The sequence below is a fragment of the Enhydra lutris genome, unplaced genomic scaffold (assembly GCF_002288905.1).
Source record: "Enhydra lutris kenyoni isolate GAN:26980312 unplaced genomic scaffold, ASM228890v2 scaffoldscaffold48, whole genome shotgun sequence".
Lineage (NCBI taxonomy): Eukaryota > Metazoa > Chordata > Mammalia > Carnivora > Mustelidae > Enhydra > Enhydra lutris.
This window is the reverse complement of record NW_019154132.1, coordinates 13,488,035-13,560,123: the sequence shown is the minus strand read 5'-3', so window position 1 is coordinate 13,560,123 and position 72,089 is coordinate 13,488,035. Positions and strand designations below refer to the sequence as shown.

At 43.2% G+C, this 72,089-nt stretch overlaps 1 pseudogene; it reads left to right on the top strand.

Moving 5' to 3' along the window:
• The first annotated feature begins 37,982 nt into the window (after positions 1 to 37,982).
• On the top strand, positions 37,983 to 38,441 carry LOC111156645 (annotated as a pseudogene).
• The last annotated feature ends 33,648 nt before the right edge of the window (positions 38,442 to 72,089 follow it).

Sequence of the window (72,089 nt, the reverse complement as noted above, 5' to 3'; positions counted from 1 at the left end):
AGATCAAAATCCTCTTGACCCCTACCTCACACCACACACAAAATACAATTCCAAGAGGGTTATAGATCTAAATGTGAAAAGTAACACAGTAAGACTTCTTGAAAGGCCAGGTGAATATCTTCATGACCTTAAGCCAAGCAAAAATTTCTTAGGACAAAAAAGCATAAACCTAAAGGAAAGATTTATAAATTGGAATTCATTCAAATTAAAATTTTCTGGGGCACCTGGATGGCTCAGTGGGTTAAAGCCTCTGCCTTCGGCTTGGGTCATGATCCCGGGGTCCTGGGATCGAGCCCTCTGCTCAGCCAGGAGCCTGGTTCCCTTCCTCTCTCTCTGCCTGCCTCTCTCTCTGCCTGTGATCTCTGTCAAATAAATGAATAAAATCTTTAAAAATTTAAATTTAAATTTAAATTTAAAAAAATTAAAATTTTCTGTTCATCAAAGGCACGACATTACAAGATTTAAAAGCAAGCCCCACAGTGTAGGAGAACATCACTTACTGGGAAAGTACAAATGAAAAGCACAATGAGGTATCACTTTTTACCCACCACTAGGACTTCGGATAGCAACGTGAGCAAGAATGGAACTTTCATACACTGATGTTGGGAATGTGTGCTACAACCACTTCAGGCAAATGTTTGGCGGTACCAGCAGTAACTCATACACATAACCTCTGAGCCATCCCAACCCTAGGTATGCACTCCACAGAAATGCCCGCATACACACATACGAGACCACTCATGGCAGCACTGTTTGTAATGGCGAAAAACCAGAAATGACCTAAAATGGCTACGTACAGTGAATCGATGAAAACAAAGGTGGAATATACAATAATAAAACACCAAAGCATGGGAGAAGAAAAACCAAGTATCCCTACATCCAGCAGCATGGGTGAACGTCACAAAGAGATGCTTAGTGACCAAGAAAAGTACACACTGAATGATTCCCTTTGTTGTAAATGATTCCATTTGTTTTAAAATAGGCAAAACCAATCAGTAGTGATAGAGCTCAGACTAGTGGTCACCTTGCCGGTGCAGGTAATGACTGAAAACAGGCAACGAACAGATTCTAGGAGAATGATAATATTTCACGTTTTGATGTTTGAGTAGTGGTTACAAAGGTGGCTTACTTTTAGAGAATGCAAAAAGCTATAATCTTATGACCTGTGCACTCTTTCTGTGCACACATGTTCATCTTCAATGACGAAGTTGTTTTTTTTTTAAGATTTTTTTTTTATTTATTTGACAGATCACAAGTAGGCAGAGAGGCAGGCAGAGAGAGAGAGAGGAGGAGGAGGCAGGCTCCCTGCTGAGCAGAGAGCCCAATGCGGGACTCGATCCCAGGACCCTGAGATCATGACCTGAGCCGAAGGCAGAAGCTTAACGCACTGAGCCACCCAGGCGCCCCTTCAATGACGAAGTTTACTTAAAAATAAAAATGAGGGGACGCCTGGGTGGCTCAGTTGGTTAAGCGGCTGCCTTTGGCTCAGGTCATGATCCCAGTGTCCTGGGATCGAGTCCCACATCGGGCTCCTTGTTCTGTGGGGAGCCTGCTTCTCCCTCTGCCTCTGCCTGCCACTCTGTCTGCCTGTGCTCGCTCTCTCTCTCTCTCTCTCTCTGACAAATAAATAAATAAAATCTTAAAAAAAAAAAAAAAATGATGCTGGGGTGCCTGGGTGGCTCAGTAGGTTAAAGCATCCAATTCCTGATATCGCCTCAAGTCTCAATCTCAGGGTCGTGATTTCAAACCTCACATTGGGCTTCCAGCATGAAGCCTACTTACTTACTAAATAAATAAACAAACAAAAAATGATGCTTCCTTTTATCTTTACAGGATATATATATAACACAAGACAGGTAAAAGAATGCTGTGATTTTGAGAAGTCTACACTCATTCCCAGAGAGATTTTTCTAGAACTCAAATCTGATCATTTACTTCCCTGCTGAAAAGAGTTTAAGGTCTTCCTAATCTGGCCTTGCTGGGACCATCCTTCATTGTCAGTTGCAACAAGGTGTTCACTTTGGGGTCACGAGTGCCCAGCACAGAGCCTTATACATGGTGGGTATTCAATATGTATTTACTGAAAAAATGTAGTAAAGTCAGCAGAATCTTTAATGCATTTACCAAAGAAATTCCTCTTTTCTACAACACGAGAGTTTACATGGGCTGTCTAAATTTTCTCCTCTTTTAAGCTGACTATGGCAGAAAAATCCATCATTTATAGATCAATCAACCATGACCTAGAGGTTAATAATCAAACCATTTAAATTTACTGCAGAGCAACGAATAATTGAATCTCCGTCCAGATATAAATTAGAGCTCTAAAACGCTTTAAGCTCTTCCTAATTATGTGTCCCACTGTCTGAGTAAAATTGTTTAAAGCTTTCAAACTCTTCCATCATTGTCTATAAAGACAGGAGAAGAGAAAACACTTAATCTGTTATGTTGCTAGCTCCATACCAACACTGCATAAATTCGTATCCTGGTTCATTTCCAATGCCCCATTACAGTAAGTGATGTTGGTCTTAAATCAATCACAGTCCTGTGTCTGATTTTTTCTAATTAAATGTTTTAAAATATCTTTGGTGAAACACTCAGTGTAAGATACTCAGAGTGACTTCTGTACACATAAATTACCACAATGAAGAGATTGTAACAACCTCAGTAGTTTCAGTGATATCATATGGTTATAACTCACGTTATCATTTTTGACTACCAAATGTTCTCACAGATTCCTTGTGAAAATACCTTCCACTCACTAACATGTGGCTTGTCACAGTTTCACTATCAGAGTAAGAGTCAAGGGCTGACAACACTAACTTGAATATCTGAATAAAGACCTTGATATTATGACCTCACGTACTTTTTTCCTGCTAGCCGTAACAATTTCCTTGGCCATGGTGCGTACCTCAATCTTCCATGCGTAATATCGGAAAAACACTGAATCATTCCGTCAACATATATGGACTACATCTTATTCATTTCTCATAATCCTTATCTAGTTACTCAAGTACTAGGTCACTGAGTGCCCATATGCTACCAGGCTCTGGCTAAACACTGGAAATACAACTAAAAAAAAAAAAAATTGTCTCTTTCCTCACGGAGCTTACAGTCTAGGAAGGGCAATATCAACCAAATAAGCACAAAAAATAATTGTAAAATTACAATTGTAATAAGTACACCACATCTCACCTGGGCTCCTAATCATCCTGCCTGCTACCAGTCTTTCTCACCCATGATCCAACACCTATGTGCACAAATATTTCTAAATGTAAACCAGATTTTTCCCATTTCCCTAACTGCTACCTTGGAAAAAGTCCTACAGTTGTTTCCCAGGGCACACAGAATAAAACCCAGTCCTTGGCACGAATTACAAAACCTTGAGCAATATGGCCACTCCATTCCTCTCTGACATCATCTCATACCATTCTCCTGCCTTCTCTCTACCTCAGGGCCTTTGCACTTGTTCCTTCTGTCTGAAATTGCTCTCCTCCTGATAAAGGCTCCCCTTGTCACTCAGATCACAGCTTAAATGTTATCTTGCCTCCTAATCTAAGGTAGCATTCACTCACTTGCCTTAGGTCAGCTCAGGCCACGATCCTGGGGTCCTGGGATCAAGCCCCACATCCGGGTTCCTATTCAGCAGGGAGTCTGCTTCTCTCTCTCCCTCTGCCCCTTCCCCTGCCTGTGCACTCACTCACTCTCTCTCTCTCTCAAATAAATAAATAAAATCTTTTTTTAAAAATCACTAAAAAATTATTTCATAATAATCAAATGAAATAAAGTATAAGAAAAGGTATTCAATTAGTAACAGTTCTATTTTCTTAAAGGTTTTATTTATTTATTTGAGAGAGAGCGAGGAGCACAAGCAGGCAGAGCTGTAGGCAGAGGGAAAGGGAGCAGCAGGCTCCCGGCTGAGCAGGGAGCCTGATATGGGGGCTCGATCCCAGGACCCTGGGATCATGAACTGAGCTGAAGGTAGACACTTAACTGACTGAACCACCCATGGGCCCCAATTAGTAATAATTTTAGAAAAGGAGCTACTATAACATATTTAACCTAAATCCCACAATTTAATCATATCCATTCTTATTTTTCTATCCTGATTTCAATAGATTGTTCCATCTTTAAAAAAAAAAAACCTGCTACATGAAAAATGTTTTATAATGCACATCAACTGATGAAAATTTTTTGTAGATTTAGTTTAATAAGAAATCCTTATTCTATTCATTAAAATATTACTGACACTATAGTATGTCTGACATCTTAAGATGTTGCACGAGTAAATGGTTGTTTTTTGTTTCTTTTTTTAAAGATCTTACTTTTCTTATTTATCAGAGAGAGAGAGAGAGAGAGCTCAAGCAGGGAGAGCAGCAGGCAGAGGGAGAAGCAGTCTCCCTAGTGAGCAGGGATGCAGGGCTCGATCCCAGGACCCTGAGATCACGACCTGAGCCGAAGGCAGAGGCTTAACCCACTGAGCCACCCAGGTGCCCCTGGGCTGCCTTTATTAAGTGTTTTTTATCTGTCATCCGTGTGCTGCACCTGCATCCATCCATCCATCACATGTCCTTACAACAACCCTGCAAGGAGATGGCACCACACCCCCTCGCAGTTCAGGTCCCCTAGCTCCTGGGCTCTCGCTGGTACGTGTGCCATCTATTTTACCCGGGTAAAGGTACTGTGCAAATGGATACATTCTCTTATAAAACCCAAAGCTCATGGGCTAAGCACAGAGTTGACAGTTTCAGAACTAGGCGAACCAGAGTCTGAACAGAAAGAGTTGTTTACTGTGCTCCTTAAATTTAATTTCATACCATCACCATCTGTCTGTTGGAAGAACTTCCTACCTTATCCCAACAAATGTATCTGTTCCCCACATTCTCCAAATTAGTCAATCTCAGCCCTGGCTTTGGAGGTAGAGTTAAATCTCGTTATTTTTCGACCCAGAGACCTGTACCCCTCGCAAGACTCAAAGGGCAAAGCCAGTGTTCCAGTTCAGATCTGACTACCAGGAAGCCCGGGTTCTTGGCGTCCCTGCCGGGAAGGTACTGTGCAGGTGCACGTCAGACCAAGCACCCGAGATTTCATTTCCAACTTTGGGCTCCTGAGAGCTGACTTAATGATCTTCACTAAATCTATTCGCCTTCTCAGAAGCATGGATACAAGCTCAAAAAGAAAACGTTCATAAGTGACAAAGATGCATCAGATACAACAAACGGCAAAACGTCTTAAATCCCAGGGAATGGGGAACTGTTCTGTAGTTTCTACAGTCCTGCCCATTTCTCACTGATTGAGACAATGAAAACCTTTGCTAAAGCACAACTTGGCAATGCCTCCCCCCAAAAATACACTTCAGTTTAAAAAAAAAAAAAACAAAAAAAAAAACAGATAAATCAGAAAACTGTTAGACTGACTTGATTTTGTACCCTCCAGCTCTTGGGAAGCCCTGTCTTTTAAAATGCTTATTATTACCATTAGTATTTGAATATCTACAAGCAAACTGCTAATTCAAGCTTATGGAGCAGTGGGCTTACCATTTACCTTTTATTTCTTAGACCTAAAATTGTACATAAGAAATTCTAATTCAGGGGCACCTGGGTGCCTCAGTCGTCAAGTGTCTGCCTTCAGCTGGGGTCATGATCCCAAAGTCCTGAGATCAAGCCCCACATGGGACTCCTAGCTCAGTGGAAAGCCTGCCTCTCCCTCTCCCACCATCCCCCACCCCACCCTCCTGTATTTTCTCTCTCGCTGTCTCTGTCAAATAAATAAACAAAATCCTTTAAAAAAAAGAAATTCCAATTCATATTAACATTAGCAAGGGTTCAAAAATTATCTCCAAATAGTTTATATTCATTTTTTACAAAGCCTTTGAAAAAAGAAGGGAACTACACAGTACATTTTTTTAAGACTTCAACAAAACAATGAAAATATAAAGGTATTATTAAAAAGCTCTCCACCGATTTGAGAAAGTCTCTGCCATGGAAATATTCTTGTCTTAATGATTATAGAGGTCTCAAGTTTCACCAAATCAATAATTTGGATCAGTTTACTAGACTAGAAGACGGTATTTTCTGTGCTTTTCTCTGGGATTACTTAATAAGTTAGAGAGACAATCATTTGACCACATCAAGCAGACAGAGGCTTAACTATGGAAATCTAAAACTCCCCTATAATATTCCAGAGTTTTGCTAAAACTGGTCCCTTCTGCTGGAAACAGGCAACATACAAAATTATCTTATTCATTCAAGAAGTGTTTATTGAGCACTTACTAAGTTCCAGACATCATTCTAGAGGCTAAGAAGAAGGTAGCAAAAAATTTAAAATCTTCAAAAATTTAAAAAAAAAAAAGAAGAAGAGCAAGGGTCTTTATGGAATTTTACACAATGGAAGAGTAAGACAGATCTATACTTTTTGTTAATTTACATGACGTGCCAGGCGGTAACAGAGCTGTGGGAAAGAACAGAGAATGGAGAGAGCAGAGAGAGCCCGTACTGGAGATAAATGTTACAATTTTGCACAGCATGCTTAGGGAGGGCCACTCTGGTAACATCAGAGCACAGACCTGAAAGAAACAGGGAGTAAGGCACACAACTCTTTGGAGAAAGAGCAGTCTCAGCAAAGCAAACAGTGCTAAGGTCTGGCAAACAGAGCAGGTTCGGTGAGTTCAAAGATCAAGGCTTCTAACTTCATCCAGACCCCCAGCATCCTAGGACAAGGACCTCTCCCTATGGGACAAAGACCGTGTGGCTCTGACCCCCGAGGCATCCACCCTTGAGTATACGATATGTACGGAGTGATTTTTTCATTTCATAAAATAAAATAAATTCAGGGGATAGAAGATAACTCCATTTAATTTTGGTTTTAATTCTAAAAACAGATGGAGAGAAAGAACTCACCCCACCTGGTGTCTGCAAGGCAAGCACAAGCAAGGGTGTAATGTTCTTGGTTTTCCCCTGAGGACCCCCGTCTTCCTCTAATGGACCACACTCACCATCCAGAGCCTGCCCAGCCTGCAGTCCTCAATGGCCTCTCTTCCCAAAGCACCCTCCAGGGAAAAGCATCTTCGAGGCACCAGGAAACAGTCTTTGCCCATAATCAGCAAATTAATTCTGGTCAACTTCAAATTGTGATTTATTCACATGAATCGTGTTTTTATTTTTTTTTAAAGATTTTATTTATTTATTTGTCAGAGAGAGAGAGGGAGAGAGAGCGAGCACAGGCAGACAGAATGGCAGGCAGAGGCAGAGGGAGAAGCAGGCTCCCTGACGAGCAAGGAGCCCGATGTGGGACTCGATCCCAGGACGCCGGGATCATGACCTGAGCCGAAGGCAGCTGCTTAACCAACTGAGCCACCCAGGCGTCCCGAATCATGTTTTTAAATTCACCAACTCTACTGATAGACTACTGGGCACCAAGTCAGTGCACAATAAATGGGAGCTACTATAATATTCATTCAAAGAACCTACAGAACTCTGCTTCAGTCCTTGCTTTTATGGACACCTGTCCCTTACTCTTACTTTTCATGTTGTTTAAATAAGAAAAGACCACTGAGGGGTGCCTAGGTGGTTCAGTGGGGTAAAAAGCTGCCTTCAGCTCAGGTCATGATCCCAGGGTCCTGGGATTGATCCTCCCTCCCAACCCCTTTTTTGGGCTCCTTGCTCTGCAGGGAGTCTCCGGTCCCTCTCCCTCTGCTCCTGCACTCACTCTTGCCCACACATGCGTGCTCTCTCTCTCAAATAAATAAATAAAATCTCAAAAAAAAAAAAAAAACCCCACTGAAGTTAAAATGCTTAATCAGTTTTAATCACTTTAAATGGAGTGGGGAGGGGCAATAGGAGGCAAAACACTCAAATTATTATAAGAACAAACGTAAATGATATTTGAAGATCCATTTTTTGCTCTTTGACTAGAATAATCAAAAGTTTATTCATAATTGCTAGAATAAAATTAAGTTAGCTACTATTTTTTAAGTTTTATTTCAATTCCAGTTAGTTAATGTACAGTATAATGTTAGTTTCCAGCGTACAATGTAGTGATTCAACACTTACATATAACACCCTGTACTTCTACAACAAGCTAGGTACTATTTTTTATGCTTTTTATATATAACTTTTGAGACATGAATATCAGGAATTCAAGTTGAAACAGAACTGTGATGTGATTTCTAACGTTGTGTTTCCAATAACTAAAATCTCAAATTAATTTTATAGTGCCCTAATGATACATTAAACTTGAGAGTCAGTTTCTTAAGCCCCTAAAATTGATTTTTTTAAGCCCTCACTACTGACTTTGCAACTAGAGTAAAATGTAGTGATTTTATATCACATAAAAAATCTTTTAAGTATTCAATTAAGAAAAGCATACTTGTACCTACCTTATATTTTCAAATGAGTAAGACGTGGTTCTTGTTCTTCCGAAGCTTACAGTCTAGCACAAAGAAACAGATACAAGTATTTTTCAACACAACATATCAACTCATTTTGGTTTTTTTAAAAGGTATACACAGAAATCTAATCCTTAGGGCAAGAAGTTAGCTAAGGAAAAAACAGGTAAGACCAGACTGAGGCGAGCCCACAAAAGACAATGCAAAAGAGACAACCATTTAAAGACATACTTAACGTATACAACAAATTAACACCATAGGAAATACGGATTCTGTTAATATTGAATACAAATAATAAGTGAAAGGACAGCTATCTTCAGAAAGCATCATTTTTGGAAATCAATCTATTCTAGTTTCTTTTTTTTTTAAGATATTATTTTTAAGTAATTTCTCCACCCAGTGTGGGGCTGAAACTCACAACCCCAAGATCAAGAGTCATGTGCTCACCGACTGAGCCAGCCCAGAGCCCCTACTATAGATTCTGTATACAGAAAAGAATACTGGAACATGTCACAATATGCTACGAAGAAATCCTTCTTGTTTTAAGATTTTAGGCTTTGTTTCTCATCATTAAAATGAGAAAAAATGTCCAAATGCCATAACAATGAGCATCATTATTTCTATACTATTACACAAACATATACACACATACATATCAGTGACCTGATTAAAAAAGCTCCCTGCATTCCTTCACATAAAACAAACAAACAAAACAAACAAACAAAAAAAACCACCACACACACTGGGATTCTGGTATGTTTTGTGTACCTTTAGGTTAATACAATAAAAATGATCACATCCGTTTTCTCCGTCTTAAACTGGAGATCACAAAAGTACTTCCCTCCTTGGGTTCTTGTGAGCATTATATAAGCCAGTAGTTGTGCAGTTCAAAGGAAAGGGCCTGGCTCATAGGAAGCTCTCGTGAAGGTTTTGATTGATTGACAGAAAAAAGACGCAACCGCAGTCACACTAAACAAGGTCTGCAGAAGCCATATGTAACGAGAGGAAATGCCAGATAAGACCACACAGAAACCTTTTAGTGTAGATTTACAATTCAAGACTTTGAGTAAGCATCTGTTCTTCAACATAATTATGTCTGACATGTCACAGAGTGATAAAATTGTGGAAAATGCCATGTCTCCGTTGGACGACTATGGTTATCAGAAAGGGAAGAAGGTTCATAATGGACTGATCCTTAGAAACACAATTTCTCAAGTAAACACATCAAATATGTTGGGCAAACACATAGTTTTATAGTTCCGTTACCATCTTGGCTATCTAACTCGTCTACCTGACCAATTAGATTACATAACACCCCACGAAGAAAACCTTCACTCTCGTACCTTAATCTGTGGTTTATACTATTCAAAGTGCACTTAGCCACAGTTCAAGGGAGTCACTTTTAGGTCAGTGGGGAGAAAAGGTGGGGCTAAGAGACCAAGACTGTCATCTCTAATGTAGGAGGGGCCAACCTCTGAAAACCAAAGAAAACAGCCCTCACATAATCTCTTCAGGAGTTTGGACCATAAAGTGATAAAGAGATTATTAATGCCATCAGAGTTCTTTTTTTTTTTTTCCCTCCTGTTCCCTGGAGCATCAAACCCCTGCAGACTTTCAGGATGTATTAAACTCCCTAACATCTGTTAACTCACTGAAAACTCCACTTCACGGTCCTTTGGTTTTCATTTCAGCTGATTATAAGGTAAAGAAGCAGGGATCTAATGGAAGACACTTAGGGAATTACACAATTCCTCACCCTCCAGAACCCCAAATTTTCCTATTCATCATACATCTAGGTAAATGTCCAAAATGTGAGACTGTAACATGTGTTGCATTTTTTTATTAATGCACACTATTATAAACTAAGTTTCCAGTATTCTTCTGGTTGAATAACAAGCTAACCAAATCATATTTTTTCAACACTCTGGGGATATAAAATTATTTAAGAAGATTAAGGAATTAACTTTTCCCCATAAGAAAAAAGAAGGCTGAAAACTAGGCCAAAGGAGAATATTTGGATTTTGTTCATCACGACTTATAGATAAAATACTTATATTTATATATATAGATTTATAGATATAGATCACGACTTATAGATAAAATAAAAATATAGATAAAATAATCACAATAGTTGGAAAAATGTAATTCCTCACCCCTAGAGCTCAGATAACTTCGATCAAGCAATACAGAATATACAGAAGGAAACACCAGATAAACATTCATTGACTGATGATTAATACTGCACTATATAATTGCTACCAAAAACTGACAGGTAAGGAAATCAATTATTGACCTTGAACTGTACTTATAAATGCTCCCATCAAGTGCCAGACAGTATAAATGTATATATCCCCCTCCCCAAGTATTTGTGCTGTACCAAATGGTTAAGACATCTTACTTCATGTTAATTGGGAGCACAAAAAATAAAACATATGCCCAGCAAACATTCCTCAATCTCCATCGTTCACTATTAATAATCCATGTCACAAAACACCCCTTCCCGTCACCACTGCCATGTGCCTCCCATGCCTCATCTCAGCGCTACCATTATGATCAATACCGCCCTGCACAACAGGTCAGTTAACCTTATATTTATAGCATTTTTCCTCCAGGTCTCAGGGGCATATTCCTCTCCCCAGCCACAAATCCACGCCTAAGGCTTTGGTAATGAAGAAATCATTAAAAAAAAAAACTATCATCCTTCACAAATAGACTTTTATAAAGGCCACAGCACATGGTACTCGATGCCAAGGTACCAACCAGTCAGCATGTTAGCACAGGGCAACTAGAAACTGCCAAAGAACGCTGACCCAGAAACAGCCAATAAAGTTTTCGGTGGCCTTCTGCTGCCCCTGCCAGCTTGCTCACGCGGTTACAGAACAACAGACTTTCAACGGCACGGGTATAATGTGAATCCTAACTTGACCGAGAATGTTTCTGGGCTCGTTTTCCATCTGTGGACAGGCTTGATAAGTAAAGTTACAGGATGCTTCGGGTAGAATAATGGCTGTGATTACAATTATCAGACCATATTTTATAACTTATCCCAAAAACGAGGACCAGATTCACTTCATAGAATTAAAAGAGTCTTGAGCCTAGGAATTCTGGAGAAGAGTCCCGCTACTTTGAAAAAGCCAGGGAGACAACTAGTTTTCACACCTGAGGATGGCTGTGCTATTCCTTATTTCCACCAGGTGGCTAATCTAAATCAAGGCCATAAAGCAAACTTTTCCTTTGCGTTTCCTAGGGAGCTACTGAGGAGATGACAAGTACTTTTTTTCTTTCATTTTGGGGTATGCACATGCCCCAGAATTCTAGCAACATATATGAACATGCCAAATTATCGTTCTTTAATGCACTGATGAAAGCTCCATTTCATGCTTCAGAACTTGCATAATAAACTACAAAGCGGTGCCTGTAGTCCTGATGTTTACTGACTTTACTTTTTGGGAAGAGAGACATCTTTAAAAATGCCAAACTCTTAAAAAAATAATAATAAATGAATGAATGAATGAATGAATGAATGAATAAAAATGCCAAACTCTATTGAATTTTGTGCCTTGAGTAGCAAAGGTGACACATGAGTCTTTATTGTGCTGAATTAACCTTGGATACCTCCCTCCTTCGGAATACAAACTAAGGACCACAACGTAAATGTAGAGGCTGGAACCCAGAGCGAGGGTTCCATCCGGCTGCAAAGAGGGTCCAGAGTCTTCGCACCTGAATGCTGGATTTGCTGACAAATACGTGAACAAAGCTGTATTCTTGGTACCTCCAAGCACAAAATCATTATTTTTCCTACAAGACATGAAACTACATTCTGCGCCTATAACAAGCCTAGGCTTCAATACTCCGATTGCCTTCATGCTTGAATGAGAAAATACTTATTTTCTCTCCTGGTTACCTTCTCAAAACAGATCTACTTCGTTTTAATCAATGTACCATTTCATTATCGTCATCAAAGACTATTTAGCGGAGCTTCTGTGACTCACTGTACAGGTAAAATCAGTTTAAAAACAAACCCCATTGTGAAATAATCTGGAAACTGTTGTTGCAACTTCATTCTTTCGTTTTCAATACAATCTTCTTATGAATTGGCATTACTTAAAATTGCCAGCAAATACAAACTGACTTAGAAACCTAGTAATCAGCAGGCTAACAGGTGTTGAAATCCCAAAAGAAAGAAGAGGAATATTAGATAATCACTTTATGCCTGACACCTCAAGTAGCTTTAATAACCATAATTCTAATCAACTTAACTGCAATTCAAAATGATCCGTGCCACTGGTTTCTTTTCACGAACTACCTTTAGGCAAAAACCTTCTTTCTCGCATTCCATAGAACGTTCTCTGACTGGCCTATTCCAACTTATGTATTATTTTATTCAATTGGGAATACAATTTAATTAGTTGAATCATTTTCCAGTTACCAACCCACATCTCTCGCCAATTAAAACAAATAGTACTAATATATTATTTCCTTCTGAACTGATGCGCTCTGTTTCTGAAAATGAATACTGCTGTCTTCCACATTATCACACATGTTATCTAAAGAGGTACAAAATGGTCTTTACAATGGTATTCATTCTTTGTGCCTGCAACAAACTAAGTATCATGAAATGATGGCAAGGCTTGGGGCCGTTCAGAAGGGACGGAGGCACCAAGAACTTGAGCAATTCCCCAGCCAGCACCCAAACGCCCTTGGCAACAGCATCTTAACCCTCTCCCTGCCCTCAAAACACAGGTGCAAACACCGCCCAGCTACCTGCCTCCCGAGGTGCTCTGGACTGCTGCTTCCTTCCACAGAAAAAGGCAAGGCATTTTGCAGCTCCTTAAAGCATGAACACAATACCCTCCAGAAACAATAACAATGACACCGGGGCCACGCACCTAACCCCCAAAGTACTGGTCCTCCTGTTAACTCTGGTGTTGCTGGATGGGAAGCCCGGGCTACCCTTCCCATTCCGTTACAGGTGTGACTACACCTTCCAAAGAGAAAGGTGACTGTGTTCAAAATGCACACGAACTTCAGAAGCACCAGAACGCTTGGGTCCCAGGCACCTAAGTACGGGCTCACTTTCCGGAGACTGAAAAACGTCTCGCTTTCTCCCCCTGCGAGCCTCCCCATCCCGTCCTCCAAGAGGATCAACTAGGAAACAGGCGAGTCCAAAGGGAAATCCCGCCCCCCTCCCAAAGCCAGCCGAACGCGCCAAACTAAACCAAAGGAGAGCCCCGCGGTGGGCGCCGCCGGCCCCCCGCGCACCGCCGCTCGGGGCAGCCCAGCGTAGGGCAGCCCGTCGAAGCCCCCGCCGAGCGCCCGCCTGCGGAGGCTCTGCCCGCCCCGCCGGCCGCAGCGCGCCGGTTCCCCGGCGGCGCCGTCCGGGGCGGCAGGCGGCCGGGCGCGGGGCGCCTGCGGGGCAGGGCCCCCGCGTGGCGGCGGCGTCGCGGGCGCAGCCGGCCGGAGCCCGGCGGGGACGCCCCCCTCGGGTACCCGGGAGCGACCCGGCCCGGCGCCCGCTCCCCGCGGCGGGCGGCCCCCCCACCCCCGAGCGCCCCTCCCGAGTCCTCCCCGGCCGCGGGCGCCCTCGCCTTACCTGGCCCGCGGCGGCGGTGGCAGCGGGCGCGGGGCCGGGAGCCGCTCCAGCAGCGGCGGCAGCAGTGGCGGCGGCGGGGCCTGGGAGGGGAGGGAGTCGCCGGCGGAGGAGGAGCTCGCGCGAGGAGCGGGCGGGCGGCTTTGTTTCCACTGCGCCGCGCCGCCGACCCTGCGTCACCATGGCAACCGCCGGGGGCCCGGGGCCCAGTAGGGGAACCCCCACCCCGCCACCCAGGGTCCGGGCCGCGCCGGGCCGCAGCCGCGACCCCCGCCCTCCTGCTCGGCAGTCTGGGTGCTCCGAGGGGACAAGGGACCCCCCCCAACCAGGAGCCGCCGCCACCACAAGCACACCCCTCTCCCGGCCTCCCGCACCGAACGGTCGGTCCCGCCCCTGCGAGAGGGGCAGGGGACAGAGACGAGCAAGCCCGGGGCAGGTCTTATTCCCACCCGGGTCGGCACCCCACACCCCTTGATTTCCCGCCCTGGACACTCCAAGGCCCCGCCCACCGCACCTCTCGGCTGTGGAGCTGTACCCTCAAAATGGAAATTCCCTGAAGAGAGAAGAGCGAGCAGGGCAAACTGATAAAGTGTTGAGCAACTGGTACTCGACGCTCCTGTTGCCACTGCCGCAGCGTGCGCGGAGCTGCCAAGGGAAACCATGCCGCCGCCGCCGCCTCCTCCTCCTTCTCCTCCTCCTCCTCCTCCTCCTCCTGCTCCTCCTCCTCCTGCTCCTCCTCTTTCACCAGCATCGCCCCACCTGGGTCTGCTTTCCTCTCTATCCAAACCGCGCCTCGGTCCTGCGGAGGGCTCCGGGAGGAGAGATGGGGGCGGGGGGAGGGTAGTGGGCTTCGGTTTTTCACTATAAACAACAGGATGCACTTGTAACCTCCCAAGCAGAAACTCAACTTTCAGGCTGCCCTGTGGATCGCAGCGGCTGCGGCTGCTCTGTTCCAGGCTGTGCGGGCTCATCCCGTGCCAGCGACCTGCAGCGCACTACGGACCGTGGCAGGGCCCTCCCCAGAAGAGAGTGGCGAGGCTGACCTTGGCACCTGCGAGGAGTCCCTTCTTAAGGAAATTCTTGGAGAGGGAGGAAAAGTACTAGCAGACCCACGGTAATGCTTCCTCTAAAGGACAGAGCTAGAGGACAGCTACCCTGGGTGAGTGAGTCATCACCCCATACTATGTTTTCTTGAAATATCAGTTCCTGAATCCCAAACCCGTGGTGAGCATGGCATTTAGGCCCCAGGGAGCATGGCATTTATTTTCTGGCATTTGTGAATCACCAAAGGAATGTCAATAACTTAAATTAAAAAAAAAAAAAATCCAGGGTACCTGATGTTCTCTGGGTTTGCTACCTATCTGAAAAGCTATAAAGCAGAACAATGTCATTACCAATTGAAGCCATACGTATTAATCGATGAAAATATAAGATCCGTTTTATGGTGGAGAATAGAAACAGCTTGTTCTTCTGGAAGGCTGGCCAGTTTCCTGTAACAGGAACATTCATCCAGATGAAGTCAAGACACAAGGTCTTTCCGTCAGGCTGTTAAGCAGTTTGGCAGTATTTGTCAAAATTTAAGATGAGCAGGGGCACCTGGGTGGCTCAGTGGGTTGAACACCGGGCTCTTGGTTTCTGCTCAGGTCTTGATCTCAGGGTGGTGATCTCGGGGTGGTGAAATGGAACCCCAAGATGGACTCTGCACTCAAGGTACAGTCTGCTTGTCCCTCTCCCCCAACCGCCCCTCCTCATGCACACACACTCTAAGTAAGTAAATAAATAAGTAAAATCCTTTAAAAAAAAAAATTTAAGATAGACATGACTTTCACCCTGCTATCTCAGTTCTTAGAAATCTGTCAGGCATAAATGTACAAGTGTGCAATTACAGATGGGCAAGCACGCACCTTGCAGCAGTCTGTGGTAGCAGAAATTTGAAACAACTTGTATATCCATCAATAGCCTATGTACTGGGGCGCCTGGGTGCCTCAGTGTGTTAAAGCCTCTGCCTTCGGCTCAGGTCATGGTCCTGGGGTCCTGGGATCGAGCCCTGCATTGAGCTCTCTGCTCTGCGGGGAGCCTCCTTTCTCCTCTCTCTCTCTGCCTGCCTCTCTGCCTACTTGTGATCTCTGCCTGTCAAATAAATAAATAAAATCTTTAAAAAAAAAAAAAGCCTATGTACTATGTAGCCATTACAGATATATATATATATATACAAGATACACAGGAAGATATTGATTTCTTATTCTAAAAAAAGAGAGGGGCTCCAGAACATGTGTGGGGTGATCCATTTCTGTGCAAGAGAATTTCTAGATAGATAGCAGACAGACACACACATAGACATAGTCATATAGATAAAGATCTGGAAGAATACAAACCTAATTGTTAACAATGGTTATCTCTGAAACTAAGGTAAAAACTGAAGGAATTGTCACTTGTTACTACATACAGCTCAGAATCATTGAATGTATTAGTTGCTGTTTTTCGATGAGCAGGTATTAGCAATTTTTCAATAAATAATTTTAAAAAGGTCCTTACTAAATGTTTGTTGACAGATACATTACCGCCTGGCTCAGAACAGAATACAGAGCAGTGTAGACCTAAATGGGCCAGCCCTGCCCTCAGATGCTACAAGCTTGGAGAAGTCCACAGTGGCCCACACTTAGCGAATTCCTTAGTGACCTAGTTCTGTCTTATTCTGTGAGGTATCCTTGAAGACATTCACTTTTCTCAAGGAGATTTAGCTTCATCTGAAGGTCTGCTCCATTCTAACTTTTAGACAAAATGACAAAATTGTAAGGAAACTACTCTTTGAAAATGTGTCACCGTACCGGCCAGGGGACATCATTTGAACAGGTTATGTGGCAGCCATTAATCCAATTTAGTTATGCCGGAAATAGAGCTACTGACACTGAGAAATTTTTGTGTGGACGTGCGAATAGCCTTTCTTATTCTCAACATTTTTGAAATATGTAAAGTGCTAAACTGACTTGGCTAAAAAGATTTTGCAGAAGCGCACAGTCAAATTCAGTGGCCACTGCAAGCCACACGAGGCTGCTGAGCACTTGAATTGGGGTTGGTCCAAACTGATATGCTCAGTAAGTCTAAAATACACACCAGATATCATGGACTTGAAATAATCACCCCCAAAATATCTCATTAAAAATATTTACATTGATTATGTGTTGAAATGTCTTTAATATGCTGGGTTCAATAAAATCTAATTTTAAAATTATTATGTTTGGGGGTGCCTGTGTGGCTCAGTGGGTTAAGCCTCTGACTTCAGCTCAGGTCATGATCTCAGGTCCTGGGATCGAGCCCTGCATCGGTCTCTGCTCTGCGGGGAGCCTGCTTCCCCCTCTCTCTCTCTGCCTGCCTCTCTGCCTGTTTGTGATCTCTGTCTCTTTCAAGTAACTAAATAAAATCTTTAAAAAAATAAAATTATTACATTTGTTTCTTTTCTCTATAATGTGGTTACTACAATGTTAAAGATTATATGGCATGTTGGCTAGCTCTGTTTTAGAATGAGTGTTTCTGCTAAAATATCATCAAGAAGCCCATGGGATGCCTGGGTGGCTCAGTTGGTTGAGCAGCTGCCTTTGGCTCAGGTCATGATCCCAGTGTCCTGGGATCGAGTCCCACATCGGGCTCCTTGCTCAGTGGGGAGCCTGCTTCTCCCTCTGCCTCTGCCTGCCACTCTGTCTGCCTGTGCTCGCTCTCTCTGACAAATAAATAAATAAAATCTTTTAAAAAAATAAAAATAAAATAAAATAAAATATCATCAAGAAACCCAAAGTTAGCTCTTCTCCTTACTTTTTAGTTAAAACAAAATATTAGGGGTACCTGGGTGGCTCAGTGGGTTAAAGCCTCTGCTTTTGGCTCAGGTCATGATCCCAGGGTCCTGGGTTCGAACTCCGCATCGGGCTCTCTGCTCAGCGGGGAGCCTGCTTCCTCCTCTCTCTCTGCCTGCCTCTCTGCCTACTTGTGATCTTTGTCAAATAAATAAATAAAATCTTTAAAATATATATATATATAATTATCTCATGAATGCTTCCCAATTCATAGAGGTGTCATAATAGAGCAATTTGTGTTAAATAGTGTCAACTTATTAGAAAAAAAATGTTATATACAAACATTAGCTCATTTGCTTATATTTTAGAAAGACTTTACCACAGACACTAAAGCTAGATGACCCCAGCCTGAATCCTAGCTACATGACATGGGCAAGATGTTTAATACATCTGGTCATCAGCTTCCACATCTGTAAAATGGAGGTAATAATGGTACCTACCTCACTGTGTTGTTGTAAGAATGAAAAAAATAAGCGCATGAAAATTCTACTTATAATGCCTGACCATAGAAATGCTGAATAAATTTTAGTGTGGTTTTTTTTCTCTTATACTTTGTCTCTATACTTTTTGCTTATACCATAACTCTGTAACCTGGTATATTAACCTTCAATTCAGGTTAGTCTATATTTATAATAAATCTTTCATCTACCTTTAAGTAAGGTGATTGGAACCGTGGCAGAGCCATGAAAATTTAATTCTCCTCAACCCTGAACTGGTTATAAAATTATTATCAAAATCAAAGGGATATTTTGATCTATTTTAAGTTAGCAAAATAAAAAGTTTCAATTACCAGATCAGCATTCATGATAATCTTGATAAATATTAAAATTTCCAGGTTTAACCAAATGTAACAAATATCCTCAAGTGGTTTATATTCTGTTTATTCTCATCAAAGCCCTGATGTGTAAAATAAATAAGACATCGCTCACAAAACACTTGTATAAAAGTGTTCCTGTTGTAAATAAATAAATAAATAAATAAATAAATTCCTATCGTAATAATTTGGAATCTGTCTTCCCAAATCCTTATTTTTTTCTCAATTATAAATCATAGTAAGAGCTGATATTCAGGAACACCTGGGTGGCTCAGTGGGTTAAAGCCTCTGCCTTCAGCTCAGGTCATGATCCCAGGGTCCTGGGATTGAGCCCCACATCTGGGCTCTCTGCTCAGCGGGGAGCCTGCTTCCTCCTCTCTCTCTCTCTCTCTCTGCCTGCCTCTCTGTCTACTTGTAATCTCTGCCAAATAAATAAATAAATAAATCTTTAAAAAAAAAAAAGGAGCTGATATTCATTCCACAGTGGGTACAAGGTCATGCAGGTGTTTAGAAGCAGAATTACTAGCCTCTTAAGCACACTAGGAAATATCTTTAAGTTATTTGAGAGCTTGAGCTCAAATATACTTTATTCCATTAAGCCATGAGTTCTGGAATAGGCAGGGAAAAAAAAAAGCAAACTTCAATGTGTCCTCATTACAACCTCATTAAGCAGCTCCTCCTCCTGGACCCTTTCTTCTGGGCCTCTTTGGATAGTGTTTAATGAGGGGATAGGAATGCATTCAAAACACAGGGAAAAAAAATACCTCTATTGCCTATGTCTTAAAATTAGTCTTCTTCCTGGATAGTTCTAAAATTTGATTGGTTCCAGCCATTCAGAAGGCTTGAAAAAGAAAAACAAACATCCTGCCGAGTGTACAGAAGCTAAAAATCCAGAACTCACAAATTCCTCTCCTCCCATAACCCCGCCAGGACACCAGACAGATCTGCCTAAAAGGCAAATATTGACCGTCCTATCCATGCAAGGAGAGAAAAATGCACTTCCTTACACACTGCTCCTAAGCAGTATGAGCATCCCGGGGGCCTTGAAATAAAAACCAACCTGTGGCCATACAGGACCGTTTAGGTGATGTTTATTTCAAAGACTCTGAGAGATGCCCAATTTACATTCTCAATTCCTTCATCATCGTGAATCTCTTCAAGAAAGAAAAGATCCAGGGTGCCTGGGTGGCTCAGTGGGTTAAGCCTCTGCCTTCGGCTCAGGTCATGATCTCAGGGTCCTGGGATCAAGCCCCGCATCGAGCTCTCTGCTCAGTGGAGAGCCTGCTTCCTCCTCTCTCTCTCTCTGCCTGCCTCTCTGCCTGCTTGTGATCTCTGTCAAATAAAGAAATAAAATCTTTAAAAAAATTAAAAAATTAAAAAAGAAAAGATCCAGCCAAATCACAGGGCATTTCACCTAACTTGAAATGAGGTCCCTGGACAAGTGTTGGTTGACAAAAAACTACAGACTCCCCTAATGGCTTTTGCAAGGAAAGAAAAGAAAAAGACATCCAGCTTTCTTATCAGCGCAGTTCCAGTTCCGTAACTACTTAGGGAACGGAAGGAGACTAACTTCTCCCCGCAATCCATTCCACAAAGATAAGATGAATTTTGAAATTACATTGCTACTTAACCATGTCTGGTGAAAAATATTGTCGGTCTTTGGTAGTGGAAATATATTGAACCACTGGGCTCAATTTCAGTATGAGAAAGGTTGCTGCTAATTAGCAGAATGTAACCTCTAAGAATCCTGAAGAACACAGCCAAAAGTACGCAGGATGGAGAAGCATTGCCTTAGACACATTTATTATCTCCTTGTGTTTCTTATGCAGCCAATTCAAAAATATATATATATTATTTGCCAATGGGGAAAATGGTAGGTAAACAGAGAATAGAGACAAATATAACACAGTTCTTTGCCAAGAGCTCCCTATGGAGAGATTCAACATAATATGTCCGCCAAAAGTATAATTTGATATTGATCAAATCACATTAAAGTAAACTTTTGCTGTGCTTTAATCTGGTTTAAATAAATTTTGTGTGAAATAAATTAACTTTCGGCTTTGTTCAAAAATGTCGTATTCAAGGAGTTGACGTCAAGGTGCTGTCTCCTTTGCTTGAGTCATGAAGTAGAGGCTCACATCTCTTTTCAGGGGTCCCCGGCATCAGACCTCCCTCACACTCACAGCTCATCTCGTTTCAGTGGCAAAAATGTGTCAACATATCAACCAGATCCGATATTATCTGTTTGAAATTCATAGTTCATTTACTTATTGATCCCTGACACAGCTGCAAATTAGCTCTTAGCAGAATGGAAATGATTTGTTTCTAGTTTCCTCATCTATAAAATGAGGGTATTGAAGCTTGCCCTTTGCCCGGTAATGGATTTCGTAAGTTTGAATTAGATCACTTAGTAAAGCTCATTGATCAAAGGTTCTATGTGACTCTAGTGCCATAATACGATTGCAGGGAGCGCCTAGAAGAGGTATCAAAGGGAAGTTATGTGCTGTGCACATCATTCCAATAGTAAAATTATTTTAAAGGCCCTCTTGGTGACTAGATCTTTGGAGCATTATAAATGAAGAATTCAACCCCATCAAAGGCAAGCCAAGGGTGTTATGACCAGACAGGCTCTTCGTGGCTGAGGTACGCAACATTGTCAAAGGAAGGATGCCTGGTGCCATTTCCACTGACGCCTCACCATCACTCTGAGAGCCACGCCTTGCTTTGCTGGATAGGCAGCGATCACGGAAAACAACCAGATGCAGGCTTGACTGTAGCCAGATGTGGCAGCCTAGGCAGTACTAGAGAGATCTGGAACAAGCTCTGCTTAGTGCCGTGGGGAGGACTCTAGACAAAGGGCAGGTTAGAATGGCCAGATCAAATACAGATGTGCAGTATTTGGGACATATGGATTCTAAGTGGTGTATTCTTGGTGTGTTGAAATTCAAATTTAATTAAACATCCTCTGTTTTTATTTGCTAAATCTGACAACCATAGGCAGAGCCCAGGGAGGATTTCAACAGGGGCAGAAGGAGCTCCTGGGAAGAACCTATTCTAGTAGGCAGAACAAGGGCCCTACTCTACATGACCATGGTCATGGCTGATAATGGCAATGAGCTAAGTGGTTGGCCAAGAAAATGGGGACAGACGTGGGGAGGATGGGGAGAGGAAGAGCACAGTTATTAGAACTGGGCACAAGATCAAGACCATACTCAGAGGAAGCTGGCTCTGAGTCCCAAATCACTGGGCTACAGGAGTGGTTCTCAGAGCTCCTGCCTCAAGACCATTCACAAAACCAAACCCTCCAATCCGGCATTTTTTCCTTCAGATTTCCCAGAAGTATCCGATTGCCCAACAGAGAGATAAGTCTGAAAAACCTACCCCAAAGCCTCGAACATGCACCACCACCATGAATGAGCAAATAGCAATCAGCAATTTTTGGAATATGACTGTAGGTGAGGGAGAACGGATTTGCCATGGGCAAGATTTGCCATGAGCAAGATGAACACAGGGAGGCCCACGATGCACTAGGGCAGTAGATGAGGCAAGAGACAATTACGGGCTGGAGTAGACAGCGGGTGGCCGTGGAGATGGAGCAGAGGAGAAGTCTCACAAGAAGGAAGAACAGAGAAGTGGTTTCCTCCAGAGCATGAGGAAGAGGACAGAGCCAAGAATGCATCTTGGGTGTCTGGCCTGCCATGAAGGATTCTGTGTTGAAGGAGAAGACCCCGGCCAATTCAATGATCTCTTCTGGCATTAAAGAAAAAAGGAGAGAAGCAGAGACAAGAGTTCTGTGGCCCCCAAGAGGACTACAGGGTATCTCACGAGCTCTCTTTCTGTTCTTTGAACCCATCGAGTACACTCCCATGGGAGTCCCCTGCCCTGCTTGTCCCCTGACTTGGAGTGCTCTTCCCCCAGATCTACTTCCCTTGTGTCTTACGTCTGCTCACTCAACGACAACCAAAGAGAACTTTCCTGACCACCCAATTTGAAACAGCACCCAGTTCCTCGTGATCACATGGCCCTCTTTTATTGTTTTCCAAACACCATCTTCTGACATTGTCACTGGTTGATGTATCTACTGGCCACCACCCCACCCTCTGCTGACTCCCCAGCTTCTAGAATAGCACCTGGCATGGTGGGAACCCAGTAATCACCGGGTGGAGAGTCTCTCTGCAGATAGCTCCCCAGTTTCAGGTTCTAGTTCACAGGGAGCCGACCGTAGTTTGTTTCCTAGTCAGGTCCTTACAGTCATCTTTTCTTTTCCTTCAGCTTCTTCAACCGGCTTCTGCTCCTCACCAACCAAAGGGCTGTACCAGGATACACATAGAAATCTCAGTCCGCCAAGGGGACTGGAGGAAGGCCAGGGAATGAGCCAAATATGTCAACCTCTAATAAGGAGAAAAGCGAAAGATTTTTAAAAGATTAGAACAGATATGTCAAGAGAAGAATAACCCACTAAGATATGAACTTCCTACCTGTTGATGAACATGAGTCAATTCGAAGATCGCATTCTTTGAGAGCCCTAGACGTAGAGAAGGGGCAGCCTCGTCACGAGAGAAGGAGGGCTGTAGAAGGCAGAGAAGGGGCGAGAGTCCGTGGCAACGGAGTGGGTAAGTATTCTGTGGCAATCCAGAGATCATGCCACCCAGGAGGTAATTTTCCCACTGGCTCTGGAAACAACAAAGGAAAGGGAGGTCATTCCAGGTAGAGGGAACAATGGATGCACCAGCATATCAAGTTCTGAGACCTTGATTTGGTGTGGCCAGAATTCAGGGTGTTTATGGGCTCACGGCAGGAAACGATATTGGGACAGTAGCAAAGAGTAGATTGTATGGAACTGCATAAGGAAAAGTCATTTTCTTTAGTAAAATTAAAACCCAGAGTGGTAAAATCTATAGCTCTGGAAAAATTCTTTCCCAGTGAACAAGACCTCACAGAGCCTAACTCTGTCCCTTCCTGGATTTTCCTGCCCCACGCAATGTTAACTCTCAAGATGAACAGTCCCAGGAGACCATTGTCCTTCCATCTGAGGACCTGGGACTTCACCCCCTCAGTGCCCACATTCACACACACACACACACACACCCTTCCTTAAATGCTCCCTGACATCCTCTATGAGACCACCTTCAAAGGACCTCCGCAAGTATTACAGCTGACCGTGATTAATAATGAAGTGTATTGGAAGTTCAGAGGCCTGCTGGTCCCAGGCCAGGTTCCCACGGATGGATATCCAGTGTCGCCAAGACCAGCACCATTGTTAGCCTCACCAATAACAGCTTGCCCGGGAAAGGCAGGGAGCCAGGAATCTTGCGAGGCTGCCTGTTGTGTAGGCTGATGGAGACTGTGGCATCACAGGGGGCTTCAGTTAACTCATCTAACAGGAAACGCATTCATTAGAATAGTTTGACTTCAATAAAAACAAAACCTGCAGGCTAGGAGGGTACTCCGTTCTTTCAGAAACTCACTTTATAGAGGGAAGGCCGGGTGAACTTTCTTCTCTGCCCTTTGTACTGGCCATTTGCCACATTCTATAAATTCAATCTTCAAAATATTTGAATTTCGAGCCCACCCTCCTCCTCACTTTCATTTCCATAAGCCTAGTAAGGTTTTTACTACATTGTATCTGAAGTGTCACAAGAGCTTCTTAACTAGTCATGTGACCTCAGTCTCCCCCACCTTTAGTCATTCCCCATTGTTGCTGGCTTGACCCTCCTAATGTACTGCCATGATCTACTCCTGAACACTCTGTAACTCCCTATGGCCTATAGAATGACAGCTTTTCTCCATTCCTTTGTTCTCCATAAGCTGGCACTAACTTATTTTTCCCATGGCAATGCCTACTACATTGTCTTTATGCCACAGCTAAACTAAAATACAGTGTCTTTCTGGAGTGATGGGTTTATGCGGCTTGGAGTGCCCTTTTCTCTGACTCTTCCCAGGTTCAAATATTACTCACACTTCAAAGCTCACTTGAAAAGCTCCCCAACTACATGAAGCAATCTTCCATCCATTAAAAAAAAAAAGATGTATTTTTTTTTATTTGAGAGAGAAAGAAAGAGAGCAAGAGGGAGAACACAGGAGTGAGGAGAGGGTGAGAGAGAGAGTCTTCAAGCAGACTCACCACTGAGCACAGAGCCCTGACATGGGGCTCGATCCCAGGACCCTGAGATCAATACCTGAGCCAAAACCAAGAATTGGATGCTTCACTGACTGAGCCATCCAGACACCCCAATCTCCCATCCTCTTGGTGAGATAGAATCTCTCCCATCTGGTACTTCCCATAGCACATGACCTTGTATCTCTCTTGTAGAACTTGCCCCCTTGCATTTTGTGCTAGAGTGGTATTTGCACGTCAGGAATAAAAAACCCCAACCCACAAAGTTGGATGTCTTACCTTTGAATCCCACGTATCCCCTCTCACAGCATCTTCCCTCCTGACATGGTGTCCTGCCCTCCAATGGGAGCTCTTCGTTGAATTAATTAGTTAAGTACTTCACCCAGGGTAGAACTCCCGGTCCAGGTGTAACCTGCATGGGGGTCATTGCTGTGGATTTCTGCTTAGCCTTCAAACGGCCATACACATGAAGGCTTTCTTTTGTCATCCTGCTCTGTATGGGAGGTGGTGCTTGGTTGTTCAGGGTTTTGGGTGAAGGCAAACTGAAGAGCTGCCAATTTGTAAAATGGAGCCTGGAAATTAACTCATCCTGTTGCTCTAACAGCGCTCTTACTGGCAAAAAAAGCAGAGCTTCGGAGTTGCAATCTGGGCTTCCTTTCCTGGGTCCCTAATTACTCATGTGGGCTTCTTTTGTTGGAGGTTTTTTTCCTTTCTTGGACTTTTGCCCTGTTTAACAGCCCCGAACGCTCTAGTGCTCGGAACACATTTGTTCCATCAGCTTTTACTCCAAAAGGATTTTATGGGATCAATTTGTTTAAGCAAACTTTTAATTTGGTTTTGTTTTCTCTTCAGGGACTTTATTTGTAAAACTGGGATGTGTGTGCACAAAATCAGATGATTAAAGTGATTGAAATGCCAGGGAGCAGAAAGATAGCTCAGCCTCGGGGGACAACAGAACAAACTAATGGAATATACCCCAGATGGTTGTCTTGACTGTTTTCACAATTGTGGCAGCGGAACGTAAAATTATTCAAGTACCTGTGTCTTTGTCCGTTTGGGCTGCTCTAACAAAAACACCTTATCCTGGATGGCTCAGACACCAAATATTCCTTCCTCATAGTTCTAGAAGCTGGGGAGTCCAAGATGGAGGCGCTGGCAAATGTGTCTTGGTGAAGGACCTATTTCCTGGTGCATAGACTGCGGTCTTTTTGCTACAACCTCAGATGGCAGAAGGGGAAGGGATCTCTGCGGGGTCTCTTTTATAAGAGCACTAATCTCATTCATGAAGGTTCCACTGTCATAACCTCAGCGCCTCCCAAAATCTTCGCCTCTTAATACCACCATACTGGGGATTAGGTTTTAAAATATGAATTTTAGGGGACGCCTGGGTGGCTCAGTTGGTTAAGCAGCTGCCTTCGGCTCAGGTCATGATCCCAGCGTCCTGGGATCGAGTCCCACATCGGGATCCTTGCTCGTCAGGGAGCCTGCTTCTCCCTCTGCCTCTGCCTGCCATTCTGTCTGCCTGTGCTCGCTTTCTCTCCCTCTCTCTCTCTGACAAATAAATAAATAAAATCTTTAAAAATAAATAAATAAAAATAAATAAAATATGAATTTTAGGGGCGCCTGGGTGGCTCAGTGGGTTGAGCCTCTGCCTTCGGCTCAGGTCATGGTCTTAGGGTCCTGGGATCGAGTCCCACATCGGGCTCTCTGCTCAGCGGGGAGCCTGCTTCCTCCTCTCTCTCTGCCTGCTCTGCCTACTTGTGATCTCTCTCTGTGTCAAATAAATAAACAAAATCTTAAATAAATAAATAAAAATTAAAATAATTTTTTAAATAAATAAATATGAATTTTAGGGGGACCCATTCAGACCACAGCACCTTGGATCAGGTAGGATGCTTTCCACTGCAAAGAAGGAAATGACTGACTAAAAGGAGCCCAAATAACAGGTGTTTATTTCACAAAACAAGACATCTAGAGGAAGACAATTCTGCAAGAAGACAAACCTCCTACTACTAACCAAGGGTGAGCTCTTGCCATCTTTCTGCTCTCCTTTCCCAGTAAGCAGGCAGTGGGCCCTCATAGTCACAAAATGGCTGCCACGGCTGTAAACGTCACATCCTCACTCAACTACCTCCACACAGGAAGAAGTGGGATGGGACAAAAGGCCTTCCTCATTACACTACTCTCTTTGATCCCGGGAAAATATCTTTCCCAGAATTCCTCAGCAACTTAAGTCTTTGCGGACTGAATTGGGTCACGTGCTCATACCCCGGGTCAATCCCAGCTGAAGGGAAATTCTAAAGCCATGATTGGTGTAGGCAAAAGACACCATGTCCCAGAGGGGAGCACAATGCCAGGTGAGAAAAGCAAGGGAGTCATTGGGCAAGGAAGCTGCTGCACCCGCCCAGGGCTGAGGTCTGCTCCCTGTCTGGTTCAATACCCATAAGGTACTGTATAGGCAGGAAATCGGTAGTGATAGGAGTGAATGAAGGACTTTCCATAAAGATTAACCCAGACCCAATCAAATGATGGTCATAACTGATATTGCTATTATTTTCATCATCATCATCAGAAAGAGGATGAAGAACAGCTGAATCTATACAAGCAAAACAAGTCTACCTGATTCATTTAAGCTGTGGCTTTACTGTCTCGGCTATTTTCAGGCACTGTTATTGAAAACATTTCTCTTCTGTTTACTTCAATTAAGCTGAAAGGCTATCACTATTTCTTCTCACGTGGATTGCTAAGTAAACGGTGGCTTATCGATAACGACGGGGCCAAGAGGCTTATTCTGCTTTGTGGGAAAATTCCTCTGTCTACTACCGGGAGCTTTTGCTCAAACCGAGTCACCCAACCTTTGTCACTTCCTGCCCGCCCGTGGACAGGTGTCATTTATCTTTCATCACTGCATCCACAGGACGCTTCTTTGTATCCTCTCTTGTCGTTGCTGTTCTTTCTTCCCTCGGATTTACTTTATGTACCTTTTCAGGGATTTCGCTCTTCGCCTGGCATCCGGCATTCCCACGGTCACTGCCATGTTCTTTCCAACACGTTGCAATCTCGCATGGCCCTCACATCTCTACCTTCCCCTGAGGGAAAGCTGCAAGGTTGCAGATCCAATGTGAGACTACAAACAGCAGAGGGCTTTTTGAAGCCTGGGCTCCATTCAAGAGACCTCGGTGGGAATGAGCAGAGCAATTGATCCATTTAAGAAGGAATGACTGAAGGGACGGAAGCAAGAGGAAGATAGTTGAGGCTCAAAGAAAACGCAGAAGACCATGGGCCAGACTGGCTGCCAGCATGGTAAAGAGACAGGGGGAACACAGAAGCTGTCTGAGGTCTGTTCTAGAAGGCTGACTTAGCTAAACAAGGGGATGCTTGCCTGCAAGATAGCTCTGAGGATGGGGCGCCTGGGTGGCTCAGTGGGTTAAGCCTCTGCCTTCAGCTCAGGTCCTGATCCCAGGGTCCTGGGATCGAGCCCCACATCGGGCTCTCTGCTCAGCAGGGAGCCTGCTTCATCCTTCTCTCTGCCTGCCTCTCTGCCTACTTGTGATCTCTGTCTGTCAAATAAATAAATAAAAAATCTTAAAAAAAAAAAAAGATAGCTCTGAGGAGGAACATTGATGGGAAGTTTGATCATCTGCTAATACAGAGGGCTTTTTTTTTTTTAAGATTTCATTTATTTATTTGACAGAGATCATAAGTAGGCAGAGAGGCAGGCAGAGAGAATGAGGGGGAAGCAGGCTCCCAGCTGAGCAGAGAGCCCAACTGCAGGGCTCGACCCCAGGACCCTGGGACCATGACCTGAGCCTAAGGCAGAGGCTTTAACCCACTGAGCCACCCAGGCGCCCCAGAGGGCTTTCTTTAATACGCTATGACGTTAAGTTACTTTACTAGAATGTCAGAGTTGGTTTCTGGTGTCTCATGCCTGCCACAGCCCACCGACCGACCGCCCCGCTAGCTTGAACAGTCGAGCAGAAATGGAATATGGAATACCTAATCGTTTCTCATATAAGAATCACTTAACTTCAGGCGAGATCTTTCTGCAGATTTAGTCCCCTTGAAATCTTCTTGTAATACATAATGAAAAAATGAAACAGGCACTATTTTGTGGGCACGCTTGCGTATTATTTCACTTTACATCTCACAGATTCCCAAATCCCCAACCAATTTCACTGCCTGCGCCTTCATTTTCTTCTTTGTAACACTCCTCCACCACCGTCTGGGTTTTCTGACCTACCTCTCCTTCCAGATTCAAAAATAATACAATTAAGGGAAAAAACTTTGTTCCTGGGTACCGCAGTAGCAGGGATTCTGCCCCAGTCAACCCTTTTGCACCTGGATGACAGGATGGAATGGTGAGTCCCAGACAGGGAGCGGTAGACAGAGCTTCTGTGTCAGTGCCACGGTAAGTGTGCCCCTTTTTGCCCATATATAAAATGAGGAAAGGATCCACCAGGTGATCACACACAAAGATTTCCTCTCCCAAGGGTAGAATTCCTAGGACTCAGAGCACAGATCTGGGACCCTCTTAGTTCTACCCAAGAGGGTCTAATGCGGCCTCTCACAAGCTAGGCGACCTTGGCTGAGATCCTTCATCCCCTTTGTCTACAGTGCGGTCCCCCCACCTGCAAAATAAGGAAGATTAAAGAATTCACGAGATTGTTGTGAAGATTATGAGAATTAACATATGCAAAGTGCTTACCAAAAAGTACCTAGTTAATAAGTTCTACATAATTTGATGTGGCAGACTATGGATTCTTTTTTTTTTTTAAGATTTTTTTTTTATTTAGGGGCGCCTGGGTGGCTCAGTGAGTTGGGCGGCTGCCTTCAGCTCCGGTCATGATTCTGGGGTCCTGGGGTCGAGCCCTCCTCGGGCTCCCTGCTCAGAGGGAAACCTGCTTCTACCTCTCCCACTGCCCCTCCCCGTCCACCCCCCCACCCCGCTTATGCTCTCACTCATGCTTTCTCTCTCTCTCGAATAAATAAATAAAATATTTCTTAAAAGATTTTATTTATTTATTCATAAAAAGATTTTATTTATTTATTCATTTGAGAGATTGAGCATGAGCGAGAGCACAAGGGGCAGAGGGAGAAGGAGAAGCAGGTTCCCCGCTGAGCAGGGAAACCCAGGGTGGGGCTCAAACCCAGGACCCTGAGATCATGACTTGAGCCAAAGGCTGACGTCTACCTGACTGAGCCACCGAGGTGCCCCTGAATTCTTTTTTTAACAGATTTATTGAGATATAATTCATATACATCCAATTCACCCATTTCAACTGTATAATTCCATATATTTACAGAGTAGTGCAACCTTCACTAGAATAAATTTTAGAATGTTTTTATCACCTCCAGAAGAAATCCCATACTCTTTGGCTATTACCTCCCATCCCCCCACATTCCACCCCCAGCCCTAGGCAACCCCTAATCTACTTTCTGTGTCTATAGATTTGCCTATTACACACATCTCATATAAATGGAATCATACAACATGTGGATCTTTGGGACTAGCTTCTTTCACTTGTGGTGTTCCTGAGTGTTACCTATGTTGTGACATGTCTTGATACCTCATTCCTTATTATTGCTGAACACTAGTCCACGGTATAGATATACATATTCATCAGTTGATGGGCATTTGCGTTGTTTCCACACAAGGGCCAATTTTTTTAATTTTTTTGTTTTTAATTTGACGGAGACATAGCAAGAGAGAAACACAAGCAGGGGCAGAGGGAAAGGGAGCAGCAGGCTTCCCGCCAAGCAGGGAGCCCAACATGGGACTCAATCCCAGGGCCCCGGGATCATGACCTGAACAGAAGGCAGACGCTTAACAACTGAGCCACCCAGGTAGCCCCTCTGCATTAGGGCTATTATGCACAATGCTGCTGTAAACATCCATGTACAAGTTGTTGTGTGAACAAATATAGTCATTGCCCTTGAGTATAAATCTAAGAGTAGAAATGCTAGGACCTATGGTGACTCTAGGTGTAATTATTCAAGAAACCACTAGACTGTTTTCCAAAGCAGCTGCACATTTTTCCTTGCCATGGGCAGTAGGGCATTTCTCCACATCTTCACCAATATTTGTGGTTTTCTGACTTTTTGATTCCAGCCATCCTTGTGGGGGTGAAGTGGTATCTCATTGTGGCTTTGATTTGTATCCTCCTAATAACTAATGATGTCGAACATCTTTGTGTGAGTGTAGTGGCCATCCGTAAGATGTGGATTCTTATTAAGTACCTCGTGTCGACCCTTTGGGAGAACTTACACCACCGGAGATACTCTGAGAGCAGCTCTAGATCCTAGGTTCCCATGAGAGTTTGAGAAGGTCTGCTTCATACAACTTGGCCCTTGCAAGGTGAACATGACCGTGTTCTTAATGTTAAACCAATGAAGGAAAACCAGAAAAATAGGATAGTACATCTTAAGTTCACCAGGCTTCTGTTTAGCTGCTACTTTTCTGCCCAGGCCTCTTTCATTGCTATGAAAATTCTTTTATTCCAGTGTCTTCCAAAGACCCAAATTTCCATAATTCTAAACGCTACTACCTTGATGTCTTTTTACTGTGTGTGAGCCTTCCCATTATAAAGTCTTCAAGGGTTTGGAACACTTATATCTTTCATAATGCACACAGAAGTAATCTATACATACTGAGAAGGAAAGTCTTGCAACTTCTTAAGAAGGAGCCTTCCTTAAACTAGCCAGAGCAGTTTAAACCAGATTTGTAAACTTGAACAAGTTCATTCACTTCTGTTTCTTCATTAGCCAAATAAGATTCATAATCTCTAATTTATGGAGCACTTTTAAGTATTAAATGAGATGTATATAAAGTGTTTGTGCTAGACAAATAATAAGCACAAAATAAAAGAAAAAACAGGTATAGCCCTATCAATCAGTTTATGCTTATTTAAATTATTGTCTAAAAATACCTGCAGGTTGACCCTCCAACCTCGTGGGGGCGCTGGTGTACACAGGACTTGGGGGGCCCCCCCCAAAATAACAATTTGCTGGGAGGCTGGGAAATAAGAGAGAGACTCCAGACCCATAGAGACCAAATGGGTAAGACTGAGTTTCCAGAACTTTCATTTCAGCACACTTGAGTTGAAGGAGTTGAGTGGAATGAATTGAGTGATTGAGACTGCAGAAGGCACCAGAGCCACCCAGGGAAGCCCCAGGCCACACACCCTCCCTGCCTGGCCTTGACTGTTCCTTCAGTGTTGCTGGGATTCTTCTCTCAAATCTCGTAATAAAAATCAAAACAGAACAAAGTCGGGCGCCTGGGCGGCTCAGTTGGTTAAACGTCTGCCTTCGGCTCAGGTCATGATCCCAGGGTCCTGGGATCGAGCCCAGCATTGGGCTTCCTCTCCCACTCCCCCTGCTTCTCTTCTCTCTCTCACTGTGTCTCTGTCAAATACATACATAAAATCTTTAAAAAAAAAAAAAAAAAAAAAAAGTTCTCCAGCTCTGAAAAGAAGAACCGCATCTCAGACAACTAAATAAAGCATCCTCCAGACACGTGACCTGCTGTCTTCAGCATTCCTCCCTTTATCACGGTTTTATCGGCCCTGGGCCTGCCGGAGACTGGCTGGGTCTGGAGGGTTAGCAGAGTGAGCGCTTGCTGCCATCTATGGGTAGTACGTTAAAAGTGACCAAAAGGAAAATGAAAATTTCTCCTGTTTGTTCTCGTTTAAACATAATTCTATGGAGAGTACCAAAGAAGGTCTTTTTGCTTATGCACTGATTTTTCCTAAATGCAGAAATATAAGAAAAAAAATATTTGGGATTTCTAGCGACCCTACAACAAATATCTTCAAATCTGCCTGAGAACAGTGATGCACAGAATATGCCACTGGTTTGAAAAACGAATTGATTCTGATTTGTCTGGCCCACCAGAGCCTTTAACTGGGAGCAAGTTAAAAAACAGAGACCAAGTTAGGTTAAGGGATTTTTTTAATAACAAAAACTGTCTTTCCTTGTTCTAACTAAAAATAAGCCCGTCAAAACCTATTATAACAAAGGTCTATTTGTCACGGTTACCATGGAATTAGGAACTTTGCAATTATTTTAAAATAGTAGTTTCTCTCCACAGCTAGAAACTTATGCATACAGAGACAGGAGAACGGGTTTTAATGAGAAAAACTCAATTGTGTCCTGAAATATTTATACCAGCTTTGCAATTAAGTATAAAACATTTACCAGTTCTGCCTCCAAATACATCCTTGAAAAAGATAGAAACTGTTCTTTCTGATTCACCAAAAAGCAGAAACAAAGAAACTTGTTTGACTTACCTGGTCTGCTAATTTTTAGGCAAATTAAAAAGTCCAGGGTAGGGATGCCTGGGTGGCTCAGTCAGTTAAGTGTCTGCCTTCAGCCCAGGTCATGATCCCAGGGTCCTTGGATCAAGCCCCGCATCGGGCTCCTTGAGTCTGAGGTAGGTAAATAGAACAGCAAAATAGGAAATGACAACTTCATTTGGCGAGATTGAGGCAGACGTACAGTGCCCTCAATTATTAAAGCATTCATCATATTTCTGGTTATATTCCTATCTCCTAACTAGATGTAAGATCTTTGAAAGCAGGAACAGTATTTTATTTGTCCTTGTATTTTCCAAAGCTGTTCCTAGTGCCTGAAGTTTAAACAATAAATATTTGTGAATATTTATAGTCAACAAAAATTTACTTTCTAGATACTTGTTCCAGGTACTATCACAGGTAAAATGAAAGAAGGATGAATGGATTTTAGTGTGTGTTAAAAATTGGGTGTTAGGGGCGCCTGGATGGCTCAGTGGGTTAAAGCCTCTGCCTTCGGCTCAGGTCATGATCCCAGGGTCCTGCGGGCTCTCTGCTCAGCAAGGAGCCTACTTCCCTTTCTCTCTCCGCCTGCCTCTCTGCCTACTTGTGATCTCTGTCTGTCAAAAAAATAAATAAGATCTTAAAAAAAAAACACTGGGTGTTAACTTTAGCAATGCAGGCATGATATACTGCAGGAGAAATAGCATCTTGTTGAATGAGTTAAGTTCAGACAAGGTCGTTTGATTTGACTAGTAAGTGCCCCATGGTGTAGCCACGGTTACTAACATGTAATACATAAAAGCTAAATTTTGGTGGGATACATTGACCACATTCTAGTAGAGCAGGTGATGACTTCCAGCGGAAGAAAGTAACATCACCTTTGGGGGGGAAAAATCAATTCTCATCTATTTTGTTTACAGCTATTTCTCTAGCACTTGGAACAGTTCTCAGCACACAGGGCTCAGTGAGTATCTGTGAATAAACATTATTATCGTACCCTCCTACTGGAGGCATTATGTGGCATACTTGTGAAAATGAAGCCTTCAGAGAGAAGGAATGATCCTCCCAAGGTCATTTAACAAGAAACTATTGGAATTCTAACTGGTATCCAAATGCTTGATTCAGAGACCCCAAGGTCTGTCATTAGACCGGACTGTGTTATCCGCTAAGATCTGATTCCAGTCTTACTGACTCTAGCAAAGAAATACACACAAAGAAGCAAATATAGTAAACCCACAGCCTCTTCACCTGCCTTACTTACCGTCCACCTTCTGTCTGAGATGATCCGAAGGGTTCCATGATAATCACTGAATTACATAACCATCCAAATGAGATTGTTCTCCCATCTGTTAAGGGCCATCAGAGCCCCCGTGCAATGAATTTCAATTTAAGGAGCTTTATGTCCCATCTGGAGCAAGAGGATTCATTCTGATATAAGAGAAAAAAGATCATTGTGATTTTAACCTGGTTTTAATGGAAATGACCCAATCCCAACTTTAAAATTTAAATGATGTTTAAATATTGCATTTCTCAGCACACTGAGAGAGAATGATCTTGCCAACAATTATTTCCAAAGTCACATTTTCACAGCAGTAAATGCTCATTAAAAATAAACCATATTTCCAAGAGCTCTCATTGTAGCATTGTTTCTAAGAGGAGAAAACTTGAAACTAACCCAAATGTCTATCAAAGGAGATGACACAAAGAAATTGTGCTGTGTTCATACCGTGCAGCTATTAAAAAGAACGAAGCAAACCTGCGTGCGTCAGTGACAAGATATTTAACATCCACAAATACACGAAAAAAAAAGCAAGATGCAAAACATTGTGCATGTTTCTAATGCTGGCAGTAGTAATAGCAGTAAATGTCAGTATGTGCATATCAAAAAATCTGGAAGTGTTCACAAAATATAGACAGTAATTACTTTAGGAAATAATTTCATTTTCAACCTTATTCAAAATCATCACCTAGTGCTTCTTTAATTGAAAAAGGTATCTACCTTATTTTAAATATGAGTAGATGTAATAAATACATTTCACGTTAATAACCTGAAAGTTTCAAATGAAGGTTAACGTATCAGCAGAGTACGCTCCTTTTCGACGGTTACTGTGTGCTATAAACATTGCGTTGTTGGGGTGCCTGGGTGGCTCAGTCAGTTGGTTAAGTGTCTGCCTTAGGCTCAGGTCATGATTCCAGGGTCCTGGGATTTAGTCCCACAACAGGATCCTTGCTCAAGGGGAAGTCTGTTTCTCTGTCTGCCTGCCACTCCCCTTGCTTGTGCTCTCTCTCTCTCTGTGTCTCTCTCTCTCTCTCTCTCACACACACACACACACACACACACATACACACGAATAAAATCTAAAAAAAAAAAAAAAACCACATTGGGGGCTCCTGGGTGGCTCAGTGGGTTAAAGCCTCTGCCTTCAGCTCAGGTCATGATCTCAGGATCCTGGGATCGAGCCCCATATCAGGGTCTCTGCTCAGCAGGGAGCCTGCTTCCCCCTCTATCTCTGCCTGCCTCTCTGCCTACTTGTGATCTCTGTCTGCTAAATAAATACATTTTTTTTAAATCTTTTTAAAAATACTTAAAAAAAAAAAAAGTTCTAATCCTTCAGCTGCCCTTCACCTTCCCAGCACTCTGGAGCGACCCACCGACCTCTCCACTGAATCACTGTAAAATTAGACAATTTCATTAAGTTAAATGAGAAACCAAATAATTTATGGAAAATGAAATACCCACGAAAGGAGGTCTATTTTTCTAATGGTTAAGCTTAGCATCACAAATGAGCACCCAGGGATCCACAGGCCAGCTTCGGAAGCATTGAGTTCGTCACAAGTCAGACACTCAGTGACTTACTTCCTCCATTTTTCAACTTTTTCACTTGGGAAACAACTGTGTTGAACTAGAATCTAAATTTTAGTCTTAGAATTTTCCTAAAATGAAGAGATTGGAAATTACCTACCCTGTGCTGGGGACGGATTAGTTACTTATTCGACATACAGAGACACGAACATCTAAAGGGGCAGAGAAAGCTGACGAAAGTGGAGCCTGAAGCGAGGTAGGTTCAGTCCAGTGTTGGAATCCTTCTCTCCAAGCTCTTGTAGGGCAGAGAAGTAAGGCTTCCGAGGGATGAATGATCTGTCCAAGGTACTGCCACTTAGCGCCAGGCCAACCCAGGTCTCTTGACGCCAGTCATCCGTCTACTTTACATTTTCCTCTTTCTATATTTTTACAAATTCATTATCATCAATTCCCAGTATTTTGCCTCTCTTGCTTTATTTTATTTTTCCCTTTCATTTCCTCTCTTCACCAATTTTCCTTCTGGGAGTGGTTGTGGACCCGATACTGCGGTTCACCAATTTGTTCTCCAACTACATACTTTCGACTCTGTATCCTATCTCTTGAGTTTGATATTGTAACTGTATTTTTTTTTAAGAATTTATTTATTCATTTGACAGACAGAGATCACAAGTAGGCAGAGAGGCAGGCAGAGAGAGAGGAGGAAGCAGGTTCCCTGCAGAGCAGAGAGCCCGATGCGGGGCTCAATCCCAGGACCCTGAGACTATGACCCAAGCCGAAGGCAGAGGCTTAACCCACTGAACCACCCAGGTGCCCCTGTAACCGTATTTTTAATCTATAATCAGTAAATCCTCTTACACACCGTCTTGTCCCTGCATCATGTCACAGACATTCTCTCATCTCTTTGATACTCTGTACCGAGCTATTTGGAATTCTTGATCTATCTGATTATTTCCAATTCCTAGAGTAATGCGATAGTCAGGATAGGATAGGAGGTGCTGCTGTAACAACTATTCTGGATAGTTCGATGCTAACTCAAAGCTGTATTTCTCACCCGCAGGCAACTACTCTCTTTCACCATGATCCTGTCCCCCATACACTTTTAATTCTCTGTCCAGGCATTATTCTCAGGAAAATGTCCTGAGTGTACTCACCAACTGCTTGAGGTCTGGAGGGGAAGAACAAGGAAGGAATGCTCAGTGGTGGACCAGTAGGCTGGCTCCTCTGTCTCCTGGACACTATCCCTACCTGATGTCTGCAGTACAGGACAGATGATGCTGTTTATCCACAAAGAGGCATGCTTTGATTTTTCCCAAGGCGATGAGGTGGGGGATGACCCATGGGGGAGGGGTGCTCAATTTGTTCCAAACTATTGAGCACAAACCTCTTCTGCTCCAACCCCATTTCTTTCCCAACAGCTCTCACAACCCCCTTTTCACTCCCTAGGGGTTTCCTGCTCTTTGCTTCTCAGATTCACATGCTGTTTTAATTTTTCTGGCAACCCCAGAGTTAGGCTGGGTTGGGGGAAGGAGCAGGGGACTGTCCTAGGTCCCTGACTTATCAGGCTCCAGAGTCCAAGGTATTTTACTGCAGCATTTCTAATGCCTCCTTGGAAATTGATAAGATCTCTAAGATAGCTGAGTTTTTCCAGAGAACACTGGATTTCTCCCCCCACCCCATTTTGCAATAAGGATACATAGTACTGGCACAAAGCAACAGTTAAAAATATGTTGACTTGCCTTGAATACCCAATACTCTTTCATATGAAGAAGGAACCATTTCTCCCAAAATGTGCAGCCCCAAGGAGTGTACACCAAAGTGTATTTTACCATTCTTGCAAGAAGCTTAAACTCAGTGCCCTCTCTTTTCTCAAGCTGTTTTTCCTATTTGGACAGCTTAGGAGAATGGGACAGGAGGTCAGATGTGACAGTCATGAGGTGAGCTGATTTCCTCCTTTGCACCCTGCCTGGAAGTTGACTTTTATGAAATAGACACCAGGAAGCAACCAAATGAGATACTGCCGTCAGCAATTTTTCCTTGCTGCTCTCTCCAGCCAGCGGCCTACCTGGCACCCTCTTCTGTGTCCCCAGGTCTGACTGTTTTCTTCCTTTTCCTCAACCTCAGGAGGAACCACCACCCAAATGCAGATTTTTGTGAAAATCCTTATGGGGAAGACCATCCCTCTTGAGGCTGAACCTTCGGATACAATAGAAAATGAAAAGGCCAAGATCCAGGATAAGGAAGGAGCTCCTCCCGGTCAGCAGAGACCGATCTTTGCTGCAAGTGACTGGAAGATGGACGTAGTTCATCTGACTCATTCAGAAGGAGCCCACTCTTCATCTTGTGTTGAGACTTCGAGCTGGGGCTGAGAAAAGAAGTCTTATACCACTCCCAAGAAGAATAGGTGTAAGAGAAAGGTTAAACTGGCCATCCTGAGATCCTAAAGACGGATGAGAATGGCAAGATCAGTCAGTTACCTTAATCGGAAGTGCCATTCAGATGATTGTGATGCTATAGTGTTTATGGCCAGCCACTTTGACAGACGTTATTGTGGCAAATGTCATCTGACCTATTGCTTCAAGAAACCAGAAGATGAATAATTGTATATGGGTTAATAATAAAAGACATGAACTAAGAGGAAAAAAAGTCTCTTGCTTATAAAAGCATACATATTGGTTACAGAAAATGGAAGAAGGAAAAACAAAAAAAACTACAATAAAGAATGTTATGTCATTTATAATCCCACCACCCAGGTGAAACCATTATTAACGTTGTCTCATATTTCCCGTAGGATTTTTTAGGATGGGTGTTGGTGTTGCATATGCATGCACATAGGTGTGTATTAAGTAAAATTGGGATTTACTGTAAGCTGTTAACTATTTTTCTTGTTATTGTTATGTTGTGAACATTTTCTCCTGCAATTAACTATTCCTTAAAAACAGGACTCTTTTATTAATGATTTATTAATGATTGTGAAGTATTTCACTGTAAAATTGAATTGCATTGCATTTAACCTTTTCCCTATTGTTGAAATTTGATCCATATCCAATTCTTGGATATTCTAAATGAAGCTCCAATTGCATATCGTTAAGATAATTACAATAATGACAAGAGTGAGAAGGTAAAGTGGTGAGAGATAGCAGTGGGATCCAGCCTGCCTCCCACCATTTGGCACAAGGAGAAGATAGGAGTGCCCTTCTCTGGAAGGAAGGAAGTAAACCATGAGCCATTTCTTATGGTGATCCACTAAAGCAAAACAACCCAAAGATCGAGAAACCTGGGTGTTCAGACAGTGGCAGGAGCTAAACAGGGGTGCAGACAATCAAGCTGCAGCCAACTCTCCAATATCAGAGAATTGTTCAGTGGAGAGTTCCCCCAGCTCTCAAAAACAAACCTTTTTTTTTTTTTTTAAGTTCATGTAGCCCAATACAACCATGCTGTCACTCAGCTGACCTCAAAGGCCAGTCCATGGGAGTCAAAAAAGCAGAGAGCACAGTTTTTTGTTGGAATCTTCAGGATTTTCTACATATAAGATCATGTCATCTTCAAACAGAGATGATTTTACTTCTTCTTTCCTGATTTGGATGACTTGTATTTCTTTTTCTTGCCTGAAGGCCTTGGCTAGGATTTCCAGGATTATGTTGAAGAGGAGTGATGAGTGTTTTGGTTTTCATCTTTTTTTTTTCTTTTAAGATTTTATCCATTTATTTGAGAGAGTAAGAGAGAGAATGAGAGGGGAGAATTGTTTTTCATCTTAGAGCAAGAGTTCTCCACTTCTCCCCATGAAGCATAATGTTAACTGTGACCTTGTCATATGTGAACTTTATTATGTTGAGATGTATTTCTTCTATACCCAGTCTGTTGAGGTTTTTTATTCATGAAAGAATACTGAATTTCATCAAAGGCTTTTTCTATAGCTATTGAGATAATTGTATGTGTTGTATCATTGTTCTCTTAATTTAATGAATCTTATTTATTTATTTGCCTGTGTTAAGCCATCCTTGAATAGTAGGGATGAGTCCTACTTGATAATCATGCATGATCATTTCCATGTGCTACTGACTTTCGTTTCCTAGTTGGATTTTGTTGAGAATTTTGCATCTATAGTCTTGAGGGATACAGGCTCTAGTTTTCTTTTCTTGTAGTGTTCTTCTCTCGCTTTGTTATCCGTGTAATGCTGGTCCCATAAAATGAGTTTGAGAGTATCCCCCTCTCTTAAATATTTTAGAGGAGTTTGAGAAGGATTGGTATTAATAGTCTTTAAATGTTTGGTAGAATTTACCAGTGAAACCAGCTGGTCCTCTGTTCTTTTTCCCCAGGAGGAGGACAACTCTATTATTTACATGCTAAGTGATTTTGTGATTCAGAGTACTTTAGTTCTAGCAATTCCCAAGTTTTCACAATTTTTACTTCCACAAGTACAGTTTGACTGAAATCATATTTAGCACAGTTTGTCAATCCAAAACTGAATTCATAATTTAAATGTCTACAGGGCTATACAAATTTCTGGCGCAGTACATATAGGACCAGCTGTGCCCAGCTAACGCTTCATCACAGAATAGCTAACAGCCCTCCAAAAAAAACAAATAATCACCTGGAAGGAAAGCAGGAGGGCAGGTGCTAGACGCTAGAGGCTTCCATGACTACCCAAACAAACACGGGATACATCACCCCCCTGGGAACATGGTAAGAATTTTAATGTTTCAAAACTCACTGATTGCTACATTCTTCCAGGAATACTTCTCAGGAAAATCCTCAAAGGGAAGCATAAAAATGTAGGTTTTGAATTTATGAAACTTGCTTCCTAAGTACTCTGAGCTATTCTGCTGTGAAAGAGTTGCCAAATAACCTGGGATTACAAAATCTGAGACCTAAAAACATACCAACAGAACCATATATGTGCCATGGTAAGTATTTGTATTTTCATTGGATGAATAGGTCCATAAAGAGGCAATAAAATAGGTAGTGTGTTGGAAAGGGGGCTCAAAAGCTACCATGGCTTCCACATGTGATTAGCAATAATGTTATCACTCCAAAATGAACCTAAAGAAATAGGGCATGGGTTTATCAAATAGGTCACCGTGGTTGAAGCTTCGTTGGATACTCTTTGTTCCGAAGTTTTTCAGTGACTAAGGATTACACAATATTATTCTTCAAACTGGTAATATTTCTTTACAGTGCTGCTTATCAGAGAAGAAGTCCTGCCATCACACTTAGTTTGAGCAATGCCGAAGCAGAGACGTGAATTTGCAGTATGTGCAGACCGAATAAATAGGTCTGTGTCCTATAACTTGAGGTTCTGAGAAAGGCTCTCTGGAAACAGACTCTAGAGTGGAAGAGCATGAAGTGGGTTCATTGGCAAATGCTCTCAGGAGGTATACTTGGGGAAAAGCATGGGGAAGACAGGACTTGAACAGAGGGAAAAGCCATTTTGCAATGCATTTGTGACAGAGGCCTTGGCTCACCCTTGAGGGAGTTTGCATGACCTTTCAGATGCTCCAGATTGAGGTAAGAGAATGTAACAGACTAAACTGTGCCCCCTCCAAGTCATATGTTGAAGTCCTAAGCCCCTGTACCTTAGACTGTGACTGTAATTGGAGCTGGAGAGAGGAAACACTATTAAACTAGGTCATATGAGTGGATCCCAATCCGGTAGGACTCGTGTCCTTATCAAAAGAGGAAGAGATACCGGAGATGCACAAACACAGAAGCAAGACCACGTGAGGACACCGTGAGAAGGCAGGCAGTCACCTGCAAGCCAAAAAGAGATACCGCACAAGAACCCAACCCTCCTAACACCTTGACTGCGGACTTTGAACTTCCAGAACTAGAGCAAATAAAATTCTGTTGTTTAAGACACCTGGTCTGTCGTATTTTGTTATGGCAGCCAGAGCTAACTAATATGGCCAGGGTTCTTTCCATCAAACAGTATCTCATTCTGTTTGAAATTCCACCACCATAATTCCTTTATATCACCAGCAACGTATTTCATTCATTCACTGAAAATAGTAATAATAATAATACTATTGGGGCGCCTGGGTGGCTCAGTCGGTTAAGAGTCTGCCTTCAGATCATGTCATGATCCCAGGGTCCTGGAATCGAGTCCCTGCGGCGGGCTCCCTGCTCAACCGGAGTCTGCTTCTCCCTCTCCCTTTGTCCCTCCCCCAACTTTGCACTCTCTCTCAAATAAATAAATAAAATATTTTTTAAAAATAATACTACTATTCACCTTGTTTCTGTCAGGCACAATGCTATGCACTAACAATATAAGGATTCTCATGCTAGACACAGTTCCTGCCCTCTTGAAGGGTCAAGACAGAATGTAATTATAATAATTTAATAAGGTAAGTACAATGATATAGGATGAACCTGATCTCGGAAGTGCAGATGTGGGGCGATTAATTAGACTTGAGTGGTTGAGAGGACTTACTGGATGAGTAGGAGACTTTAGGCTGAATGGGGGATGGAAAAATCCAGGAATAAAGGCCAGGAAGTGAGAAGTAATGGTGTATCCTACAACAGAAGGGTGGGAGGGGACACATTGGTAAGGGAGGGGGGGCTGTTGAGAGTGACTGAGCCATCCAAGGAGTTTTGACCTTATACAAAGAACGAAGGGGAGGGGTTTGCAAGATCTAAAGCGAAGGGATGAGAGAAGTGGTTTTGCAGAGAAAATTGCTCAGGCTGTAGAATGGATTCGATCGACGATGGGCTGCAGATGAAACATGGATTAGGGAATGGTGTGATGAAGCGAGACCAATCCCAGGGCACTTGTGGGAAATCAGGAGAGAAAGCATGGTAGCCTCTTAGAGGGAAAATACTGTGAGGACATAGCAAGCTTTCCCAATCTGAGCCATAGCTGAATAGAAATCAAGAAGGCTTTGTAATTGACGGACAGCCAGCGGTGAAGTCAAAGGAAGAGTCATTTGGGAAAGCAGGTGGACGGTGGCACCCTCCCCAAAAGCAAGGAGAACAGCACAGAGCGGCTGGATTCTGAGCGAGAGGAGGATGCCCTGATGAAATGAGTTAGAGTTAACGTAGCTCTAAGCTAAGGGAAGAAATATGGCCATGGTTTTGGCACCATTTAATTGGAGATAAATGTTACCGTTTTGGAGAAGATTCAAAGAGCAATTAAGCAGAGAAAAGAACTAGCAAATTATAAAACCAGTTAAGTATTTTCTCCAAAAGCTGAACAGACTCTGCTCCGTGATGATAAGGAGGAAAAAAAAAATGTCGCCAAGAAGAAACGCTGTAAAGGAGAAAAATGTCTCAGTCACCAAGTATAAGCCTCTTGTTTTAATCAACTCAAGTTTGAAGTCACCAAAGAGGGAAATATTTATGTCAGTCATGAAAATACAATCTGTAAAATGGAAATATAACTATTGTGTTAAGGAGACTACTTCATTATTCTGCAGAATAGATGTGTTTTGGGAAAGGTATGATTATATCACACTCCAAAACAGAGAGGAAGAGACCTGTAGTGAGGGTACAGAACATCTTTCTGAAGAGGCAAAAACTGGGGTGCCTGAGTGGCTCAGTCAGTCAAGTGTCTGTCTCCGGCTCAGGTCATGATCTCAGGGTCCTGGGATCGAGCCCCACATCGGGCTCCCTGCTCAGCGGGAAGCCTGCTTCTCCCTCTCCCACTCCCTCTGCTTGTAATCTATCTCTCTCTCTCTCTCTCTCTCACTCGCACGTGCGTTCGCTCATTCATTCTCTCAAATAAATAAAATCTTTGGGGAAAAAAAAGAGAGAGAGAGAGACAAAAACTGAAGGGAACAACAAAAGGAAGAGGAGGAGGATAGGCACCCCTAAGTTAAGGGAACCTGCCTATGATCAGCAGGCAAACCCTTCAGAATAGTGTCATGAAACACATGGCAGCACTGGCTATGGGGTGGGGGGTGCAAAGCAGAGACAGTCTCCACAGTGACCTGACCGCCAGGGGCCGGGAAGGACGAGGGAGGAGAGACATTGTGAGGTATCCCAAAGTCTCCCACCACACACCCCACATGCACACATACACACACATACACAAACTCATACACGCACCCCACAGGTGCACACAGAGCCTTCCTGTGCACACACACCCACTCTCACACACACACCTTTCATGCTGACATGTATACATGCTCACACAGACACAATCTTACACACACGCTCATATGTACACACGTGTACTCTCACATACCTGCTTAGCCAGAAGGAGGAATTTCAAGGGGTTGCTAGCCGGAAGAAGTGGCTGGACTGCTCAGGGCCTCGAAATCATCGTTTGTCACTGTTCCCCATAACCACTGTGAATATTCAAGTGGGAAGCCAACGAAACACCTGTTACTATATAAACTATAGCAAGGGACTATAATAAGCAAAGGAAGGAAAAAAATTAGTAACCCGGTCAGAATCCATCTTCTCAATTTTATTTTTATTTTATTTTATTTATTTATTTCTGAGAAAGAGAGAGGGTACACATGAGCTGGAGAGGGACAGGATCTCAAGCAGACTGCAGGCTGAGTGTGGAGCCTGACACAGGGCTCAATCTCACGACCCTGAAATCATGAGCTGCCCTGAAACCAAGAGTCAGACGCTTACCCGAATGAGCCACCCAAGCACCCCTGCATCGTCTTATTTTTAATCTCCAACTAGCAAAGGTCTTGAAGCTTTGTCTATAAAGCTGTGTCTCCCATGACAAGCCAAACCACAGAGTCTCCCTCTCTGCCTGCAGAGAATTTATGGCAGTCCCGGGGGGGGGGGGGCATGGTGGCAGGTGGCAGCGGGGGGAGCAGTGAGCCAGGACCAGACTTGCTCTGGGAATCAGACACAGTCTGCCCACCAGGAAGCTGATCCTGTAATAACTTTGGATAACAGGAAATGTTTTTAAGACAATGTATTTTTATTTCATCACTACACATTCTTCTTTGAAGTTAAAATCCTGTTTATGATGTAAATAACACAGTCACCCCCAGAAATATTCATCGAGGGACTCTATTATATATGTATATATAATATTATAATACATAATATTATAATATTATAGTATTATTGTCTGGGGTTCTCTGCCATAATGGAATATAAATTCCGTTGGAGGGGGAAGGAGACAAAAATCCAATGGCTATGAAAAATACACAATCTGTCAGATGGTGGTAAGTCTATGATAAAAAACCAAGAAGAGAGACTACAGATAAGCATCACCCCTCCTCCTTCTGAGGTGGTTTTCCATCTTCTGGAGGTACATCTTCTAGAAATTCCTTCAGTGAGGATCTGTTGGCGACAAACTCTCAGTGTTTATCAGAATTGTCTGTACCTCAGCCTTCTTACTGAAGAGCAGTTTGGCCGGATATCCAGTTCCATGTTGGTAAGTATTTTCCTTCTGTACTGTATATTGTTTCCTTCTCTTGCAGCTTCTGTTTTGCTCTTGGGACCTCGCCTACCAGTCTAAATTGGTTCTCTGTTGTGTGATCCATGTTTCCTCTCTGGCTGCTTTAAGAATTTTGCATGGTCTTTAGCGTTTTGTAATTTTTATTACAATATGTCTAATGGCAGATTTCCTTTCAGTTACCATTCCCAGAAATTTGTCTTCTCTTTTTTTTTTTAATTATGTATTTATTTTTAAGAGCAAGAAAGAGAGTTGGGGGGAAGGGGCAGAGAGGTAGGGAGAGGGCATCTCAAGAAGACTCAGTGATGAGCACGGAGTCGACAGGGAGAGGGATCTCATGACCCCAAAATCATGACCTAAGCCATATTTGAGAGTCGAGCACCCAACCGAGCCACACAGGCACCCAAAACTGGTCTTTTCAATGAACCACTTTCCATCTTTGTTAATATATTCCTTTATTGTTTCTTCATTTTGTTTCATTATTTTTCTCTTCTGAATTTTCCCTTCGTAAATTCTCAGATTTTCTTTTTTTTTTTTTAAGATGTTTATTTATTTCTTTATTTGAGAGAGAGAGCACAAATGAGCGAGCACAAGCAGGGGGAGCAGCAAAGCGAGAGAGAAAAGCAGGCTCTCCGCTGAGCAAGGAGACGGACTCGGGACTTGATCCCAGGACCCTGGGATTATGACCCGAGTGAAAGGCAGATGCCTAACTGACTGAGCCACCCAGGCACCCCGAGTCTTTCTTTTTGAGACTAAAAATTTCTCATAAAATATCTCTTACGTTACAGGCTTTCGGTTTAGCTACATTATTATGATCATTCCATTTTAAATATTTTTTAAACTTCCATTGAGCTTCCTTCCTTAATCCACGAGGTACTTAGAAATGTGTTCCCTAGCTTTCTAAGTGTATGGGGCTTTTCATTTTTCTAGTTAATTTCTCATTTAATTTGCCTGTTCTCAGAAAATGTGGTCTTTGAAATTTGTCAAGGTAGCCTTTATGATCCATTTATGGTCAATGTCTGTACGTGTGTTCTTCTAAAAAAAAAATATGTATTCTCCAATTTGTGGATCCAAGAGTTTATAACATGTTATAATATTGTTAGGAGCAATTTTTTTTAACTCTTTCGTGTCCTTATTGTTCTATCTCTTTTGGTCTAGGAGAAGTGAAAAGTGCACGTTAACTTATCTCACTGTGAAGGTGGGTGTGTCATTTCCCCTAATGGTGTTTGTTTTTTTTTTCTTTGTGTGTTAAAGGAAATTAGGTGCACACAAGCAGTGTTGTTTTCTTTCTGGTAAATTTAACGTGGTATCATGACGAAGATTTATGGCTAGTCATTCTTTCTGCCCCAAGTCGAGTTTTTCTGCTGTTCAAGCGGCTACCGTAGCTTTCTCTGTGTTAGCCCGGGGAATCCAGCCTCGGGAAGGACTGATTTCGCAATCGTGAGGGTCCAGCTGTGGTCCTTGAACCAGGTGTTCCAGGACTCTCGGGATCCAGTGTTCTCAGCCTTCTGAACAAAGGTAGAGCGTTTTATGTTTCTCAGGAACTGATAATTAGTCTGCTCAGAGGAGCTCGGCCCTCTTGCCCCTTGGGCCTCAGCAGCTTGCTGCCCTGCGATGCACCTGTGCCTGTCCTCACCCGGTCCCCGTCCCTCGTCCCTCGCTGCGGGCCGTCGCCGGCGTGGTCCTGGGCGCCGCGTGTGGCCTTCGCGTGCCCACCGGCAGGTGTCTGCCCACCACAATGGGTGGGACCCTCAGGGCAGTGCGGGAATTCCGCCGGGGTGGCCTCTCCTCGGGGACAGTCCTCCACCCGCCCGGCCTTTGACGCGCCTCTGCCAGCCGCCAGGTCTCTCCCCACCCCCGCGGCCGTGCTACCTCTCCGGGCAGCGGGGCGCACAGCCTCCCTCGGGGATTCTCCTGGGGCTCGAGGGGGGCAATCAGGAACCCTTGCCGGGGTCGGGCGGGGCACACGCGTGACCGGTCCCCCCTGCACAGGAAGGGCAGGGGGAGGGAATGTGGCCGCCTCGCTGACTCTGATCTTCAAAAGACATCTCTCCCCCACCTTCACACACACACACACACACACACACACATGAGAAAAGAAGACCAACTGGTTTTCCCTCTTTTTCTGGACTTCGTTCCATCATGACAAATTCACTCAGTAGCTCACTCTGGCCTCCTAGCAAAGTACCACAGACCAGGGGACATAAATAACAAAAATGTATGTCCCCGCAGGTCTGGAGGCCGGAAGTCCCAGATCCAGGTGTCTGCAGGGTTGGTCTCTCTCCTTGGCTGGCAGGTGGCTGCCTTCTCCTTGTGCCCTCTCCAGGGCTGTCCTCTGAGCACAAGTGCCCCTTAGGCTGTCGCCACAGTAAGCACCTCGCATGGGTCTGGGGCCCATATTTAAGGCCCCTCATTCACATAGTGGCGTAAAGCTCCTTCTCAGCTGCTTTAGATGGGTTCCATGAACTCCTTTCCAGCGGTTGAGCACTGGGAAAACAAAATGTGGGAGTTTGGGGAGGAGGGGAAACAGCCCTTTCTCTTACAACAGAAATAACTTCACTCGTGCCAAGAGAGTGCACCACAAGTTGAAACACGAGACTAAAAAGTCCCTGGCATCATCCTCGCCAGAGGTAAAGGGAAAAAAAATGAAAGCAGAAGCCGAGGTGTTGGAGCTGGCTGGGCCCCAAGGCCTCACCTTGGATTTCACCAGCTCACGGCACATGTTTCTTTGACTACCTAAGTCTCCCTGATAAGCATTAACGAGAGTTAGAGATGGATCTGTTCCAGAAAGCGTTTTACCAAAGTAAAAACTCATAGCGACCTTAACTGACCACAGAGCCATTCCTCAGGGGTATTTTTTTTTTAAGATTTTATTTATTTATTTGACAGATAGAGATCACAAGTAGGCAGAGAGAGAGAGAGAGAGAGAGAGAGAGGAGGAAGCAGGCTCCCCGCTGAGCAGAGAGCCCAATGGAGGACTCGATCCCATGACCCTGGGATCATGACCCGAGCTGAAGGCAGAAGCCTCAACCCACTGAGCCACCCAGACGCCCCTCTCCAGGGTATTTCTTCACAACTTTTTGCCTCTGGCTGAACTTCTGGGGCAGAGCAAAAGTATGAGCTTCTCGTCACGCCTATCATAACACCTTAGCTGAATAAGGTTTGTTTTCCCTTTATCCTAATGGAGTCTCTTAAAGCACAAGAAATAAGCATGATGCCAATCCACTTCTGCCGGGCGAAGCATTTTCTAGCTCTATCTATATTGTGCTCTATTTCTTTAACCACTGCCAAGAGCCACAGGGATGTTGACTATTTTGTTCACTGATGAATCATTACGGTCTAAAACACCTTCTGACTGATCAGTAACTAGTTGTTGAAAGAACGAACAAATGGATGAATGGATAAATGGCACGCTTTCCTAATAACGTAGAGAATAATTAAAAATGGCTCTAAACCAATAAAAGGGGACATGTAACTAGGGAAATATATCATGATTAGTAAGATACAATTTTTGGAGGAAAATCTCTGAGGAACTCATTAAATTCATTCTAAAGTTGTACAAAAACTCATTGACTATAAGAATGGGATAATAAGAGGCACCTGGGTGGCTCAGATGGTTGAGTGTCTGCCTTCAGCTCAAGTCATGATTTCCAGGTCCTGGGATCGAGTCCCACATCGGGCTCCTTGCTCAGAGGGGAGCCTGCTTCTTCCTCTCCCTCTGCCTCTCCCCCTGCTTATACACTTTCTGTCTCTCTCTCTCTCTCTCTCTCTTGCAAATGAATAAATAAAATCTTTTTTTAAAAAAATGAAAAAAAAAAGAATGATATAATAAAATACATGACAATGAAAAATAATGAATTAGAGCAATATATATTGGCCTGAAGATCTGTTCATGGTATAAAGTTAAGTGAAAAAATCAAACTACTAAAGTAACAAGACTAGCATCACACCGTTTTTTCAAAGTTTCTATTACTGCGGTTTATAAATACATAGTTTTTGACCATAGAGAATATAACTTCAAAAGGGCAGGATTAAAGTAGGAAACCTCAAACCTGAGTTATAAACCCATATATTGCCTATCTCACTGAAATAAGCATTTAATGTCGCCATAAATTTTTTTAACCAATAAGACTTTAAAAGTTTAATGTGAAAAAGTACTTATTGAACACAAAGCTTTTCCTGGAATATAATGTGGATACCAAGCAGCTTTTGGATTTATGTATGACATAGTATTATAATGCAAAATTAAGTATTAAATACTTGAGCCAGTTAGGAAAATAATTAAATCAATTAAAGAACGTCTATATTTTCCTTGCATTGCTTATACAACTCAAAATATTTCCAAATAGTTCAACTAAGTTAGTGTGCAAATACATCCAAATTGCAAAAGACCCATTTATTTGAAGAAGAAAATAAATGGATATCAAGGAACCATTTCATGATTTTGTTGCTATGGCAGATGGTTCGACTTACGGGACTGACATTAATTTCCTATACTGTTGACTTCAGTGATCTGGAGCGTTCGATATGTCACAGGCAGGACTATGGTTCTGAATAAATGGAGTTTATTCAGCCTCAGAAGCAGCACACACTAGTTGGTCTAGAATCTCAATTTATTTACTAATAATCAGTAAGTGAGTATCAGAAGTATCTCATTATTTCGACATTTTCAAAATGCACACTTTTTTTTACCTACTTTGTGAATTCTTGAGACTTGCCTCAAATTCTGAGCAATTCTGAGATTTGTCTCTGTATTTAAAAAATTAAGGGGCACCTGGGTAGCTCAGTCATTTAAACATCTAACTTTGGCTCAGGTCATGACCTCAGGGTCCCAGATGGGGCCCAACATTGGGCTCCCCACTCAGTGGGGAGTCTACTGATCCCTCTGCATCTCCACCACTTGTATTCTATCTCTCTTTTTCAAATAGATAAATAAAATCTTCTTTAGAAACTAAATACTGAACAAATCAGTGGTCCCATTACATCTGTAATTGCTTTAAAGTCATTGTAAAAAAATCTCTGAATTAACAGAAGATAATGAAATTTCTTTGGTTGTTTGGATTAACAACAATACTCAAAACTTTTATTATTTACAATACTAATGGAAAAATCTTACTGAGCAATATAATAATGCAATAGCAATGATTTTATCTCAAAAATTGTAACTGAGGGATGCCTGGGTGGCTCAGTCGGTTAAGCATCTGCCTTCAGCCCAGGTCATGATCCCAGGGTCCTACGATGGAGCCCCGCATCTAGCTCCCGCCTCATCAGGGAACCTACTTCTTCCTCTGCCTGCCATTCCTCCTGCTTGTGTTTTCTCTCTCCCTCTAACAAATAAATAAATATTTTTTTTAAATTGTACCTGATGCTTAACAGCTTTTATGCTACCTAGAGACATCATATAATCAAGTTTTTAAAATAAGAAATTGCTTTTAAAATAACTATAAGGAAGCAACATCTACTGCCCTGAAATGGAGCATAAAATGTCAGTTTTTAAATAAACAAGGAACAAGTATAAATCATCCTTTGACAAGCTAGCAATGCAGAAATGTATATTAAATTTAATACTATCCATAATTCCCTAAACCATATTCACAATAGTGCAGATGATATAGACATCACTTACTCCAGAAAAATGGATGGAAAGTCCAACGTGAGGAATTTAGAGCTACACAAAAGAAAAATCTTGTGACTTAATGTTATTACCAATATAATTATAGCTTCATGGGGTGCCTGGGTGGCTCAGTGGGTTAAAGCCTCTGCCCTCGGGTCAGGTCATGATCTCAAGGTCCTGGGATGGAGCCCCGCATCGGGCTCTCTGCTCAGCGGGGAGTCTGCTTCCCTCTCTCTCTCTGCCTGCCTCTACCTACTTGTGATCTCTCTCTGTCAAATAGGTGAATAAAATCTTTAAAAAAAAATAAAAATTACAGCTTCATGTAAAATTAATCAAAAGCAGTATTTTCAGGGGTGCCTGACTGCTTCAGTCCGGAGAGCATATGACTCTTGATCTTGGGGTCATGAGTTTGAGCCCCACATTGGGTGTGGAAATTACTTAAATAAAAAAACTTTTTAAAAAGCAATATTTTTTAGAAGAATATAAAATAGTATGTATTTAGATTCTCCCAATTGCTTCGGTTTTAGAAAAGCTATCAAAAATCACCTGTAACTAGGGCAAACAGAATGTTTTAGAGAGGTGGTTCTCAAAGTGTGGCCCCGACACAGCGGCTGGTAGCACCACCTGGGAACTTGTTAAAAACAAGTCCTCACCTACGCCATCCCTCGACCTGCTGAATCAGAAGGGAGTAGGGTCTGACAACTTGTTTCTTAACAAGCCCTCTAATGATTCAGATGCATGCTACAACTGGGCAAAACAACGGGCCTAAATCAAAACAATCCAAAAGTTTTTTTTTTTAATTTTTTAAAAAGATTTTATTTATTTATTTGACACAGACACAGTGAGAGAGGGAGCACAAGCAGGGGGAGTGGGAGAGGGAGAAGCAGCCCTTTCCTGCTGAGCAGAGAGCCCGATGTGGGGCTCAATCCCAGGACCCTGGGACCATGACCTGAGCCGAAGGCAGAGGCTTAACCCACTGAGCCACCCAGGTGCCCCCCAAAAAGTATTTTTAAAAAACCATCCTGTAGGACAAGTAGCAAAAACAGTTAGCACTTCTCAGCATAGAAACCCAACGGTTGAAAAAATGGAAACTGACTAATTTGTTGTCATTTTTCCCAACGTCAAATAATATAAAAAACCGCTGTTATATTAACAGAATGTTGTCTTTATTTTGTTGATTTTAGACTTGAAGTTTCAAAGTTTGTTCGTGTGATGGTCTATTTCATCAAATAGTGCTATCTGTCTCTTAGTAAAGTGATGTACAAATTCGTCAACCTAAGCTCGCTACAAGGATTGTAGAAGGGATATACAAGGGATTGTAGAAGAATATCACTTTTTTGAATTGAGAATTACTTCAAATGGGGCCCCATTTTGCTAATCATGCCACTGGCCAAGCTCTTCATTGGTCCATTTCCTTCTAATCAATGGTCACAACCTTTACACCCCAAGCAGAGGGATACCCTTTTAATATTTAATTATTACAGTTACCTAATGACCATGTACAGCTGGGATTCCTTCATACTCTAAAATTTCTCATTTTTTCAAGTTAGAAACCCCTTGGTTTGGGCGAGAATGACGCTTCAATAAAGTAGTGGTCTCTAAAGTTGGAAGAAAATACTAGAACTTGAACACTAGAACTTGAAATCGTAAAGAAGAACTAAAACCTTCCTAACGGGGGCGCCTGGGTGGCTCAGTGGGTTAAAGCCTCTGCCTTCGGCTCAGGTCATGATCTCAGGGTTCTGGGATCGAGCCCCACATCGGGCTCTCTGCTCAGCAGGGAGCCTGCTTCCCTTCCTCTCTCTCTGCCTGCCTCTCTGCCTACTTGTGATCTCTGTCTGTCAAATAAATAAATAAAATCATTTAAAAAAATAAAAATTAAAAAAAAATAAAACCTTACTAACGTTTAGTATATGGCTTAACTCTGCCCGAACTTTGTCCACAGGCAATAAGGTCATATGTCATACGTAGTAGGTGAGGGACATGGAGGAAAAGTCGGAATTCTACCATGAGGAGCACTTAGAGTAACACCTCACCCTCTCACATCCAGAGAATGGAGATGAATTACAGTTTACCAAAGCTAAGTAAGTCAATTTAAGAACTATCTGGGTGGCTCAGTCAGTTAAGCGCCCAACTCTTGTTTTCAGCTCAGGTGGTGATCTTGGGGTCATGGGATTGAGCCCTGAGTGGGGCTCGGCGCTCACCAGGAAGTCTGCTTGAGCTTCTCTCTCCCTCTCCCTCTCCCTCTGCCCTTCCCCCAACTCATGCTCGTGCTCATTCTCTCTCTCTTTCTCTCTAAAATAAACAAAATCTTTTTTAAAAATCTTTTTAAAAAAAGAATTATCTTACATAATGTTGAATAAATTAATCTTTACTAAATACACAAGTGTCTTAAGGTATATCCTTTGTTATGGGTTGAATTTGTCATCCCCAAAATCCATGTGTGGAAGTCCTAATCCCTCATATCTCAGAATGTGACCTTACTTAGAGATAGGGTCTGTGCAAAGGTAATCAAGTTAAGCAAGGTTATTGGGGTGTGGGCCATAATCCAACATGACTGGCATTTTTATTAGAAGGAGAACTTTGGACACAAATACAGAGGGCAGACCATGTGAAGAAGGAGAAGGGAGAAAACGATCACCTACCAGCCAAGGAGAAAGACATAGAATGATTCTCCCTCACAGCCTTCAGAAGGAATCAACGCTACTGACATCTTGATCTCAGCTGTAGCCTGTAGATGGTGAGACATTATTTAAGCCACTCAGCCTGTGATATTTTGTTAGAGAAGCTTCAGCAAACTGAAACCAAACTCCCATCCATGAATAAACTTCAGATGAAAGATGTTATTTATCACTAATACTAGACCAAGGGCATAACAAGAAAATGATAGAGTTGTTGCTTTCCTCATACAAGTTCTCTATTAGTCATCATTCAAAGTAAAAATAATAACCATCTAATCAGATCTGACCAAAAAAAAAAAAAAAAATGACCCTCTCCCCAAAAAATCAGAATTACCAAAAACCAAACCAAAACAAAAAAATTTAAAATGTGGATGATGAACGGGGTGGGATCAAGCCCCACATCCTGCTCTCTGCTCAGCAGGGAACCTGCTTCCCTTCCTCTCTCTCTGCCTGCCTCTCTGCCTACTTGTGATCTCTCCCTCTGTGTAAAATAAATAAATAAAATCTTTAAAAAAATAAAAATAAAATGTGGATGTTGAAAATCTGGATGATTCTGAGTACTTGAACCTCCAAAAATTCTGAGTCTCCTTCTCCAGGAGAAGCAACCATTCTCATCTGCCTAATGAGGCTGACCCTACCTTGTCTGAAGGCCCAGTAATAGCGTCTTTTGAGAAAGCCTTCTGGCAGCTGCCCTCCTGCCCCACTCCCCATCACACCCCAAGCCTCCACAGAGTCAGAGCCCACGCTGCCCCTCGGGAGCCAATTAGAAAGACAGTTCCAAGGAAAGAGTCAGCTTCACACCAAAAGGAACACCTGGTTTGTGGCGGGTCTGAACCCTCAGGGAGTGGGTGTGGATACGGATTCTGAAGAGGCTTGTCTCCAGAGGGAAGAGCTCAATGAGAGAGAGTGGAGACCATCTCTATGGTGACCGTCCTTCCCTGAGATTCCTGGGAATCTGCCAGTCCCAGCGGCAAGCAGAGAGTCTCAGGGCCTGCCCCTTGGCCTGACTAAAACCTGAGCCCAGAAGCAGACTTGACCAAACGAAGCTGAGATGCCAGAAATTCCCTCACATCAGGTAGAAGAAGGAACCTGAGGACTCAGGGAGGTAGGAACAGGCAGAGGATTTCTGCTCGCCCACCCCTGCCGGTGGCCTTCGGGGCACCCAGAGGATGAGAAGTTCTAGAACTCTGAGATTTAGAAGAGTGAGAGCAAGCGCCCACATCTGTGGAAAGCATGGTGGAGGCTTTCCTCTCTGTGACGCGCGCAGGAAAACTGGGAGAAGCGTCTGGGTGTGGATTCCAGTTCCGAAACTCTCCAGCCTGGCCCCAGACACTGAACTGCTCCACATCTCAATTCACTCATCTTTACATGGGGACAGTGAAACCCTCTGACAGGATGCACTGAAAGCTACTCTCATTTGTTTTAATCAGATACGATAAGACATGCAGACACAGAAATTACTGTAATGAAGAAAGAAGTTTATACTCGCAGAGCCCTGGAAACAGGACGCATGCCACAGAGGGTCACATGGGGAAGCGCCAGGGACAGTCAGGTGACAGAAGAGGGGTAAGAGGGGAGAGCATAGCTTAGGGCCCTTATTGAGGTTTTCACAGGATACCTATGCAGAGTAAGTTTGGGACTGGGCCATTTGAAGCAGGCTCTGAGTTTTTGGGGTGGTCCCCAGTTGTCCCACATCTAGCCCTGGGGTGATTTAGGACAGCAGAATATTGGCTTGGTGTTTGAGAATTTTATAAAGGAGGTGGTCAGAGCATGGGACTGGTTGGTTTGTATATCAAAGGCAGGGGACTTCTTTGCTAGCCCTAGGAAGTGGTTAGCCCTGGGAGGGGCCATCTCTCCAGGTTCAAGGCCACACATCCCAGAACATCAAGGATATGGAAAAAAAAGAACAGAGTCAAGACACAGGGCGACTGTCAGATTGAAATGATGCAATGTGTGTAAGGATAAAGAAGAATACATTTTCTTTTTTTTTTTTAATATTTTATTTATTTGACAGACAGAGATCACAAGTAGGCAGAGAGGCAGGCAGAGAGAGAGGAGGAAGCAGGCTCCCTGCCGAGCAGAGAGCCCGACGCGGGGCTCGATCCCAGGACCCTGGGATCATAACCTGAGCCAAAGGCAGAGGCTTTAACCCACTGAGCCACCCAGGTGCCCCAAGAATACATTTTCTTAAAGGCGGTTAGAGACCAAAGCCTGAGCGCTGAGGGAGAAGGTCCTGTGTTTCTATCTGGCCTCTGATCCTTAAACCACATGGATTACTCTTTCCAGAGAACGTGGCCTCCCAACACGCCCTTCTCAGCTCTTTCTAGGTGCTCTGAGGGGGGGACCTGGGGAACATGGGATGTTTTTCCCATGCCTCTGGCTCAGAAGGACCTCCCCAGTCCTCTGTGGCATCTGCTCCACCCCTGCCCCAGCCAAAAGGTAAGAGGAGAACTCCTCAAGGCACACATGGGGCATACACGCAGGTGACCTTCCTGCCCTCTGAGAGACCGAACACACAGACAAGGACCAGACTAGTGATAAAGTTAGATCTCTGACCCACAACCAGCCGCCACCTGCCCAGGACACCAACCCCTTCTCTACAGTCCCCAGCCCAGGGAGGTCAGCCTGCCCCAAGGCAGAGCTGCAGGAAGTCAGTGGGTGATCTGGAGTGACAACCCGGGAAGCCTGACAATCAGCCCCTAATGGCCAGGACTTGATTAATAACAGACAGCTTCTCTAATTTTTGTCCCTGCTTCCAACTCAGGACCCACCAGAGGAAACCAAGTATGCATCCCTTTCCGATCCCATAGGAAGCCCCACTTGTGGTTAAGCTGCCACCACCTTCCGAGTGCCCACAACTTCCAATGAGGCCATACCTGGCGCATGTCCTTTTTCCTACTCTCAGCCTTTCTCATGGCTCCGCCTGCCTCTGAGTCTGTCCAATTACAAGTCACAGTGGCTGACTCTCTTGTTATGGCAAGATCACTCACCTTCAATTTTCTCATGTGGCTATTCTTTATTTCCATACCTCTGATCCCCAGACATATTTAGGACTTCTGTCTCCACCCAAGCCTCCCCACTGGCAGACACGGCAGAGACGACCCAGAGCAGGCTCCGAGCTAATCCAACTCCGACCCTTCTACCAGTCCTTGGATGTTTTCAGCCCCTTGAGGAAGGGGGCGGAAAAAGATGGTGCACCAAGCATTCCTCCACATGTGCTGTTGATAGTACGAACACCATACTCTGAAAGCTTAAAAGACAGGATCTTCCGAAACTCAAGGTGCTTTCCCCTACTCTCCCTGAGGCAAGACTGAAAAGTCTTTCGGGAAACTCATAAGCAGAAACTTGACTCTTATCTTTTCTGTGTGTCGCTACTGTAACACCCCTGAGGAAGACAATTTAGAATGAACAGAAAACCTAAGTGATCTATCCATCAAGTACAATGTTTGCACCTTCTGCATATCCTAACGTGAACCAACAAACTTTGAAAAACATGGTGAGACAAGGGAAAACATGTAAGTGCTAACTGGATAATTGATGACAGCAAAGAATTCACGCTAATGTAATAATGTATGACAAGAGTGTTATGTGTGGGTTTTTTTCTTGTGGTTTTTTTTTTTTTTTTTTTAAGAATTCTTTTCTCAGGGCACCTGGGTAGCTCAGTGGGTTAAGCCTCTGCCTTCTTCGGCTCACGTCATGATCTCAGGGTCCTGGGATCGAGCCCTACATCGGGCTCTCTGCTCAGCAGGGAGCCTGCTTCCCCCTCCCCCACTGCCTGCCTCTCTGCCTACTTGTGATCTCTCTCTCTTTCTCTGTCAAATAAATAAATAAAATTTTAAAAAAGAAGAAGAAGAAGAAGAAAAATTCTTTTCTTTTAGAGAATAGTGAAGTAGTTATGAGTAAAATAAGACATCTGGAATTTGCTTCAAACTGTCCAATGGTGAGGAAGATGGAGAGGACATTGGGGCTGGATGAAATGAGATTTGTTGATAATTAGGTTGAACCATGCCTAAATGGGGGATCGTTACACTGTTTTACCTATTTGGGGATCTATTTGAACATTTTTATAATTAAAAAAAAAAATTTCAAGTTAGGCTGCTCAGGCCTTTTTATTTTCTGTTTTTTTATGCTTTGACCTTTTAGGGTTTGCGGACTCAGAGAGACGGCCCCTCCCAGGATTAGCCAATTCCTAGAGATAGTAAAGGACTCACCAGGGAGTGTGCCTTTCAAGTGTAAACCAGCCAACGCAGAGCTCACCTCCCATGACCTTCTTCATCAGGCTTGCTCACTCAGGACCAACATCCCCCAGCGCTAATGACCTGGGGCCAGGTGCTGGACAACTCCGGACAACCCTACACCCAAAGCCCACGAAATTATTCCAGCAAGCCAACCCTACGCCTGCTTACCCTGCCTTCCTGTTCCTCCCCCATAGAAACCACAGTAAATGCTCTTGCCTACACCTTCCCCTCACTCCCTCTGTCTCCTGACGGCCCTCACACTTCTCCACGGCATGCCTTCTTTTTATAGAATCTGCAAATACAACAAATCATCTTTTCAGTGGCAGGTAGCTCCTCATCTGTTGGTCGCACCAACCTTGAATAATAATAAAACCTACATTTTAAAACAAGTCATTTTGAAACTCAAAAGCATAGGTTTACTTTTATTTCTCTTTATATTGCTACTGTTAACAACTCTTCCCTACGGAACAATTTGGACAACCCTTCACCCTGAGCTGGGCAAAGCAAGTTGGAGAGGAAAAATACCTATCAGCAATGATCTCACGCTCATGATAATAATGATAATTATCTTGTCTTAACTGCAGAGTAAGTACCCAGTAGGCATCGCTGATTTACCAATTTTGTTGCTTAACCAGGTTTACTCAAGTCAACTTTTCATAAAAGTATTTATATTTACATAAAAGTAAATATGCTTTTATTTCCCTCCTTCCCCCCACCACTGACCAAGTGCCTCTAAGTATTTTTAAGAAATTGAAATCCATTTTGATCAACTTACTGCTATAGGATTCGTGGGATTCTTCTACTCTCTGTAAATGGCTTCGCTGATTTCTCAGAAGAGAAAATATTTAGACTATGCTTTTGTGAATATATACTTACTGGATTTGTATCATATCATTTCTTCCAAAGGAGAAATATTCAAATAAAGAATATTTAAGTTCAAAATAGCCAAATGGATTCACACAAGATTATGGGTTTTGGTAACTTTTTTTCAGCTCCATAGCTGGCTGAAGGAAACCATCTAGACATGTTCATTTAGAAATAAGAACTTGTATGCTGGAATAAAGGCCTATGTTTACAGATTAAAATATGTATATTTATGCATAATTATGTAAAGTTACAGAGACAAAATATAAAAGTTGTACCGCTGTGATTAAGAGATCTTGCCAATTGCCTAGAAGTGAAAAAAGAAAGAAATTTAAGCATCTTCTTTACATAAATCTTAAGGGTTATATTAGTTTTCTAGGATTGCTACAACAAGTACTACTAACAAGTTTGCTTAAAACCACAGAAATCAATTCTCTCACAGGTACAGAGGCTAGAAGTCCAAGATCAAGGTGCTGGCAAGGTTGGTGGCTCCTAAAGGTCTAGAGGAAGCATCTGTTCCATGCCTCTCTCCCAGCTTCCGGTGGTCGCCAACAACCCTTAGTGTCCTTGGCTTGTAGATGTATCACTGCTATCTCCTATGGTCTTCACGTGGCCTTCCCTTGCTACATGTGTCTTAATTAACATCATCTTTTCTCTGTCTGTCTCTCTGTGTCTCAGTGTACTGTTCTTTGTAAAGACCCTGGCCATTGGATTAGGGCCCATCTTATTGTCTTAACCAATTTTATCTGTAATTTCCAAAGAAGCTCACTTCTGGGAAGACATGAATTTAGGGGAGACACTCACTATTTAACCCAGTACCAGGGGGAAATATAGATGAGTGAAAATACCTAGATCACATTTCATAACATAGGAATATGGACTAGGTCTATCCCTGGGATACAATATAAGATGTATTCATCCTAAAGTATTTTCCCATAATTTGGGTTGCTTATCGGTATGATCTAAAATGAAATGAAATTTGGGCTCAAATCCATAGCATCCACTTTTCCAGTTAACCTACTAAGTCGGCTCCTCCCACCAGTTTTTCAGAAAAAGGAATTAATCATTTATGTGATAGGCACTATATCTCCGTGCTAAAGACAGAATGATAAATAGGACATGGTCCTTACCCCATGAGTTTGTATTCTAATGGAAAGATGGATGTTAAATTGTTCTATATATGGCAGATATAACAAACCTGTTGATGAGTTTTTATTACTCTACATCTGAGAGATCCCCAAGACCACCTCTACATTCAGTCGTTAGTTCACAAGGAAGACTCCTAGGACCCAACACACAGTCATAGTCACGGCTAATTTATTACATCAAGAAGAATACCAAGCACAATCAACAAAGGAAAAAGGCATAGAGAGAGAAGTCTGGTAGAAACCAGGCACAAGCTTCCAAGTGTCCTCTCCCATTGGAATCATAGATTCCCGAGCTACGAGCTGTGACCACAGATGGGAAATGTCAGTAGATACTCAGTGCCCAGGGTCTTTTTAGGGACCGACCAGGTAGATAGCCTCTGCTTGACTTGGACCAAAGAAAATTCTAGACTCCCAGAAAGATAGCAGGTGTTCAACATAAACCCTACTGTTTCTACAGTCAGGTTAAGCATAGTGAGCTACACTTGCCACTTAACAATGGAACCCCTCCTGAGACCCAAGTTCCCAGACACCACCCAAGTGCCAAGCTAGTAAGCAGGACTTCCCCGGGGTCCTGGGATCGAGCCCTGTATCAGGCTCTCTGCTCAGCAGGGAGCCTGCCCTCCCTCTCTCTGTGCCTGCCTCTCTGCCTACTTGTGATCTCTATTTGTCAAATAAATAAATAAAATCTTTAAAAAAAAAAAAGTAACTGGGAGTGGGGTTGGGGCATGCTCTGGCTAGCCTGCTGTGCTGGGTCTCTCCGGGGCCTTGCAAAGGAGGTGACCTGGTGCTCCTGTCTCAGACAGGTCATGGTGAGGTAGGTTGTAGTTGTGTGATGATTAATCATTTCCATAACATATAATTTTTTAAACAACACAGCAAAATGGCACCAATAGGATTATGAGAAATGGTGCCTGGGGCCTAAATATCAGATCCAAATGATGTGGTTTGCAACCCTTTAAGATTATTTTGCCCGAGCTTCTGGATGACTTGATTGGAGTTATAGGGGACTTTGTTAATTTCCTATTTGGGACTTCCTGTGATTTAAAGGACAGGGCCCTGGTTAGGCAGATTGTATGACCATCAGCCTAGTGCCTGTCTGGTGAGAATACTGGGCACTAAGAAAGCCATGCTCATGAACTCTAGTCCATCTTGACGTCTCCTGACCTCTTTGCTAGGAATATGTATTTTGTGCTTCCCACACTATCTTTAACATTTATAAGATGTATCGCTAGGGGCTCGTTTTCTCCTGGACTCAACGCCAGAGACGGTAACCCCTAAAAAGTCGGGATCTGGGAGGGCTCCCAGTTACAAGGGGCTGATTCTGGAAGTGAGTCAATAGGCATGAAATGAAACTGATCAGCACTTGAAGGCAGCAATGAGATTTTTCAGCCTGGCTTCCATGAGTGATCAGAATTAAAAGAAATAGATTGCAGTATTGTTCACTAAAGAACCAAGTGTGTGTGTGTGTGTGTGTGTGTGTGTGTGTGTGTGTGTGTGTTTTCTTTTTCTGGCAATATAAACAAATTTCTCTTATACTTTGTGCCAGAATTATTTGTTTCCTTCTAGCCTTCTGTTCTCTCTCTCTTTCAGATAGGACTAAACCTCACCCCCCAGGTGTTAGTGAGGTTAAGGCCACTCAAAATAAAGACTCTATTTCCCACACTCTCTGTCCCCTGGGTTTGGCCATTTAACTCTGTTCTGGCCAATTGCATGTATGTGGAAGTAATGTGTTCAATTTCCAGGTCATGGCCTTCAAGGGAAGAGACACCACCTCTCCGTCTGTTTCTGCCTGTTTAGTATGACAGACCAGCTGTGGTTTATCTTGGCAGATAACAGCAGCGCTCTAGGGTGAGTCAACCAGTTCGTCAACACCACAGAGCCACCATATCCACCACATACTATTTCATCTTGTTTGTGGGTCTCTGTTTTAGATGCCGAACCTATATCCTAATAAGCTAGTATAGCTAGGGTACTCGTTGCCTGGGATGCCGTGACAAAATGCCATTGATGGAGTAGCTTGAACAAAAGAAATCTATTTTTTCACCAGTCTGGAGCCAGATGTTCTAGACCTAGGTGTCCGCTGACTCAGTTCCTGGTTACATACACCCTTCTTCCTGGTTTGCGGAGAACTGCTCTCGTTCTGTTTCCCCACGGCAGTAAGAGAGCATTGGTGTCTCTTCCTCTTCTCACGTGGGCACTAATCCCATCAGGGGACTCTACCCTCATGAGGTTATCTAAACCCAGCTACCTCCCCAAAACCCCATTTCCTTACACTATCACACTGCGGGTTAGGGCTTCAGTCTAAGAATTAGGGGCGCCTGGGTGGCTCAGTCATTAAGCGTCTGCCTTTGGCTCAGGTCATGATCCCAGAGTCCTGGGTTTGAGTCCCACATCAGGATCCCAGCTCGGTGGGGAGCTTGCTTCTACCTTTGCCCCTTCTCCCCGCCTGTGCTCTCTCTCTTTCATTCTCTCTCTCTCTCTCTCTCTCAAATAAATAAAATCTTAAAAAAAAAAATTAGGAGTACAGGAACACACACATTCAGCCCATAAGATTCCACCCCTAGTTAAGCAGGAAATGAATTGAATCAAGACTCCTAAGTAGGTTACAAAATTTGCGGAAGGATGGGAGCCAGGCTCTCAGGGTAGGGAGGTGGGAACATTTGCTGAACCCATACTGCAGTACTCTACCTGCAAAGACCCCGCAGACCACACATGGTGCTGTGCGTGAGACAGCAAACCGCTAGCCCCGCTGCCCCAGCTAACAGCTCTGCCACCACCTTTACCCGAACAGGAGTGCTTGCCTTCACGGGGCTCACTTCCCACAGTCTGCCCCGAACCCGTGTATCTGGTGGGCGGAGATCAGGTCACACATCTAACTGCACGGGATGCTGTGAACGTCTGGCTTCTCTCCTGAAGAGGCAAGTGGGGCCACCACACAGCCGAGGAAGCTATGCACAGCACACTCTAAGGGCGCCATATCCCTCCTGGTCAAGAGAGCAGCTCTCCGTGGAGTCAGATGGTGGGTGGACTCGTAGCGCTCTGCAAACGCTGCTCATACAAATGTCCCCCAAATCTCAGAGACTACAAGAGAGTCGAGGTGGCATTTGCCACTCATGCCCCAGACACACATCAGTCATGTGCTCAGCAGGTCAGCCTTCCACGTGGTGGTCTGGGAAGCCTGGCTTCTTCCATCTGGAGTTTCCTTATTTGGGTGGACGTAGCAAAGACCCACAATCGTCCTCTCCCATTGCATTGAAGGAGGCACACACAGCTCATGCTCAAGGTGAGAGACTCTCCTTGAGAAATGCGTCAAACCCCTCACAAAACTATTCTTTCCAGCCATTACTGACACCAGAGGGGAGGCTGAGAGCATGTAAAGCAGCGGACAGAAGGTACCAGACACACCTTCACATCATTGCTTGCCTTCAAAGGACATGATTATGCCTCACTCTGAATCCACAAATATCTTGAGTTTAGTTGAATACCTAAATACACCTCATGTTGAGGTATATATATAGGACAGATAGCAAAAGTAACCTCAATGTCCTGGTCAGTCTTAAACCAATCATAAGCCTGCGTCCAACTCCCCTTAGGTCTAGGATGTGGCAAAGCCACGTAACTGAGTCATCTTGTCATTTCTTGCCCTCACTACAATGAAGTCACTCCCCACAGTTCCCATGCTCTTCTGGAAATCACTCTTCTGCAAATCCCATTCACTGTTTCTCCCCGATTCTTCCAGGAACCTTCTAATTGCTCTGCCTCTGATCTCATCCTCTTTCTCCATAAAGCCCATTCTTTTCATTGCCTGCCAGCTTCTTTAAACATTTGAATTTGATCATGTTGTTCTCTGACTTCAAATCCTTCCATGGCTCCATATAAATTTCTTCATTTGGCAAACAAGGCTTTCTTGAGCCTGTCTCTGCCTATCTCTCTAGTCCTGCTTCACTTTAGATCCCAACATAGATCCTACAGCCCAGTCCTAACCAGCTCTTCAGGATTCTTTGAATCATCTGTGTGGCCTCCAGGCCTTGCACACATTTCCTCTACCTATAATATATTTCCAACTTCGTTCATGTTCTAGAATCTTTGTCATCTTTCAAAACACAGCACCAGAGTCACCTCCTCTGGGCAGCCCTTCTTGATTGCCCAATCTGACCAAATAACCCCCACCCCCGTATTTCCCCCACAACATCACATGCCTATCCTTATGGACAGAATATCATATAGTTGGACACGTATGTGTTCCTCTACCACTGAAGATGGTGACCATGCCAATATTATTCAACTGTGTAGTCCCAGTAGCATTACAGCCGCTTGATAGATGTCAGTGAAAAGGAACAGAGTCCCTTTCCTTCTTCCAGCAACTTGGCTAGAAGTAAAACCCTTATGCATGTACTATGTCCTGAGACTCTAGTTTCCCTAGGTCCCTGGAGTATAGAAATGACCATCTCTGTTCTCCAAATTATTCCAGATCTTTGTGACAGATGACATAGGTTGTATCAATACCCATTCCCTACTTTTGCCTCGTTCTCATGTTCTATTCTTCCTACTGAGGCATAGGAAGTAAATACTTGACTTTTCAGCCTTTAAACCAGGCATGGCCATGTGGGTCAACCCCAACCAAGGAGAAATGAGCAGTAAGCCCCGGGAAGGGCATCTGTTTATGAAATAAAAGACAAACTGTTACAATGGGAAGGTCTTTGGCCCCTTCTTTTTTCTCTTATTTTCCAGCCTGGGATGTGGTTGTGAGGCCTACTGATGCTGCAGCTATCTTGTGACCATGAATCCAACAAGCCTGAGAATGAAAACCCCACACTGAGCTAGGCAGAGCAGGAGGACAAAAGGAGTCTGGGACTTTCATGACATTGTTGAGGCACTGAGTCAGTCCCAAACTGACCATCTCCAGATTGTGTTCTTTAAATTAGAGAGACCCCTAATTGTTTGAGCTGCCGTAGGCCAAGGTATCTGTTATTTGCAATCAAAAAGATTTCTAAAAGACACACTACACTATGGAAGCGTACATTTCTTACCAACTCAGATTCCTTGGATTTATATATATAATGGCCAAAATAGGTACTATTTATTGAGCACATATTATACACCAAGCATGGTAGTAGGTTTTGACCATTCATTACCTCACTTTCATCCTCTCCTAGGAGCTAGATGGTATCATTACAAAAGAATCCTCTTTAAGAATGGGATAGTTCAGCGTGAGAGAGGGGAGGAAATTCACCTCAAGGCACGCAGTCAGTAACAGTCAGAGCAGGCACCCAGGGTCTTAACCCCCTTGCTATTCTGCAAATAACTCCAGTATCACATTTCACTCCAGGGGAGGTAGACAACATTCCAGGCTTACAGCTTTTCTGATACCTGAGAATCGTCAATACAACAGAGCTTGGCTCATAATGCGGGTATGCCACCTGTCCACAAACAAAACTAGTGTAACCTAGGGAAACAGTGTCCTTGTAAAAAGCTCAAGGAAATTTGAGCAGTTTTATCCTTTCGGAAACCAACAAAAGGAACCTCTTTGGCTCTGAAATGCAAGGGAACCTGGGCAGTCTGGATAGAAGATATTTTGACAAATTATTCTGCATGGTAAAGTCTCAAGAAATTTTGGAGTTGTCAGCTGGTGCGGAGGAGGGAATTGGACCCTGGAAACAAGAAGGCAGAGAGGAAGGGACTACAGTGGGGGCAGGGTCTGCTGGAGGAGAGAGAAGTTCCCTCTAGTGGAAGGGCAGGAAAACTTATAGGGAGAGCAAAGAGGAGCGCATAGTCTGACCTTGCTTTCTACTTACATTGTAATTATCCTCGGAAGCTTCGGAAACATCTGCTAGTCCAATAGCCTTACTTTAGCACTGTTTTGGAGAAAGCGGGAAGGGGCATAGTTTCAGAAATCCACACATAGTGACCAAGAACAAAATGAACACTGTTCCCAGGAATGAGGAGGTGACCATTTCCAGCGGTGAACCCACCTGCCCTGGGGATTGATTCTGTATTTTTCTTAGGTACACCAAATCCAGTAGACCCTTGGAAAGAGCAGAAAAAGACCCAGGCTGAGGAGAAAGGCTAGAGGTTGAGTTCGATCCCCAATGGTCAATGATTTAATCACACGAATGTGAACTACGTATATAATTTTAAACTTTCCAGCAGGCACAATTTAGGAAGTAAAAAGAAATGCATGAAATTAATTTTCATAATATTTTCTTTAACCTAATATGTCTAAAATTTCAACATCATTTCAACAAAGAGTGTTTGAGACATTTTATTATTATTATTATTATTATTATACTAAGTCTTCAAAATCCATTCTATATTTTATTCTCAGCTCTTCTCAGTGTGGACTAGCCCCCATTGCAGTGTTCAGTAGCAATGAAACTTATCTCCAGGTTTCAAAGAACTGTTCAACAATTTTTGTGGCAATTTGCATAAAATACAGTATCATCTACTCTGATGTCTCAATTTTTTTGCTATTTTTTCTCCATTATAAAAGTAATATATGTTCATTTGTAGAAAGTTGATAAAGGGGTCTCCTGGGTGGCTCAGTCGTTAAGCATCTGCCTTGGGCTCAGGTCGTGATCCCAGGGTGCTGGGATCGAGCCCTGCATCATCAAGCTCCCTGACCAGTCAGAAGCCTGCTTCTCCCTCTCCCACTCTCCCCACTTGTATTCCCTTCCTCTCTGTCTCTTTCTCTGTGTCCAATTAATTCATAAAATCTTAAAAAAAATTTTTTTTAAGTTGGTAAAAGTAAAAAGAAAAAATGAATCCACCCATAAATCCCCCTTCAGAAATAAACCCTGTTAAATATTTTAATATGTGGGCTTCTAAAGCAATACATATCGCTCTCTTATTAGTAATCGTTTGATAGTGTACGAAATACAATGTGCAGGTTTCTCCCGCCATCCAAAAGTACAGCACTCCTATGAAGCCTTTCATAAGCCAGAATCGCTAACAGTGAAGTAAATACCACTAATTCACATGGAAAAGGTTTTGAGTCGTCCCAGATCCAAAAAATGACTTCTTGGGCTTTTCTGAGACCTTGGACACATCTTGTTAATGGATGCACAAAATAAATCCAGGTAAAGCCCAGATGCTCACAGACGTAGCTGAAAGCTTTGGCAGCTTAACACTAAGGTGCTGGGCGTTTTCTGGGGTCGGGAGCTTGGTGGGGCCGCTCTGGCTACTTGGAATGCACGCTACCTCTTGAACAGTTCCCTGCAAAACAGACGCTGAATGGCTGTGGCTTTTTTTTTTTTTTTAACCTTTTCCTGTAAAAGCAAAAATCCTCCTCAGGTTTCTTACGGTCAGTGAACACAGGTACCGACGTAGGTCTTCCGTAAATGCAAAAAGGTGTTAAAGCATTTTTTAAAAGTAGGGGGACAGGGGCACCTGGGTGGTTCAGTGGGTTAAGCCTCTGCCTTCAGCTCAGGTCATGATCTCAGGGTCTTGGGATCAAGCCCCGCATAGGGCTCTCTGCTCAGCAGGGAGCCTGCTTCCCCCTCTCTCTCTCTGCCTGCCTCTCTGCCTACTTGTGATCTCTCTCTCTGTCAAATAAATAAATAAAATCTTAAAAAAATAAAAATAAAAATAGGGGATACTTGTGGTAATAATAAATGCTATCGTATTATTAATATAGTGATTATACATAATATTATAGGTCGTGGTATATATTGTATTATATATAATATACATTATATTAGTAATAAATGTGGAACAGATTGAGATTGTACAATACATGCAGTGTTATTTGCTTGCTTTTTCACTTTCGAAGGAGTTGGATGCCCGAACCAAGTTCATCTTTTTCTGCACATTCAAAAAATCAATATGGTTTTCATCACACGGCAGAGAGCATTATCAATTTTTCGGTCCCCCACGGTTAAATAAATTTTGTCTATTCCCAATCCTGGGTTATCTACAGCTCTTCTGTCACTGAAGGTTTGGGGGTTTTCTCCCCCCTCCAAAGGTGTTTTACTCTTTTTCCTTCCCACTCAATGTTTTCAACCTGATTCATTTCTCACCTTTACCATTGCCTCTCTTGTCTCCCTGAGTCCAACCTCCTCCATTTCAATCCACCCTGAGTATTGATGCCAGACTAATCTTCCAAAAATGCCCTTTTTCCAGCTATTGGGGGAAGGCAGGTAAAACGGGGGGGTGGAACTATGACTCTCTCTAACGGAAACGCACTGCAGGGAAATTTGTTCTTCCAATGGAAATACAATTACTCCTTCATCACCGCCTCCTCCCCACCCAATCCATCATGGGGAAGCAAAGTCTGTTGATAGATCTGTCAATCAATAAAACCTCAAAAAGATACCAGTCCAGTCTCTCTAAGAAAGGCTACAGGCAATCTCAGCTGAGCTCTCCCACGTCAGTACCAGGACTTTAGGCTACAGAAGAGTAGAGCATGAGAACTACACCCTCCAGGTGTGGTTCAGAGGGTAAAACAAACAGGTTTCACATAAAAATGAGAAAATAATTTTTGAGGAGAGATCACCTGCATCCGAGTAAATTAAAGGTCTGGATAGAGTCACCTACATAAAAACATGAAAACGTGCTGCCTGTGTTATGAAAATATTTTTTTAAGGGCGAGAAAGAAACAAGATTAGAAAGAAGGATATAGAGGGCGCCTGGGTGGCTCAGCTGGTTAAGAAGCATCTTCTTTAGCTCAGGTCATGATCCCAGGGTCCTGGGATTGAGTCCGTGTGGGGCTTCCTGTTCAGCCGGGAGTCTGCTTCTCCCTCTCCCCTGCCCCTCCTTCTCATTCATTCTCTCTCTCTCAAATAAATAAATTAAATCCTTAAAAAAAAAGAAAAAGAAAGAAAGAAAGAAAGAAATAGAACCCAGTACCAAAGAAAATATAACTCAAAGAAGTAAGGGTAGTGTTCTGTAATGGTTTCTCAATAAAGCAACTCAATAAAAATAAGAGTTTTATAAAATAAGAACTCAAAGACAAGATGAGCTAAATGCAATGATATGAAAAAAGACACTTTTCCTTTTCAACTAAATGAATTAAAGACAGAAAGAATACCATAACTAATAAATTCAGTTTCTTATCTATACCCTTACATAGAAACAGAAGAGATGCTGGCCCCTGATTTTAGAGGACAGATGATATCTCAAAGATCCAAGAAAACAAAATCAATAAATGCATGCTGCTCAGGAGTGTGAGAAGGGTTTGAGCTGAAGTCTTTAGGAAAAATAAAGGACCAACTAACTTGTCCAGTACTTAGTGTCAGATATGATGCATCCCTGAGACTCTTGCCTAAAGCAATGTTGTTTGCCGGTAAAGCCAAGCACCCTTTCATCTTTCTCTCTGCATCCAATTTTTGGTTCAGAAACACTAAAAAATTAGAGCATTATTCACAATTATGGCACATGGTATCAGGGAACATTTTGTAGTATTAAATAAACCAGGGGTGCCTGGGTGGCTCAGAGGGTTAAGCCTCTGCCTTTGGCTCAGGTCATGATCTCAGGGTCCTGGGACTGAGCCCCACATCAGGCTCTCTGCTCAGCAGGGAGCCTGCTTCCCCCCCCCACCTCTCTCTCTGCCTGCCTCTCTGCCTACTGGTGATTTCTGTCAAATAAATAAATAAAATCTTAAAAAAATATATTACATCGTATTCTTAAATGTGTTCTTGTGTAGATTCAAGACATGGAAACATAGTGTTAATTTTTTTTTTTTTTTAAGATCTTATTTATTTATTTGTCAGAGAGAGTGAGCACAAGCAGGGAGAGGAAGAAGTATGCCCCCTGCTGAGCAAGGAGCCCGATGTGGGGCTCAATCCCAGCACCCTGGGATCATGACCTGAGCCGAAGACAGATGCTTAATGACTGAGCCACCCAGACATCCCCATGGTGTTAATTCTTAACATTGGTAATCCTGTGGTTATTAAACACTAAAACTGAGAAAAGTTTATCAATATAAAAATATTTACTTTGATCATGTTAAACATTTTTTTAAAGATTTTATTTATGTATTTGCCAGAGAGTGCACAAGCAGGGAGAGCTGCAGGCTGAGGGAGAAGCACGATACCCACTGAGCAAAGAGCCTGTTAGGGTCCATTATCAAAGGAGTGAAACTGATACAAACCGAAGGTCAAGCAAAGCTTTATTTCACGCCAGCACCGAGAATCAAACCGACCAGACGGGGCCACCTCTTACAGAGAGAGCGACCCCTCCCAGCCTCACAGACTAGCTTTTATAGAGCAAAGGCCGTGTGGTTGAGCCTGGCCACACACAGGTGGCCAATGAGATTGCAACACAGAGAGAAAGTTGCACAGTCATGCTAGGTCACACACGGGCGGCCAATTGAATTACTGTAAAGTTTTTCCGGCGAGATAAACACAACACCAGGCAAAGTGGGTGCAAGGCAAGATTTATTAAAGGCCCTCTCCGAGGAAGTTTCAGGGCTCAGGGGAAGGGGAGCCAGGAAAGTTGCGCCGGGAGGAGGTGGGCACCCTCAGGCGAGGTTCCGAGACTCTGGAAAGCAGAGTGGCGGAAGTCGCGCCTAAGGCAGGGAGGAGGGGGCTTTTAAGGGGTCTCGAGGGGAGCTCAGGGGTCTTTTAGCAAGTTTCCCTTATTCGGATATTTCGCCTGCTCGTCGGGGTCCCATTGGTCCACTGGAGCCCAGGGCGGGGGTCTCAGATTCCTGCTTGGGCCTTTGTTCTCCTGTCCCAGCTCAGGTCTGGTGGCGGGAACTTTCGCCATCTTAAGTAGCCCTTTCTGGCAGCCCAACAATTACAATTCACCCTGTAGTAGCTATTCGAACTAGCTTATCACCCTGGTCAGAATTGACGCCCAAAAGGCCCCCAAAAAGCACCAAAAAGGTGGGGCCCACATTCTTCGGTAGTTAGGGAGACAGTATGTGCGCTTTACTGATTGGATGTCTCCACCTGGCCTGACTCGTCCTTGTATTCTGGGCTCTGTTATCAGGGACTGGTCAACCATATTTTACTGGTTTCCCAGACTTGCTTTTAAGTAAGTTCCCCTGGGGGTGGGGGCAGGATCAGTTTAAGTTTTACTGCATAAACAACAAAATCACTGTTTAACCAGATGGAATCGCTCTGGCTAAATAGGCCCTTAAAAGCCAAATGTGGGACTTGATTCCAGGAGTGGAGGGGTTCGTGACCTGAGCTGACCCTGGGGTCATGACCCGAGCTGAAGGCGGCCACTTAACCAACTGAGCCACCCAGGCATCCTGATTGTGTTACATATTAAAATGCCAACTTTAATTTTTATTTCTGTTCATTGTAATTATATCGTCTTTCAGTAGAGAAACTTCAGTTTTGGAGAAAACTATAAAAACCATTGAAACAATTTATTTTGCAACTTTTTTTCCATTTACTTTAGATTTTCTATGTGAACTACTAAATTTTCTTTAATTTGAGTACATTTGATTTTTTAATCCTTTAGATCTTTCCTGTCCTAATGATGTAATTTAGGGTATAGGTGAGGTTTGGTGGGGTGAGGTCTGGAGGCCTCAAACAAGAAAGAATTCTGGAGATGTCTTTGGTGCAAAATGGTGGCTTTATTAATAGACAGAGACAGGACCCTTAGGCAGAAAGAGTAGCAGAGTGGTTGGGAGGGGGGGTAAGGGGTGGCTGATTACATACTTGGGAGTTGGGGGTAGGGGAAAAGGGAGGTTTTCAAAAGAACTTTCTTTTTTTTTAAGATTTTATTTATTTTTTGACAGAGATCACAAGCAGGCAAAGAGGAAGGGAAGCAGGCTCCCCACTGAGCAGAGAGCCCGATGCGGTGCTCCATCCCAGGACCCTGGGATCATGACCCGAGCTGAAGGCAGAGGCTTTAACCCACTGAGCCACCCAGGTGCCCTTCAAAAGAACTTCCATATACTGAAGAGGACCTACAAGATACTGGAGGCCTTGCCATTGTCAAGTCAAGGCTGTGTTTCTCTCTAGTAAGGAAGGCATTAACATTAAGTAAATTGGCACTTCCAGGAGGAATGTTACACATATCCCACCCAGGAGGTGGGGGAGGGGAGGTTGCCAGGTGTTCTCATCACTAAGTAAACAAATTATGTGAAAATCTTCATTTTTACAACATACCTAGTGATTTTGCTGAAATGAAGGAAAGAAATTGTTTAGAGTAGATAAAAAAGGTATTAACTAGGAAAGTCTTTATTTTAGTATTCATCTACATGCTGCTGGCCCAGGAACAGAACACCCACATTTGCCCAGGGACAATGACATTCATCATCTTCATTGATTTGGCAAATTACGGTCATGTAGAAACAACATAAAACCATTAAAACCATTGCTTATCCACATATTTTGTAATTTGTCAATAAGAAAGTATATTTGTCAAGCGTGAGAGAGGAAACTCTGC